Raw genomic sequence first — 72089 nt, 5'->3', positions numbered from 1 at the left:
CCCCAGGTGACACCACGGGGAGGTCAGTGTCCACTTGAGTTAAAAGAGGGACCAAGACAAATCCTGGGCTTTGCCATGTTAAAGCCGGTCAGGACCGTTCCTTGGTATCGTCCATCCCCTACGTCGACATTACTGAAATGTATTTTGCCACCTTTAAAATTTGATGTTGCATGGCTGGGAAATGGTTTTGAAAACAGGTGGCAAAGCGACCCATGCTGCAATGTATGTATAAAAATTCAATTGGACAATTAATACACTAGAGCACCATGTTATTTGCAATAATGCAAAAATGGGAAAATGTGGTTCTCTACGCAAAACCCATCATATAATAGGCAGTACGCACGTTATTTAGCAGACACGTAATTGCAATTTGCGTCAGGTGGAAAGGTCAGTATTTCTTTTCCCATATGAAGGCTACTTTGCCGTTATATGCCCTCCAGCAAATGAAATATAGACCAAAAATATTTCAACGCTAAATAATATCAGATCAGTATCCAAAATTGTAGGCATCTTCTTATACCTAAACTTTTACCTCGTGTAAAATTTTTAAATTGCGACCTCTAGCATGTTTATGATTACACTACAAACAAATAACTGGGTATATTAGGGTGTAAGTCTGTAATCTTATCATGTACACCAAACCCAATTGTCATCAATATAAAGGTCAAGCGTTTCTCTTCCAAGTATAGCTTACTTGTCCGGAATATCTCTTCCAGGAATGAAGATATATGCTGTATATTAAAAATGTTCACAATTTTCACACAATCACCATCTCAAAACGCAACCTTCTCCTTTGTCATATACTCTTACCTCATTTAAAATTTCGAGGCGATCGGACTATTATTGCGACCTACAGAGCCGCTACAAAATAGGTTAAAAATATTGTTTTTGTTCCATTTCACCCGCTAAAAATCACCCGCCAACGATCATCGCCAATAACAATAGATGCCTATTCTGGCCTGAACACGACTTCCATGCAAAATTTCGTGACGATCGGTGCATAATTGCGGCCGGGAGTTTGATTACAATTTATAATGGACAGACGGACGGACAGACCCACATCTCACAATCGCTTTATCTCGTTGATATATGAATTTTGGTATACCACATTGGGGGTCTGCGACGAATATTTCGCGGTGGTACATGATTTTTCACCAAAACAAACTTATAATACTTTTTCCACATAGTGGTGTAGGGTATAAAAATAAAAAAAAATAGATTAAAATTAAATTTTTCGCGTAAAAACATTTTTATTCTCGAATCCGTTCGAAATATTAATTTTGGTTATTGCGAGTAAAAGTTCTGGTGGTTTCAATTCTGTTATTAAGAAAAAAATCTTAAGATCAAATGCATTTTAGGAAATATGGATTCGATGTCGGACTGGCTGGTGCGCCCGAAAATATTTGATTAGCTTCCTTATAATCTGATCTAAACTTCGTAAACCCTAAAACATTTCGAAACTTAGATCAGCTTTAATGATATCAGTCCACAGCTTGTTGAAACTCGGAAATATACACAAATTTTCGATAAGTTGTAGTTTAAACGTTGTTTGAGAACGGTGTTAACGTTTTTACCGTAGCTAGTTCTTGTGGTCCTGATTATGAGGACGCTAACACATCCTGAGATGATGGCACGAAATTTCTTAAAATTATAACAAATTCGAAGTTGGTACACTACTCTTTTTTAAGTAGCTGTTGTCCGTTATAAAATACTAAGGCCTTAATTCAAAATTTTGGTCTAATTATTGTGGTTTTGCCATATGCTAAAGATATATTTCGGTCGACAAAATTATATTGCTAGTTGTTTGTTATGAGATTGGTGAAAGGTATTTCATATAAAATTTTCCTTATCGAAAGAGTAATGTTCCCCATAATACACATCGGTTTATCCACGCACTTAGAAGTCAATGTAATACCGTCCAGTGCTGCTACCATATTGGGAAATCGTTAAGAAATAATCGTTGTTTATAAAATGCCCTTTAGGTAGATGTAACATAGCAGCTGCATACTTCTCATTAACATATAACCTAAATATATGCCACATTTTTGGTATAACATCAAATAAATAAATACAATTTCTTATAAGTTAATGTGTGTGTGTGCTTAAGAATATTATGTTTATTGTTCACACATGTTAATAATGTTAAGCACTTGAATTTGATTTTCACAAAACCGCCAGGCTTTTTGCTTAGACCAGCTGCAAGTGCTGATCCATGTGGCCTTACCTCAAGATTACTTGTCATTACCTCGTTTTTGAGGTCAGTGCACCACATGATTATGGAAGCTATAATTTTACCTATAATATTCGTGTTTATGTCAAATTGTTTTGTGGGCTCAGCATGTTATGTTGCCGATTGTGATGGCAAATTCTATCAACTTGCCACAGAGTAAGGAATCACACACAAACATACAATTCTCCCCATGCATGTATGTGTGTCGATATGCAACATGCACATTATGTTAAATGCATGTAACACGACGTTGCAAACAATATCCTTAAATGCACACACACATGTTCACCCATACAGTGCTTACATGTATGCAACATATTTTTGGGTGCATTCAGAGGGACTGTCTACAAACGGACATAGTTAACCGGGCCAAACTTTGGCAATCGTCGTTCAACAAACATGACAACAAAACAACAGGAGAATTTTCTGAGGTTAAATACAAAATTTTAATGCGATAATTTGACCAGGCATTGTGGTCAAATTGACTAATTGAACAGGTGTGGTGGCAATCAACAGCAGCAACAAAAACAACAACAACTAAATGGAGCCACAATTGTAACGCGATGTAAAGTGAATAATAATAACAATAACACCAACAAATAAGCAGCGTAGAGTAGTGGTTGTAACAACAACAACACTAACAACTTATCGAGAACCTTCGCACAGTGTTAGGAAGTGTAAAACTATAAAAATACAGTCTCGTCTGTTATTGCATATTAAAATTAATCTGAGCAAAGTACGAATATAAGTTATATCAGCCACTTCTTCTGGTATCTCCCTTACAAAAACTCAATTACATAGTTTAAGGGCATTACTCTTATCGAATGGCAGGTAGCATTTTTCAATGATATACATAGTTAGGGGGCGGCGCCATCCCAAGCGTAGTTGAGCCAAACATATTGCGTTGGATGGGATATGTTCTCCGAGGACCACATTCGCACGACAGTTGTTTAGGGCATCTGCTGCTGCGTTTGCTTTGTCTAAGGCTGAGGTGAGTTCAGTCGCAGCCAGGGTCAACTCAAGGACCCACGAAACCTTAAGTGAAAACAAGAGTGATGACAATTCAATTCTTCATTATCACCTCTTGGTGCTTAATTTATGCTTAGCATGTGGATATTTATGTGATATACATATGAAATTATATATGTTGGTTATTCGTCTCAGCTGGATGGAATCTTACTGTGGGCTCGCAGTTAACCGTCTTCGGCGACAAGAGGAAGAGTGATGTTGGTAAAGTTGTGGTAGTTGGCTCGGCGGTGCGCTGGTGGCAGGTGTCGGTTCGATCGTACACAGTGGTTGTGGTTGTTGTGTTGATGCTCGGCTGTTGTACTAGCACCAAACGACTCGGCTGGTTGTATTCTGGTTTTTGTAGTCGTGTTGAATCGACTCGGGTTGATGATACTCGGCTTGGTGTAGTCGTGTTGAAGCGACTCGGGTTGATGACACTCGGATCAGTGTAGTCGTATTGGAGCGTCTAGGGTTGATGTTACTCGGCTTGGTGTAGTTGCTTTGAAGCGACTCGGGTTGATGTCTTCGGGGTGATGATACTCGGCTTGGTGTAGTCGTGTTGGAGCGACTCGGGTTGATGTTACTCAGCTTGGTGTAGTCGTGTTAAAGCGACTCGGCTTGTTGTATTCGGGTTGATGTTGTCGAGTTGAAGCGACTCGGCTTGTTATATTCGGGTTGATGTGGTCGTGTTGAAGCAACTCGGCTTGTGGTATTCGGATTGATGACACTCGGCTTGGTGTAATCGGGTTGGTGGCACTCGGCTTGGTGTGATTGTGTTTATGACCCTCGCCTCGGGCTGATGATACTCGGCTAAGTGTCGTCGGCTTGGTGAGACGTGTTGATAATCCTCGGCTCGGGCTGATGATACTCGGCTAGGTGTCGTCGGCTTTGACCCTCGGCTTTGGATTCGACTGTGACATTCGGGTTGGTAGTTCTCGTTGGGGCCCTTAGGTTTAGTCAGCCTGGAACGAGAAGACGATCGCGGAAGCGAACGAATCGCGGAAGCGAACGAGTCGCGGAAGCGAACGAGTCGCGGAAGCGAACGAATCGCAGTGTATACACAAGAAGCGAACGAGTCGCGGAAGCGAACGAATCGCAGGAAGCTTCGGTTATGTTGGGTACCAGGCGACTGCCACACGTCAACTTCGTGTATCCTCGGTTAACTCCAGCACTTCACGCCTTCTGGTGTCAAAACCTGGAGTACTTGTTCGGGGGGCAATGCGAAGTGAATGAGAATTATTTTCCCACACTTTAGAAATAATCATAATTTATATGCACTGAAGTAAAATAATTGCCTTACAAGGAGTGTTATGAACTGATGGTATTTTAAGAAGATGGCAGGGTATGTATTGACCAAAGGTAAATTCAGAAGTAGCGGTACTCAGGGAAAGATGTACATTAAAAGTAAAATATTATTAAGGAAAAGAATTAAATAAATGTAATGGTCAGGTTACATGTTATTTAATCCAGCTTGATAGCCTTTTTAATCTAGGGGTTCTCTCTTGTAACGCTGGACCTCTTAGTCAGGATCATGCAGTTCCCTCCTGACATGGTAATTAGGATGACTCTCACGCCGGACCTCTTCGTTTGGATCATGCAGTTCCCTCCTGACATGGTGGTTAGGATGACTCTCACGGTAAAACCTGAGCAAATACTGCAACGAGAACATGTCATTGTGTTGCTGTATTGGAACAATATTTTTCCCATCATGTAGATGGTCCACTGAAGACATGAAGGGTTCCACCCTTTACTGTTCCTTTCCATTATACTTACATTCGCAGATCACGCTGGGGTCATATAGATTACCACAGACTGACCTATCGCTTTATATGTGATCAACAAGGTTTCTTTATCTGCACCCCAAGTGCTGCCGGCTAGGGACTTGAGGACCTTGTTTCTACTGTTTAGGTTGTCGCAGATAGCTGCGGCATGCGTGGACGACATGAACGTAGTGTTGTGGGCAGTTTGTGGTCGGAATTCTGCTACCATTGACCACGACATTCAACTCTCTTCTATACTGCGCCGTCCATGTGGTGAACAAAGTGACCGTAGTTTTAGTGGCGGGTATCTGTATATTCCTCGAGTGAAAAAGGTGGTAAGATCGGCTAAATAGGAGTTCAGCTTCTCACAGATGTCATCAGGGTAGGTACCTGACGCCAGGATTGTGCAATCATCCGCATACCTTATGATCTCAATGTCGTCCGGAGGCGGCGGAATACAGGAGAGTAAGAGGTTAAACAGTTCCGGAGATATCACCCCACCTTGAGGAACTCCCTGTTTCACTATGCGGGGTTTGAACTTCTTGTTCCTGAATTCCACGTACGACTGGCGTCCACAAATGTAATTGATTATCCAACATTTCAGACTTGGCCGGAGGGTTGTCTGCTCAATGTTCTCAAAACAGCGTGGAGTGCATCACAGTATCAAAGGCTTTTAATAAGTCAAGCGCCGCTATCACCGTTCTATCACACGGCCTATTGTGGTTGAGTCCTCGACAAATATATGTGGAGATGGCGTGCAGCGCTGTTGTTGTGCTGTGCTGCTTACGCAATCTAGGCTGATGATCGGCAACTAGATAGCTATTTGTGATGCTGGGGAGGACTAAGGCCTGAAGAGTCTTTGCTACAGGCGACGAAAGCGAAATCGGACTGTACGATTCACTTTTGTTGGCATCCTTGCCTGGCTTCAGTAGCGGGACCACTTTGCCTATTTTTCAGTCTTTGGGAACAATGAGAGTGGATAGCGACAGGTTGAGAACTTTAGTGAGATTCTCCACTCCCAGCTCATCCTGCTGTTTCAGCATTACCATGAAGATTCCATCAGGGCCCAACGGTTTGGTTGGTTTAGCGTTCCTGATGCATTCGCAACACAATCCATTATAAATTATGGTGGTTGCTTCTCGACAGGAAGATATCTAATCGAATAAAACAACTTGTGTACCGCTTCGTTTTAGGCAGCGTATCGTCGGTAGGCGGCGACCGGCTGCGGCCGTCATGATGTCCCGGAACGTCCTCCCCGCCAACCAAACATCAGAAGGGTTTGTTAGATATTTGAAGCGGTGATTACTGAACTCACTGAAACTCGGCCAATTAGCGTTCGCATGACTGATGAAAGTACGGCGTTCAGACGTAATTAAATCGGGCGGTCTGCTGATTGAGACAATTATGCGGATATGGTTGGACCCAAGAGAAAGACGGGTTGCCAGGTGACTTCGTATATCAGACCAAGTAACACGTTGTTATATCTGGCGTACTGTGTCACTCCCCACTAATTTCCACTAATTTTAGAGGTAGGCGTGCTCATTGACCATGCAAAACGTAGAACTATTAATCTTCTCACACAGCACTATACGCCTATGGTCATTACACAACTCATGATGATCATTAAAATTCGCCAAGATCAGAGGGTTATAACCTTCCAAAAGCGGGCTTACGTTGGCCTGTAACCTGGAGTAAAGCTTCTTATGGGCTGGATGTTAAGCAAACACTATCTTGGCTGTTCCACACCTTACTGCTACTCCCATACATTCCATGTAAGGGTCTTTAGAGCCAGACACACGCGAGATAGATACAGCGACTGTCACTGAAAATTAAGTCTGATTATTGTGGTGCATCATTTTCAATGCTCAATTTAAAAATGTTCATTTTTTGTTTTCCGTTAAAATTTTAGTATAACGGTACTGAAATCGGAATATTTTTGTATGGCATCTTAAAGACAACTTTGTTGCCAAAAAGAAATTGAAATTAATGTATCTCTGTAATTTCAGCGGAGGAGATATTACAGCTGTAACGCATCCATTTACATGCCGTATCACAGCCCTGACCCACTCGGCCAACACGCGGAGAAGCTCATTGGGGATATGGAAAGCACATGCCTCATCATCTTTGGGTGCGATGCCAACGCCCATCTACTATAAAAAAACGAAAGAATAGAAAATCTTGAGATATAATCCTAAAAAATGTAACAGGGGAAATGAGAGTACCTTCCACAATAGGAAAAGGGATGAGGTTATTGACATAACCCTCATCAACAAATATGAATCCATAATTAGGGACTGGAGGGTATCCAAAGAGTGTTCCTTTTCTGACCACCGCGGTGGTTTAGGGACTGGAGGGTATCCAAAGAGTGTTCCTTTTCTGACCACGTGGTGCAACGGCAGATACTCTTCCAAGTCTCTACTTACGGTATCAGACAACCATCACATAGAAATCCACGCAAGGCCTATTGGACCAAGTTTACTGACTTAGCAACCGCAAAGCTGGAGACAACTGACTGTCCTATGACAGCCGAAAGGGCAGTGAGACTTGTAACGAACTAACATACCCAGGAAGGGGATGCCAACCAGTTTGGTGGTAGAAAGATCTTGCTAATCTAAGGAAGATCAGTAGAAGGCTTTACAAATTAAGAAAGCTAAAAGCAATTCGTGGGTTTGCTTCAGCCAAGAACCGCATCACTCCTCTCAATAATGAAACCCGATTTAAAACTAACAGTTGGAATAATCACGGATCACTGTAGGATAAGATTAATGACTGCCAAATGGGATAGAAATGAAATGGCTGACGACTGCAGCCTGTGTGAAGATGAAAAAGAAATAGAGTCAATCGAGCACATACTATGCCGCTGTCTAATGCTTATGTCCAGAAGATTGCGCACCATGGGTGAGCGCACAATTCAATCCTTAACAGCATTCTGCAAAATCTAGCCGAAAAGTCTGCTTTTCCTGGCCAAAGGCCTGGGATGGCTCCAACGGGAAAATAACTTTGCAAGCACACACTCTACGTAAACCCACCTCAATAATTTCAATCTAATCTTTAAATATTCTGTCTATCCACTAAGACTATCCTTTCCATAAATTTGCTGTCTCTTTCAGGATGAACACAATGGACCATATTGTCTCCGAGTGGAGTGGCTATCTATTATAATAGCCGCGCATCTTTAACCTTACCTACAGACAACTTTTCAACCTAAAGAAATAGTTTTTTGAATTGTTAAAATATCTCAACTCGTTTCCAAGTTATCACCGTTTACATTTTTTATTTTAGGTTGCATCATTTTCAGTGACAGTCACTGTATGTATGTATGTATTGAACATACTGGTACAATAGAAAACCTAATTCCCCACCTCCAATTCTGTTGCAATCCTTCCTAAGTACACTGTAGACATCACAACGCTGCAGCTGTTGTTAAGCTTCGTTTTCTGCACCGCCGCGACTGTAATATTCTTCCGACTGGTGAAATTCACTATTTCCTCGATCTTACCTCGGAGCCCATTGCAATAAAATTGCAAAAAAGATTAAATTTTCAGGGATTGATTCTGATGACGACGACTCACTGGGGTAAGGAAGTTTGAGTGTGGCGGATGCGGATATGACAAACTGAGAACATCTATATTAGTCCAGTGTACTTCTCCATCCGGCACGGACCAAAATAATCCGGAGCAGGCATTCCGGGATATACTGCTCACAACACAGAAAATGTACCACTAAATCAATGTCCGGCAAAAAGGGGCACACGTGCCCTTGATGAGAATAACAACAGAACAACCACCTCTCAGTCTTCGTTCAGAAGTCAAAGAAGAAGGTTCTGTTGTCGGTTGTTTCAATGATTTTTAATTTTAGCAATGCATTAACGCACACGCTGTTTGTGGAGAGAGCGAGAGAGAGTCGTATGCGTGAGGCCGCAAACAATGCATTTGTATTGGTGCCGATACCTGCACTAAATCATGCCATTTAACTCTTAGAGTGAACTCTTACTATATTTCGATAATTTTGACTCCCACCCTTTAAAAAGTAGTACTCGCGAGTGCTGCCACAAGAGTGGAGAGGAAATTTCTTGTAAACCACATACTCGTCGAGTACCCTCCGTTCCCGAATCTATTTCACTCTCGAGTCATACCGAGCAAATCGGAGCTATACCCCCCATTTAAATTGACGATTACTCTCGAAGGAAGTATCTGTATTACGTCCAGACTTTAAATACTGCATTATTTATTCCAAACCAAAAGCAATGGGTATCTTTCCAAAATTCTCTTTTTCACGGTATCGAAATACTGTGTTGGCAAGGCTATGCTACAAAATGTGGCATGCAAATGTTGTAATATTTTACTTTCATATGTCACCAACACACCCTGGAAGACATGGTCAAGTGGTACGTACGTTCTCGTAGATGTTATTGAAATGCTATGGAAGTTTACGGTTTTTCGATATTTTTCTTTTACAGGCAACCAATAATAACAACAACATGCATAAGTCAAAGAACGACAGCCACATTACGACGATTTGTCAGTTATGACGATGACAGGACAGCGTGTGATGATGATAATGACAATGACGTTACGTGCGTGTATTGTGGATTTTGGTTTTTAGAATGGGCACAAATGCATGCGTTCGTGCAACAATAAGCATGTCGTTGTCGTCTTTGGAAAAAGCGTCACTTTGTTAATTTGTGAGAAATGTTCGATTTTCAGATCATTGTGGCTAACAACAATGCAAGTTGCATGTTTGTGCGTGTGTGTGTGTGTGGTAACTAACATTTCGTATTTGTGGTTAGGAATCGAAACATAAGGCATTCATTCAATAACTGCTTGAGTTCATGTTCATCATAGTTACTGAAAACTGAATGCAAAACTGCTGACGGAACCAAGAAGCATTTAAATGTTGACAGGTCATTTTCCCCCTTCGTAATGATTTCACAATTGTAACATTTCGTGAGTTTCTTGGCATTTTTCGTTTCATTTTCGGTAACCATTTTCTTCCCTACCAAATGAGAATTTTACAATTCTGAGCAAGTTTGCATGCATGCTCAACTTAACTGTCATCCAAATGACAGATGAAAGAAATTTTAAATACGCACAAAAACATTGTTATGCCAATAAAAAGAAAATCGAATATGTCTTTGAATGCAGAAATTGGCGTTTGCTACTTCGGACAACAATTGATCAGATTTTGTTTGTACAAAGAAAAATTTCAATGTAACTGACATTGTAGTTGACCGCCTCACAACAATAGCCAGTATCAGCCGCAGCATTTGTGAATTTGTATGCCGTTTGTGTGATCAAAAATCCTTCCGCTTATTTTATTTCGGTTTTGTGGCTAAAAGTGCACACGCTTCAGAGATTAATTTAAACAAAATTTCAAAAGGACGTTGATCTCTTTTGCTACCAACTAAATGATTTTCTTCTTTTGCACTCCATAATCAGATTTTATTTAATTCCATAAACAGTCATTATTCTGCCATTGTATATGAATTATATTTTATTCAGATTATAAGAGCTGTCCAACCATTTATTTTATTTATTCAAGTAAAAAATACGATGACATTCGATGTAGCTTCGATTTGTGAGGAACAAACACGACAGCAGGTGTCAAATAGTCATAGTTAGGATCAGAGAAGTTCTTTCAAAATATGTGATGTATATATGTGACATACTTTTCCTGTCAAAAACCTCTTTACAAAATTAATAAAGGTTTATATGTTTTCAGAAGTGAGAATATATTAACCAGGGTTTCGGAGTCAAGGTATTTTTGGCTCGACTCCGACTCTAGACCTACACCACTAAAATTAATAAAATCTGCACAAATGTTTAATTTTTCTTATATTTGACCCATATGGGCTCATTTGTTAGCTTTTCCTAACATATTCTTTAGAAAGGACATTATTACTCAACTACGAAACATAAATATGAAGTAAAATTCATATATGTATATTAGGCCGGGGCGATTTGAAAACCTTAATGGGCCCTTCGCGTTTCTGGTTCCGGGGAATGAACTGAGCAAAAAAGTCCACTAGACCATATATGTACGGTGAAAATCGAGCCTCCCGATTTTGACTTCAAGTTTTTTATCCAATTTTTTTTTTTTGACATTTTGACATATAACGGCCAAGCCATTGAGATTTTCGATCCAACACACAGACAAAAATTGTAGCCAAGATAGTAATTAAGAACTCTCTAATACATCGCAAAAGTATTGGAATGCTCCTTCAGGCGGTTTTGGCCTTGAGAAAGTACAAACTTTTCGGAAAATGTTGATAAATGCAAATATGCTACAAAAGTTGACCAGAAAAAAATTCAAGCGTTCTGATGCAAAACTCTATCGTGTTGGGATCCATGAATAACGAAAATGCCTTCAGTTCGTTTGGGTCACTAAGTTTTATTTTTTTTATGACGGTAAAAGTAGTGAAAATCTGGGTTTCTTACATTTTCAAATTTAAACGGGCATTTCTTTTTTCACAACGGATTTCTATTGATCTTTCTTCCTTTTAAAGGGATGAATTATATTTTTCGAACAAGTTATTATTTTTTTTAAATCGGTTAACAAATGGCTAAATTGTGGTGGTTTAAGTCTGAAAAACCCCACAAAAGAACTAAAACTGAATTTCTCACAATTGTCAAAATAAATATTGAACAAAACAAAAATTTAAAATATTTTTGAAAATTATGAGAAAATCAATTATAGTTTTTGTGTGGGGTCATATCGGTCCACTCTTTCAGGGCCACATCGGTCTACTCTTTCAGGTACCTCTCCCAGAAAAATTCGAAAAATGTTCGGAAAAATTGTGCACGCGATAACTCTTGAAGGGAGTGACCGATTTAGTCCATACTTTACACATCCTAATATCTCTACAAGATATAGATCAGGTTCGAATATGGACTCTATTTGTGCCCGGACATAACTCCCACGGACATAACTCCCAAAATGATTTTGGGCGTTAAGTCCGCTGCGCTTTGTGGACATAACTCCCAAAATTCGTTGGGAGTTATGTCCGTGAAGCAAAGCGGACATAACACCCAAAAAAATCGCGGGCATAACTCCCAACGATTTTTTCTTAATTTATAAATTATTTCTTTGCTTAATTTTGAAATTTATAGTTTTACATTTTTTTAAATTTTAGAGTAGAAGTTAGAATGTAAGCGGAATTATACATTTGAGAAGGCCTAAGTGCCAACCAGCACCGAAGTATCCACAAAATCCTCCTGATTTCTTAAAATTAGTTAAAAAATAAATTATGCCCGAAATGATGTAATTAGCAGTAAGGAGAAGTTTTAAATTGAAAAAAAACATTTGTTAAGAAAATCGCGCTATTTATTCAAAAATATTTTCGTTTTTTAGAAAGTATTTGAATATTTTTACAAAAGCTTTTTATTTTCTTAAATTGTGAAAATATTTTTGTAAAAAATCGCGCGATTTTTTCAAAAATATTTTCGCCTGCGGCGCTTTTCGTTTTTAAGAAAGTATTTCAATATTTTTGCAAAAAAAAAAAAATTTCTTAAGTTGTGAAAATATTTTTGTATTTTTTTCAAATATATTTTCGCCAGCGGCTCTTATCTTTTTTCAGAAAGTATCTGCGAATTTTAACAAAAACTTTTTATTTTCCTGTAGGCAGCATTTTTCGTTTAGGTTGGAAGGCCAATTTTGAATATAGTTCGATTTGAGATGGCTACTACTTATTTTGTACTTAATTTTCTTAAAAATTTTAAATCAATTATAAATTATTTTATGAAATGAACAATGTATATGAACTTAAAATTAATTTTTAATTTTTTTCTTATACATTTGAAATAAAAATTGTATTTAAATAAAAATCACTTAAATTTTAAAAACGGACATAACTCCCATTGGGACTTATGTCCGCTAAGGGGGGTCCGACATAGCTCCCAAAAAATTTGGGAGTTATGTCCGCAAACGAAGGCGGACATAACTTCCAAAATCGTTTTGGGAGTTATGTCCGTTGGGATTTATGTCACGGTACCGACTCTATTTGTCTACTCTTTCGGGTAACTTCCACACAAACTTTCGTTTAAGTTTACTTTAAAACCTGCTCTCAAATCACATATATTTTTATTGAAACAAATTGGATACGCTGCCTCCATTACGACGGTAAAAGCTTTTTCAGGGGCAAGTAAGTACTTGCGAAAACAGCACGAGAGGTATAAGAAACCCCTATGGCACCAAATGTAGTGACTGTAGAGCACGATAACTCTCGAACTATCAACCGATTCCAAAAGTTATACGATGACCAACTGGTGGGCGCGATATCTATCGAAAAGATGTAACTCTCAAAATAAAATCCACTTTCATAATGGATAATGGTCGGCCCAATCATTTAAGTACCTCCTCCGTAGAAGAAAGTTTCAATTCACATAGGCTGAGGGTATATCTCTTTCGACAAAGCCGACTGACACTTTCTTACTTGTTATAAAAGCGTTTTGCGGTGCCAACTCGAAAACTAAGCCGATTATCATATATAAAACAGGCCAATAAAATATGACAAATAAAATCGATCGATAAATTTTTAGATTCTGATGTCCTTTCTAGATTTTTATAGAACCATATAATAATTAAGATTTTATCTAATTTCATGTAAAAGCTCTTCAAAATAGATCTTTGTGAGAAGAGCAGTAGGTCTTCTGACGGAAGACTTGTAGAACTTGTACAGAAGACGTTAAATGCCCAATTATAATTCGAATATCATAGAACTTTACTTCACTGACTAGGAATTTGGATCTATGCGTATGAGCAGTAACAAAACAGCAATCGACCGTGGCGGTCTTCGAAGATGAAACAAATCCAACAAAATTTGTTCATGAAAGAAGCATTTCAAAACAAATGGTTGCCTGTTTACGGCGGTTAATTCTGAGTGGTACACTACAATTTGTTTGCCTGATGTCTTCTGAGAAATTCGAAAAAGGACAAAGAGTAGAAGAATCATTGTGCACCATGACAATGCTAGAGCTTGCATCCAGCACACATCGATTCAAACCAGCGCTTTTTTGACCGGACAAAATGTGGAATTGATGGGTCATCATTGAAACAACAATGACACTATTTTTGATAATAACTACATATTTGCGTTTTCGTTATTAGGACATACACCTATCTAGTAGCCTTGGTACAAACGGTGCTAAAAAAGTACACATTAATACAAACACATACAGCTAGACAACTAATGTATTGCAAAGGCCAACATTGTAAAAAAATTGATATTAATTGTTCGTTTATGGCAACAAATTATGTAAAAACTATACGGTTTTTTGTGCAAATCAACCAAAACAATATTCCGTCAAAATATTTGCGATTTATAAAAATACGGTCAAAAATAAGAATTAACTACTAGTTGGAGGTGACAATAAATGTATTGCAAAAATTACCAAATCTACGGGTTTTTGGAGAATTACCAAAGTTATGTTCCTTAATGAGTTGTCTATACACTTTGGACATTCATTTGAGCACTAATGACTTTAGCTAAACCAAAATGTAAGGCTCGCCATGTTACACTCCTAGAGTACTGTTTCCCCATTTTTTATTAAATCTTGATCTTTCGTTGGAGGACTATTTTTTCGAGTTTTTCTTAAAATGGACCCAAAAACTTTATAAGGGTTGATATCAGGAGTTTGGCCCGAGGTATTTTCCAGTTTAGTTTTGTTATATTACCTCAGCAACTTACACAAATAAGATTAATATGTAATGATCTGGCCTTTGGAATGGTGGTATTTGTACGTGTTTCAGAATAATGACCATTAAATATTTCCTAATGATGTCAGTGGGGATGTCTTCCCAATCATCATTATGTACGTGAACCCGATTTTGCATACTTTTTTGCTTGGTAAAAAATATAGTACCCAACAATTTGGTATTCCAGCTTTTCTAAAAGGTGAATAATTTCCATATTTGATGGGTTTTATTGTTTTCCTTTTTTTCGTTTTTTCATAGTAGGCTGTTTTTTCTATGGGAGGGTTACTAACTCTACGCACAGTGTTGCCGCGTGGACAAAAATCAAAAAATGTGATGTTAACTTTTATATATGTTTATGTTTTTTTCTTACAGTAAACACATCCGATAAAACGAATCTGAAAGAATTTTGTCGATATGTGCATCCATAATGAAGTTATAGCTCTTTAAATATGAAAAATATTTCCCAGATAATCTAAAGCGATAATCATATGAAAATTAGACGACATTTAAAATAACATTTTCTGAAAAGTTTGTTGATAATATTAAAAGTTTTGGATGGGGATTTGAAGGGTGGGCTATAAATAAAAAATTAAAAATTTAAAAAAAATTAAAAAATATTTAAAATAAATTTAAATTTGATAAAAAAATATATAAATTCTTAATATTTCGTAGAGTAGATCTTTTGATTGCCACCTATTGCCACCTTGGCTCTTGATTTCCGTTAATTGGACATCTCAAATTTGATATGTGATATTTTTTTAGGTCCCTGAATAGGTTCACCGATTTTCGTAAAAATCGGTTCAGGTTTGGCTATTTGATCAAAATTGACCGAGTTGTAATTGGGGAAAGATATATATGGGGGCTTATTCAAATCTGAACCGATTTTTGTGAAAATCGGTAGAGCCACTCAGGGGCCTAAGAAAATATTACGTATTAAATTTGAAAGCTATTCGATTAAAATTGACCGAGTTATTGCAAAATCGGGGAAAGATGTATATGGGGCTATATCCAAATCTGAACCGATATGGACCAAAGTTGAAATTTTTCATTCCTATGCCCTTACAAGTACTTGTGCAAAAATTCATCAACCTAGGTCAACTCCTTCTATTTTTGTCCACTTTTGTATGGAAGCGGCAACACTGTGCGACGCCCAAACCCAAGTTTTTAACGTTGTTATGGGTGAACGCGCGGCACATGTAAGCTCACTACCTTTAACGGGTGTTAAAGCAGTTCCCCTGGTGACACCACGGGGAGGTCAGTGTCCACTTGAAATGAAAGAGGGACTAAGATAAATCCTGGGCTTTGCCATGTTAAAACCGGTCGGGACCGTTCCTTGGTGTCTTCCATCCCGTTGGTATCTTCCATCCCCCGTCAAGAAGAAAAACAAACCCATCTAAAGTTGACGAACCCCGCAAAAGTTTTAAGGACCATGATCTCTTTATAGAAAAGGTGCAGTCTTCGCATTGGCAGACGTACTTGAAAGTACAATGCAGATATTACTGCCACACAGGAAATACGACCGATTGGGAAAGCGTCACACAACACCTAAAGGTGACGCACTGTATTATAGCTGCCATGACGTAAAGCATGAGTTTGGTTGCGGATTCGTAGTTAGTCGGAAACTAAAACATCTGGTATCCAGCTTCACCCCAGAAATGAAAAATAAATTCTTCAACATCAGCTTTATTTGTGCTCATGCTCCCACTGAAGAAAAGGACGAACAGACCAAAGATATATTTTACGAGCGCTTAGAAGAAACCGCTGCCCTGCCCATGACATTAAAATCATTCTAGGCGATTTTAATGCCAAAATTGGAAAGGAGAATACCTTTGTCCCAACAGTCGGGAATTTCAGTCTCCACAGTGAAACATCCGACAATGGTATGATGCTGATAGACTTTGCAGCTGCAAAAAACATGGTAGTTAGCAGTACCAGATTTAATCATCTCGATATTCATAAGGGCAGCTTGATCATATTGTGATAGATGGAAGACATTCATCGAGCGTGTTGGATGTACGATCGTTCCGAGGCGCAAACATTGATTCGGACCACTACCTTGTTGCAGCAAAGGTACGTACCCGTCTAAACGTTGCAAATAAAGCACGAACAGACACAACGCGGAAGTTGGACATCGATAGCCTGCAAACACAACAGATAGCCACAACATATTTCACTCAACTAGCCCAATTGCTTAATGAGAGCACTCCCTGTCCCGATAACATAACAACACAATGGCAAAATATTGCCCACTCCATGCAAACAGCCGCAAAATCCACACATGGATACCAGAGACCTCCACAAAGGAATTCATGGTATGACCAGGAGTGTCGTGCTGCTACCGAAGAGAAAAATGCGGCATATAGAGCTACTTTACAATCAGTGGCAACGCGTAGCGTACGAGAGAAATATCGGGAGAAAAGGAGAGAAGAGAAACGTCTTCTCCGCAAGAAAAAGAGAGAAATCGAAAAGCGGGGGGTGAAAAAATCGAGATGTACAGGAGCCAGAATGAAGTCCGAAAATTCTACCAAAGAGTGAAACAGTCACATCCTCCTGTAGAGACCAGCAAGTTAATCTGGTAACAGATACAGATAGCGTGCTCAGGATATGAAAGGAACATTTCTCCAATCTGCTGGCATGCAATAGTAGCGAAGACGAGGATACCACAGATCAAATCCCATAAGGTGGTATAGAATGTATACCGCCCGGCCAAGATGAGGTAAAAACAGCAATCAACCGGCTGAAGAATAATAAAGCAGCAGGAGCCGATGGCTTACCAGTCGAGTTGTTTAAAACCGGAGGTGACGCGCTAATAAGGTGTATGCATCAGCTAGTTAGCGCCATCTGGCAGGAAGAACGCGTACCTGACGATTAGAACCTGAGCATCCTGTGTCCCGTCCACAAGAAAGGAGATAAGACTGTATGCTCTAACCATAGGGGGATAAGTCTTCTCCCTATTGCCTATAAGATAGTGTCAGGGATATTGTGCGAACGAATAAAGCCAATGGTCAACGAAATAATTGGACCATACCAATGTGGCTTTAGACCTGGCAAGTCCACCATTGACCAGATATTTATCCTGGAGAAGACCCAAGAGATGCAGATCGACACATATCACCTCTTTGTCGATTATAAAGCAGCATTCGACAGTCCCCTATGATCAAAGGTATTCCATGCAATGTCTGAATTTGGTATCCCTGCAAAGCTGATCCGGCTTTGTAAGATGACTTTAACTGACACAAGGTCATCAGTTAAAATTGGAGAGAAACCTCTCCGAACAGTTCAGTACCAAAAGAGGTTTCAGACAAGGAGACAGCCTTTCGTGTGACCTATTCAACATTTTGCTGGAAAAGGTAATACGAGATGCAAATGTCAACAGAAATGGCCCAATTTACACCAATAGCCACATTTTACTTGCTTGTGCTGATGACATAGACATCATGGGACGATCAGTAAAGGAATCAACAGATACCTTTAGGAAGGTCGAAGCAGAATCTGCGAAAAGGGTCTGGCGGTAAACGACGGGAAGACTAAGTTGATCGTGTTGACTCGCAATGCGTCCATAGAGATCGGGCCAACTGTTGGCGTTGGTTCCTATAATTTTGAGGTAGTAAAAGACTTCGTCTACCTCGGCACCGCCGTAAAAACAACTAATGACATCAGTTGTGAAATAAAACGAAGAATTGTATTGGCCAACAGATGCTACTTTGGCTCAAGTAAGCAGTTTTAAAACAAAGCCACATCTCGTCAAACAAAAACAAGTAAGAAAAGTCTATAGTCGGACGGAGCCGACCATGGGATACCCTATACCACTATCTCTGGACAATCGCTCTCCACGGAACTTCTTTTCAATGATTGCGAAAATTTAATTATCAAATATCAGAGATGTAATGTATAATACTTATGACCAAAACCAAAAAGTTATCTAGCATGACAAAGACATTTTTGTAGCAGGAAAGGAAAATTTAGTTCACACAAACTAAAATGTAATGAAACCCACTTATGTAGTACTCAGTGTTCGAAAATAAACACTATGGTATCGTACCGTACCGTACCAAGGTGGATAGGTACACTACGATAGTGTACCTCTCCGGAACACAAACACTAAAAAATATTTTAGTGATACTGTACCGGAACACAACGATAATCGTAGTGTACCGCATGCCGGAGCACTAAAAATCGTAGTGCTCCGACTGCGGAGGACTAAAAATCGTAGTGTTCCGACTGCGGAGCACTAAAAATTTTAGTGTTCCGACTGCCGGATCACTATAAATCATAGTGTTGGAACACTAAAAAATAATAAAGGTATTATGTTTTCTTAGGAAAATTAAATATTTGGTTAAATTTGATCAAATAAAAATTAAGATAAACTGTTACATCCATGTATGTTTAAATTATGAAAAAAAAAATATGAAAAAACAATATTTAGTTGTTTTGTGGAATGAAGCACAAAGATCGCCGTGCCGGAGCACTAAAAATCGTTTTTTTACCACGTTTTGAAACTATAAGGTAATGAACCATACATGAATTTATTATGATTTCTGTGGAAATTAAATATTTATATATATTTTTTTAATAAATAAAAATTAAAAGAAAATGTGAAAAACATCTGATTTGGTTCTTGGACAATAGAGCACTAAAAATCGTAGTGTTCGACTGTCGGAACATTAAACATCGTAGTGTTCCTACTGCCGGAACACTAAAAATCGTAGTGTTCCGACTGTCGGATAACTAAAAATCGTAGTGTACCACGTGCAATACAATAAGGTAATGTACCACACATGAGTTTATTATGATTCGCGAGGAAAATTTAATATTTTATGTTTTTTCTTAATAAATACAAATTAAGAAATAAAAAATTGTAGGAAATGTGAAAAACGTCTGACTTGTTTTTGGACAATGGAGCAGTAAAAATTTTACTGTTCGACGTTTAGGTAATCATCTGTTTATTATGATTTATGAGGAAAATTAAATATTTGATGGCTTTTGGGTCAAGTAAAAATTAATAAATACAAATTAAGATGAGCATGTTATATCCATGTTACAAAATTTGAGAACGTTAGTAGAAAATATGACAAGATGTTTGCGGTACAAATTTGTATAAAACACTATTTATTAAATTTTTTGTTACATATAATCTAAAATATTACACGTTACTGTGGTATCAGAATAACAAAACTTAGTGTCGTATAAAAATTGTCTTCTTGATCTTCATGAATTACTTAATTTTTAATGTGAACAAAAGAAATAAAAAAAAACATTGTTCCACAACATCCCATACGGGACAAGGGAGACTTCTCTCATATCAATGAGTGCACCCCGATTCATATTTAGCTCAATGATATGGGACCTACTGTTTATCGCCGAGTCCGAACGGCGTGTTTTAAGACACCACTTGTGGAGAAGTTTTTCAAGGCTGAAATACTCAGGAAATGTCGCCAACATTACTGAGGGGTATTTTGCCACCTTTGAAAAATGTTTGATGTTGCTTGGCCGGGGAATCGAACCCCCGACCTTCTGCGTGCAAGGCGGGCGTGCATACCATTGCACCACGGTGGCACCCATTGCACCACGGTGGCACCCATTGCACCACGGTGGAACAAAAGAAATAAGGAACGGAAAATATTGATAACAGCGCAATGTTTGCGGAAATTGTACCTGTAACTTTTTGTATCAAAAACAAAATTCCTCAGTAAATGCAATTGAAGAAAGCATGTGGATTTTCCCAAGTAGACTTGTACTTAATTATTATTTTTGGGAAATTGTACCTGTTTATATTTGTACAACAAACAATATCACTCAATGAGAATGTGCTGATTTTCCGCAAGTAGGATTGTACATTTAAAGTCAACTTTATGATTTCGGGATAAATACAACCACACACTTATTATTTTGGGGTAATTGTACCTGTTGCCATTTGTACAAGAAACAATATTCATCAATTAACTACGCGGATTTTCCGCCTTTAGGGAAATTGTACTTGTTGGTTTTTGTACATCAAAAAATATTCCTCAATGAATGCAGTTTTACAAGGATTTTTCGCATACTCAATCAACGTACAGGTACATATAACACTGAGTACAGGTAGTCTTATTGGAATTTAGATAAACCCATAAACGTTAAGGTATCTGTTAAAGAGTTAGTTTTTAACAGTGAACCGTGAGTCTTCTTCAGTTTCTATCAAACATGCCAAGGCCAAAAAACAGTATTCTTTTTGACATGTTTAATACAAACGAATCAAACGAAATACAAATCGAAAAACATCGAGCTGGCAATAGTGGAACTATTCACCAAACATAGACGTCTTTGCACATGGCAGAAGATAGAGCCTTTAAAATTCTTATGGAACCAGTTCTAAGTTTGCTTGGGATAACCGTCAACGAACACAACATAATGGAAAGAATAATAGAATAAAATTTTTAGTGATCCGGCAGTCGGAACACTAAAATTTTTAGTGATCCGGCAGTTGGAACACTACGATTTTTAGTGATACGGCAGTCGGAACACTACGATTTTTAGTGCTCCGGAGCCGAACACTAAGATTTTTATACCCTCCACCATGCTATGGAGGGCATATTAAGTTTGTCATTCTGTTTGTAACACATCGAACTAATCATTTGCGACCCTATAAAGTATATATATTCTTGATCAGGATAAAATTCTAAGACGATCTAGCCATGTCCGTCTGTCCGTCTGTTGTAATCACTCTAGCGTCCGCAATAATTGAGATAGAGTGCTGAAATTTTGCACCCGTGGGTCTTTTTTCCATAGGCAGGTCAAGTTCGAAGATGGGCTATATCGGTCCACTTTTTGGTAGAGCCCCCATATAACGGTACCTCCGGATTTGAGGTATTTTGACGTTCTTCGCCACATTTGCAGACCGAATTAGCTATAATTTGGCACTTAGGGTTCCTAGTGATCAAGAAACTTATATCCCAAAGGATATGGACATAGGTCCATGTTTTGGTATAGTCCTCATATAACGGTACCTCCCGATTTTCGGTATTTTGAGAATTTTAGCCACAGTTTTTAACCGAACTATCTGCAATTTGACATTTGAGGTTCTCAGTGGTCATGAAACATCTCCACGAAACATCGTCAACATAGGACCATGTTTTGGTATAGCCCCCATATAACGGTACCTCCCGATTTTCGGTATTTTGAGAATTTTAGCTACAATTTTTAACCGAACTAGCTGTAATTTGCCATTTGAGGTTCTCAGTGGTCATAAAATATCTCCACCAAGCATCGTCAACATAGGTCCATTTTTTGGTATAGCCCCCATATAACGGTACCTCCCGATTTTCGGTATTTTGAGAATTTTAGCCACAATTTGTAACCGAAATATCTGCAATTTGACATTTGAGGTTCTCAGTGGTCATGAAACATCTCCACTAAACATCGTCAACATAGGTCCATGTTTTGGTATAGCCCCCATATAACGGTATCTCCCGATATTCGGTATTTTGAGAATTTTAGCTGCAATTTTTAACCGAACTAGCTGTAATGATCGGTATTTTGGGAATTTTAGCTACAATTTTGTCTATTCAAAAATAATCGTCAATATAGGTCCATGTTTTGGTATATCCCCCCATATAACTGTACCTCCCGATTTTCGGGAATTTTCAGTGGTCACGAAATTTCTTCACTAAAATTCGTCAACATGGGTCCATTTTTGAGGGTCTGCATTGTTTTGATGAAACTCCCCTTAATTTGACTCTTGAAGTTCCCTGCAGCTATAAAACTTTTCCGCCAAAAATTTTAAAGATAGGTTGAATCTTTGATATAGCCCCGTAGGTGGTACCTTTCGCCTAGCTGAACACATTTTTATACCCTCCACCATAGTATGGAGGGTATATTAAGTTTGTCATTCTGTTTGTAACACATCGAACTAATCATTTGCGACCCTATAAAGTATATATATTCTTGATCAGGATAAAATTCTAAGACGATCTAACCATGTCCGTCTGTTTCTCCGTCTGTTGTAATCACTCTAGCGTCCGCAATAATTGAGATAGAGTGCTGAAATTTTGCACCCGAGAGTCTTTTTTCCATAGGTAGGTCAAGATCGAAGATGGGCTATATCGGTCCACTTTTTGGTATAGCCCCCATATAACGGTACACCCGGATTTGAGGTATTTTGACGTTCTTCGCCACATTTGCAGACCGAATTACCTATAATTTGGGACTTAGGGTTCCTAGTGATCAACAAACTTATGTATATCCTAAAGGATATGGGCATATGTCCATGTTTTGGTATAGTCCCCATATAACGGTACCTCTCGATTTTCGGTATTTTGAGAATTTTAGCCACAATTTTTAACCGAACTATCTGCAATTTGGTCCACGAAACATCGTCAACATAGGTCCATGTTTTGGTATAGCCCCCATATAACGGTACCTCCCGATTTTCGATATTTTGAGAATTTTAGCTACAATTTTTAACCGAAATATCTGCAATTTGACATTTGAGGTTTTCAGTGGTCATGAAACATCTCCACCAAACATCGTCAGCATAGGTCCATGTTTTGGTATAGCCCCCATATAACGGTACCTCCCGATTTTCGGTATTTTGAGAATTTTAGCTGCAATTTTTAACTGAACTAGCTGTAATGATCGGTATTTTGAGAATTTTAGCTACAATTTTGTCTATTCAAAAATAATCGTCAATATAGGTCCATGTTTTGGTATATCCCCCCATATAACTGTACCTCCCGATTTTCGGGAATTTTCAGTGGTCACGAAATTTCTCCACAAAAATTCGTCAACATGAGTCCATTTTTGAGGGTCTACATTGTTTTGATGAAACTACACTCAATTTGACTCTTGAAGTTCCCTGCAGCTATAAAACTTTTCCGCCAAAAAATTTAAAGATAGGTTGACTCTTAGCCCCGTAGGTGGTACCTGTAACCTAGCTGAACACATTTTTTAGATTAGATCAGATAACACTGTGCAACAAAATGGAGGTGAAAATCTGGGGCACGGAAAATTCCTCTTGGGGAAGAAAGGCCTTGGTGAGTATAATATGAACCCCGAAGGACAGATCCGCCGTGAGTCGAACTTCCGCGTTATGGCGTGATGAAATTTTTGTTAGAGACCCTGTGGGCCATCAGGAATTAGCGTTATATCTTTGTTCACTGTTGCTTACGTGCTCTACAAAAACAACAAAGAAGATATAATGCTAATTCATGATGGCTTACAGGGTCTCTTGCAAAAACTTCATCACGCCATAACGCGGAAGTTCCAATCACGGCGCATCTGTCCTTCGGGGTTTTTAATATACACATACCAAGGGCTTTCATCTCCAAAAGGAATTATATCTGCCCCAACATTTGTGTTCACAGTGTAATTTAAGCAATAGTGGGAGGCAGTAGGAGTCTAACCATTGTCGAAAAGTTGTTCCACCTAAAATTGTAAAAGGACCCTAATTATTTCATTTTAATTAAGACTATTTTATGGTGGAGGGTATAAAAAGTTCGGCCCGGCCGAACTTAACGACTTTTTACTTGTTATTGTTCCATTGTTTCGAATTTTAGAGATCCGGCAGTCGGAACACTAAAATTTTTAGTGATCCGGCAGTCGGAACACTACGATTTTTAGTGCTCCGCAGCCGAACACTACGATTTTTATTGTTCCATTGTTTCGATTTTTAGAGATCCGGCAGTCGGAACACTAAAATTTTTAGTGATCCGGCAGTCGGAACACTACGATTTTTAGTGCTCCGCAGCCGAACATTACGATTTTTATTGATCCATTGTCCAAAAATCAAATCAGGCGTTTTTCCCGTGTTCTATTAAATTTTATTTCTTAATTTGTATTTATTAAAAATAAAATTATAAAATATTTAATTTTCCTCACAAATCATAATAAACTCATGTATCCTCAGTCAGGACACTACAATTTGTAGTGCGCCATTGTACAACAACCGAATCAATGTTTTTCATATTTTCTACTTAAGTTCCCAACGTTATTAATTAATATGTATCTTTCTTCTTCTTTATTTGCCAATTCGTTTTCCGAATGTTAGCGACCAATACAATTATAAATAGATTTGTTTTTATAAATACGTATATATACAATATTTGTTTAGAGATTGCTTAGTATGGTTGCAAACGCATTTCTATCTATAGACTTTGATAATAGGGTTGTAGTATCTCGGATGCCCGTCCATTCTGTAATATTATCCATCCATGTTGTCTCCTTTCTTCCTCTAACAGGTCTTCCTTCTATGTTTATGTGGATTATATTTTGTAGCAATTTATATTTTTGATTTCGCATTATATGCCCCAGGTACGCAGTCTTTCGTCTTTTTATAACTGAGATAAGTTCTCTTTCGCAGTGCATCCTTCTCAGTACATCGGTATTTGTTATATGGGCTGTCCAGGTAATTTGGGTACTCTCCTATAAATCCATATCTCAAAAGCTTCCAGTCTTCTTATATCAGCACTTTTAATTGTCCATACTTCCGTTGCATATAATAACACTGACCAGACATATGTTTTAATAAAACGAATCTTTGTTTCAAGATTAATGTCATGACTCGTAAGTACACTCTTTTATTTTGAAAATGCTTCTCTGGCCTGTTCAATTCTGCATCTTATTTCTTGCGAGGACTGCCACTGTTCAGTTATTGTAACTCCCAGGTATTTGAAACTTTTAACTCTGTCAACATAGGTATTGTGAATTTTTAATGTTGTATTATTGTGTTCATTCTTCTTGCTTATAACCATGAATTTGGTTTTGCGGATGTTAATTTTCAGACCGTATTTTTCGCTGTGTATTGCGAGTTTATTCACAAGGTTCTGCAGTCCAGATATGCTATGCGCCAGTAAGGTTGTATCATCACCATATCTTATGTTGTTCAGAAATGTTCCGTTTATATGAATGCCGATTGGGATTTTGTTTATGGATTCATGAAAAATTTTTTCTGAGTAGATATTGAATAGCAAAGGTGACAATATGCACCCTTGTCTGACTCCCTTGGATATATCAATACTATTTGTCATTTCCCCGTTCACTTCTATTTGTGCATTTTGATTCCAATATAGACTTTTAATACATTGTACTTCTTTCTGATCTAGGCCAATGGAGATGAGGATGTCAATCAACTTATCGTGTAACACTGTGTCGAAAGCTTTTTCGTAATCAATGAAGCATAGAAATAGGTCTTTTTGTGCGTTTTTACATTTCTGAACCAATGTTTGTATTGAAAAAAGTGCTTCTCGGGTTACCATACCTTCCTTGAATCCAAACGGGGATGTTCCCATGGCTTTTTCACATTTCGAGTATATTCTGGAGTGGATAATACGCAGAAATATTTTTAGAGCATGGCTTATAAGGCTAATAAGTCTGTATTCGCTACAATATTTTGCATGGCATTTCTTCGGAATGGTAATAAATGTTGATTTTAGCCAATCTTGCGGGAATCGGCCTGTATCATATACATGGTTAAATAATTTTGTTATAATTTCTATATTTTCTTCATCTATTAGTTTTAGGATTTCCGAGGGAATCCCGTCCGGCCCACAAGCTTTCTTATCTCTCAGACTGTTTATAGCAGTTTCAACTTCTCTTCTACATATTGGTGTTCCTGTAAGAGGATGTTGCGTCTGTTCTTCAAAAGTTGTTCTATGTTCATCTGTAAAAATTTGTTTTATATAATCTCTCCAGATATTTTTCTTTTCTTCTATGTCAAAAACAGGATCATTATTATTGTTGTAAAGTACTTTTGAGGGAGTTTTGCGGTATACACCAGCAAGTTCTTTTAACTTTCTATGGAGATTAAAATCGTCGTGAAGGCTTTTTAATCTTTCAATCTCCTGACATTGTTTAATTATGTGGTTGTTTTTTGCTATTCTTACAGCGGTTTGGATTTTCCTATTTAGTTCCCAATATCGTTCAAAATTTATGTTTTTATGTTTTCGTCTCTCTTCCATCAAGTCGAGAATATCCTGTGTCATCCACTCTTTCTGTTTAGATATTTTGTGGTATCCAAGGGTATTATCCGCTAGGGGCTTGAGCGTAGTCCTTAGTGCGTTCCATAAGTCGTCAACGTTTTCAGTATTTATGTTTCTCAGTTCTTGATTTATTTTATCTCGGAAATTTGTTTTGAATGTGGTATTTTCAAGCTTTGCCACATCGAGTTTACGGCGAATCTTCCGTTTTTTGCTCGTGGCAATTTTTATGCGCAACTTCATCATCAGAAGATTGTGGTCTGAAGGAACATCAGCACCTGGATACGTTGAACATTTCATAACCGAAGATCCGTATCTGGTATTAATTAATATAAAATCTATTTGATTTCTCACAATAGTGTCCCTTCTATCTTGCGGTGATTTCCACGTGTATAGTCTTCTTGGGGGAAGACAGAACATTGTATTTGTTACCATCATTTTATGTTCCTGACAAAGCTGAATTAGTCTATCACCCCTTTCATTTCTTTCGCCAAGACCGTATTTTCCTGTTATACCTTGACACTTTTCTGCTCCTATTTTAGCGTTGAAGTCACCTTGAATTATTGTTATTTCGTGGCTTTTTGTCATTCTTAATAAGTCGTCGATTTCCTCGTAAAAAGATTCAATTTCATGATTACTTTTGTCCGCAGTAGGTGCATATACTTGTATTATGTTTATATCAATTGGTTTACATTGAATTTTAAGCAGCATAGTCCGATCCGACTTAAAAATAGAACCCGTTACGCTTTGCGCTATGTTACTTTTTACTATAAATCCCACACCGTTTCTGTGATGTTCGGTAGAATTGCCAGAGAAGTATATTTTCGCGTTTTGGGAGCTAAATTCACCGTTTTGTGGCCACCAGGTCTCACTTATTCCGAGTATATCGATGTTTAATCTATTCATTTCCGCTATGGTGTTGGCTAGTTTTCCTGCTTCATAGAGACTCCTTATATTCCATGTTGCAATGTTTAAATGTTGTTTTTTACCTCCGGGGATTCTTAGCACCCTTGTATTGCCGGAGACTAAGGGCCGTGTATTTGTTTCATCACTCATGATTGTATGGTTTTCGAGGGAGAGATACTTCAGTGGTTTCCCGTTGCCTTCTGAAGGGTTAACTGTTTTCCTTCTACGTATTCAGCCGCTCCACTGGAGTACAGACGCTGTTTGCTGCCGCTTACTTTAAGACAGACGCCGCTACCTGTTGGTCCGCGGGACGTATTTGATTTCCGTCCTACCACCCATATCTGGGAAGCATTCCCCTATCCGCCACCTGGGGACGCGCCCTATATGGGGTTACAGGTTCCCCGAAGGGGCAGTACTATCATTTTTGCTAATTGTTGTAGTCATTATAGATTTTTATGAATTTTGTATTGTTGGATAATGAAACAATGCAAAACATTCCTATTTTGGCTTTGAAAATATCAACATACCTCTGGAAACTATAGGCAAAATAGACCACCAGTGTAGTATTTTGAAACGACCACAGCAGAGCTCTATTTCCCCTCTGAAAAGTATTAGAATGGCTTCATTTTTACTAAATGGATAGATATTATCCTCTGCCTTCATAATAAATCCCAAAAGGTGCGCCAAATCTAATAAAATACTCTTCTGGAAAATCTGTTTAGAAAGACATCCCCACTCAAAGCATTAAGAATAATTTAATAGTCTTTATTCTGAAAGTCAGTAGAAGGGATCCAGAAAGCTCAAACAAATTCAACTACCACTATTCCAAAGGCCAGATCATGACATATTAATCTTATTTGTGTAAATTGCTTATGTAATACACTCCGGTTCATCTGAATAGAACCAACCAATATTTGTCTACAAATACCGTTATATCAGACGAATGGAGAGGAATTGTAAATTATAATTTTGTGGACATGTAGAGTATATAGTAGCCGATATTTTCAATACCTAACATGTTTCACATATGCGTCATAACGGTACTTTTTATTCGTTTTTTAAAAAATGTCAAAATAGTAGCATGTTTTAATGGTTCACCAGGATAGAACCACCCTAAGAATTTACACAAATCCTTTGTTAGATGTGGTAAACTTTAACAAAAAACTATTTATAATTATAAATAAATGCCGTTAGTGTTGATTGCCAACAAATATTGTGCAAAAATTTGTATTAGGGTCTTGAAATTTGATAAAAATCGAGGCTTAGAGCTCCAAAAAATATTTTTATGAAGAAATCGGTAGAAATAATTTATAAAGTCAAAATGTTATACTGAATTATGTTCAAAATTTTCTATACTACAATAAAATTACAAAAAAGTCACATTTGATAGGTGTATGAGTCCGAAACAGAGGAAATATGGTAAAGATAATTCAAAAATCTACCTTTCCAATCCAAAATTTGATATTTTATCTCAGGAAAGTGAATGCAAATCGATGGTTTCCACCCAGTTTCGTTGACTGTGGACATCTACAGGTCCAGTAAATAAAGAAAATTCCACCGCTGAACGCTTCATGTCAACATCAAGGGCTTTGATTTAGAAGATATCGCATGACATGGAAAGCACAGAAACAAAGGCGATCTTTTTTTTGTGTAATAACGGATCAGAAATATTTTTTCGGTACTTATTCGGTACTTAAACCCTTTACTTTCGAAAAAATTAACGTCTGCCTTCCCCTATCGCTAAGCTGTTTCTTCACATCAAATGTCTTAGAACCTTTTGAAATTCCAAGGACTTGATGGTGACATGAAGCGTTCGGCGGTGGAATTTTCTTTATTTATTGGACCTGTAGATGTCCACAGCCGACGAAACTGGGTGGAACCCATCGATTTGCATTCACTTTCCTGAGATAAAATATCAAGTTTTGGATTGGAAAGGTAGAATTTTGAATTATCTTTACCATATTTCCTCTGTTTCGGACTCATAAACCTATCAAATGTGATTTTTTTGTAATTTTATTGTAGTATAGAAAATTTTGAACATAACATTTTGACTTTATAAATTATTTCTACCGATTTCTTCATAAAAATATTTTTTTGAGCTCTAAGCCTCGATTTTCATCAAATTTCAAGGCCCTAATACAAATTTTTGCACAATATTTGATAGCAATTAACACTCACGGCATTTATTTATAATTATAAATAGTTTTTTGTTAAAGTTTACCACATCTAACAAAGGATTTGTGTAAATTCTTAGGGTGGTTCTATCCTGGTGAACCATTAAAAAATGCTAATATTTTGACATTTTTTCATAAAGCGAGTAAAAAGTACCGTTATGACGCATATGTGAAACATATTAGGTATTGAAAATATCGGCTTCTATATACTCTACATGTCCACAAAATTATAATTTACAATTCCTCTCCTTTCGGCAGATATAACGGTATTTGTAGACAAATATTGGCTGGTACTATTCAGATGAACCGGAGTGTATAACAAAACTAAACAAATAAATACCTTAGGCCAAAATCCTAATATAAACCCTTATACATATTTTGGGTCCAGTTTATGAAAAAAATTTGTAAAAAAAGACCAACGAAAGATCAAGATTTACTAAAATTTGGGTAACTAGTAACCTTAGAGTGTAAAATGCCGAGCCTTAGTTTTGGGTTAAATAAGCTCATTGAAGCTTCAATGAATATCCAAAGTGGCTAGACAACTTATTGAGCAACACTACTTTGGTAATTCTCCAACCAATGATATTGTAATTTTTGCTATTCTTTTTTGTCACCCCCAGGTAGTAGATAATTTTTATTTTAGTCCGCATTTGTTATAAATCTCAAAAAAAAAAAACTTTGTATATTTTGACGGAATATTGTTTTGCGGACCAATAGCAAGAGATTTGCAAAACGGTATAGTTTTTACATAATTTGTTGTCATAAACGAACAATTAATATGAAAATTTTTACAGTGTTGTTCTTTGCAATACATTTGTTGTCTTACTGTACGTTTTCTTAGTGTATTTTGTAATGATTTTGTAAGATTATCCATTATTAAAATGAGCTGTCATCTAGTGGCAGAATTTAAATGGAGGGTCGCAGACTAAAGCTGCCCTACAATATGGTTGCTATGGATATATTAGGGTACAATCCTGTTATCTAGGCACGTACATTAACATAATTGGAAAGGTCAAAAATTCTTCTTCCAAATATGACTTACGTGGGCGGTACGTGTCTTTCAGGAAGAACGCCATGAGATCTATATTACAAAAGTTACCAATTATCAGACGAAAATGTTGGTCTATTTACCCGCAAAATTGGTTGGTTTTTATGTTGTTTTGGAGATTGTTTGGTTTCCCATGTCTATTTTTGCATCACAAAATAACCGGCACTTTCGTTCATGACATTTTGTATTAAGATCATAAAACAATTCATACAGTGTACCCCCTCCTGAGGGCAAAGAGGGGAGAATGCTACAATGCTAGAGATTGCATCGAGCACACATCGATTCAAACCAGAGCTTTTTTGACCGAACAAAATGTGGAATTGATGGGTCATCCGCCTTCATTTGACTTCATTTGATTCCCGCACATTAAGAAAAAAATAGGCGTGGTCAACGATTTCCGTCGCCAGAATATGCTGTTGAAACGTAAACCATGTTTTGGAGGTGTTTCAATTGGAGTGGAAAAATTGCTTCAACAATTGCTTTGAGAGCGTGAAAAATTGTATAACTCATGCTGGAGAATACTTTAAACGACAATGAAACCATTTTTGATGATAAGTATTCGCGTTTTCATTATTAGCACAGAAACTTTTCTAGTAGCCTTCGTACAAACTGTGCTAAAAAAGTACACATAATTACAAACACATATGTATGTGGTAATGGGACTTTCTGCTGGGTTGGCATCTCATAGTAAATTTTATTATCGAATGTGCGTGAATGACTTTAAAATTTACCCATACCCCTTCAATATAGTGATAGTAGTATGATTGCAATTATATCAGATAATTTTTGTTTTTGAATTTAAACATTTCTTTTTTTAATTTTGTTGCCATTTTTAATTTTCTCTGTCTATGCAGTTGAATGATTACGGAATAAATGTGAACCTGTGTGTGTGTGTGTATCTCTGCACTACTCAAATGACTTTGTATGCGTGGATTCAATTTAATTGTGATTGGTTTATTTGCTGTGCACGCACATTGTCGGTGTGATTGAGTGGTGCATGCATGTGGTGGCGTATACTTATGTGGCTATAAGTGTGTTAACGCAATGTTACATTCGTTACATGACTGATTTTGCTGGTTGGCTGACTGCGTGATTACAGTGAACATGACGAGTTACTTGTAACGCCATGAACGCAATTTCTAAAATAGGGTTATAGAAGAAGGACTTAAGACTTGCTTTGGGTGTCTAGACATGTATAATGTTATGTATACGTGTCGCTAAAAGTTTGTCTTTATTCAGTTTTACAAAGCTGTTCGTGTAGTTTTTTGCAATTTCTATAAGAAAATTAGTTGTTTATGAGAATATAGGGGGCTACTGCTTTACTGACATTTAAATCCTAGTATGTATGGCTTTGGCATAAGATTTCTATAAAGAACCTATTACTCCTTTTCAAGAACCTTTCAATGTTCGCCATAGACCTCCTATACACTTCAATTGATACGTGTACTACTACTGCATGCATTATTTGTAAATTTGGCATTGTTGTTACTGAGCTTTTGCTCCCAAACAGACACATTGTAGTTGTATTTGTGAGTTGTTTCTGTTGTCGCTATTTTATTTTACTTCTCTTCTCCTCTTCTACTGCTCCTCCTCGGTGAATAATTTTGTTGTTTGTGATTTTTTGACATGTTGACAGTTGATTATTCTGACAATTTAAATGGTTTCAATGTAAATCAGTTTCAAAATGTTGTGTGTGTGTCTGCGTATATTTTCACTGAGGTAAAAATATAATTTTTCCATCATTTGAAAATTCAACAGAAAAATGTTACAGTACTTGACTGCAATTTGCTCCCCACTTCTGTTCTGCCACAATAATAATAAAAATAATAAGTAGATAATTGTTTGCCACCACACAATCAGATTTATGCGTTTGTTATGCATTCCGTTTGTTAAGTTACTTACTTACCTCTTGTCATTATCATCAGCATTTCAAACAATGGGAATTTATTTTCTACCCAGATTGTTTTAATTTCCACATCGAATGACAAGCTTTGAAATTTTTACAATTTTAATAGTTTTGCTATTGATGGGTTGAATGTGGATATGTTGTTAATAAGGCTATGTTGATAACATTTGGAGCCTAATGGGAAGTGTTTTTAATTTAACTTGTAATGAAAATTGCCTTAATTAGGGACAAACGAATTCAACTGAATTTTCCCTTGAAGATCTACATACCTATGTAACGTGGTTTTTCGTCGGCTGGGGTGAGTCCATTCGCGTCCAGTGTCTCCATAAGGACCCACTAAACCTTTCGAAATAAAATACTAGTTTTATCCCTTCTAGGGGTTCAATCGGATATTTATTGATCTAAATACTAGTATGTTCTACTTCAATGAAATGCGATATTATCGGGCATCGGTGATGACGATGCTGGCTGATAACGATACTTGTCGATGATCGGAAGCGACGATCCTGGTTGCTGATTCGTTTCAGTAGTGATCGGGAACGTGTTGATTGAAGTCGGGCGGGTTGACGATGATCTGCTGTTCTGTTCGGAACGACTACTATACAACACTAATTACAGCTACGAACTCATACAGACTACTGCGTATATCTAGGAACAAAGAACCAAAGTCTCCGTGAGGGACGGGAAACCGAAGTCTCCGTGGGGGACGGGAAACCGAAGTCTCCGTGGGGGACGGGAAACCGAAGTCTCCGTGTGGGACGGGAAACCGAAGTCTCCGTGTGGGACGGGCAAGCGAAGCCTCCGTGTGGGACAGAAAACCGAAGTCTCTGCGTAGAACAGGAAACCGAAGTCTCTGTGGGGGACAGTAAACAGAAGCCACAATGGGTAGTCCCTTCCAAAATTTGCCAACGCAACAAGCCACCCAGGAATGCCTTGGTGGATAGCAAGCCCCCAGCAGTAGCAAGCTGACTTCAACGGCGAAAACTGGAATACTAAAGTATAAACTGGAATGAAGTGAATGCGAATTATTGTGTATTGAGTACAGCAAGCAAATGACTGCAATGCATGACTGGCGTAGATGGAGGTGCTGTTGAGTGCATATCGACTCATTGCTACTATGGTGGTAAGGGAAGACCGTAGGTGTTGTTGTATGTATGTGACACTTGTCACATGACACCTTAGCCTTTCTGAACTTTGTTGTTTCTTCTGTGATTTGTGCCCAATAAAAATGTTTTACACAGTTGGATTTAAAAGCGAAGAGGTTTTGTGCGATACTCTAATAACTATGACCTACCCAAGGCCAAACCCCATTAAACCCTAGTATTATGGGTATACTGTAAAATGATATAAATTTGATATGGTACAAATTTACATTATCGCAATAATAGTTTTAAACGACTTAATCAGATTCAGACAATTTTCGATTCGATCCAGCTTTGTCCGTACGTCTTTCAGTCTGCTTGCGCACTAGACACGATAACTCTCGAAGGAAGTAAATTTCAACAAATTTCTCCTAAGTGGAGTTTAAGGGATATTCATTATCGTTTTGATATGTATACTGATCGTAGTAGCTAAAAGTAAGAGAAACGGGTAACAGTGTTTTTAAAGTTTACATTGGAAAGTAACCAAAGTAGGCGGGGCAAGTTCCGCCCATTACTAGTTTTTTTCGAAATATTCGAGTTAAGATATCTTGGAATCCTTGCGTTTTAGGTGGGGAATATTTTTGTTAAAAATTTTAAGCCTAATGCGATTAATCAAAGGAGTATTTTTTGTCCTTTTTCGACCATCTTTCAAAAACTCCTTTAACATGTGATCATATCAAATTCAAAAATTCTACAAAATTATTCGTCATAAAATTTTAGTATAGGTCTTAGAATACACCATTTTGCTAAATTTTGATAAAGTATGGAATTATGTCAAATTAACAGTTGTTCACTTTCGTGAGCGATATGACGATTTTTGAGGCATGACATGAATGGATGGCAATCCTGGAAAGGCGCTGGGTTGAGGGTGGCCACTTCGTGCTTGACGAAGGATGCTTGTATGGATTTCGTTACTCGCCGTTTTGTTTGCGGACGAATTGGTTTTTTTTAGTTATCGTTGAACATTAACTGCGGCAGATCAATATCGATTTTTTTATTCTTCCGTAAATTAAAGAAAGAAGTTGAAAACATACTCAATTTGTATTTTTATTCCGAGAAAAAATAAATAAAATAAAAACGAGGAATTTTCGTTTCGTTTTATCCGAAGTCGTCGGAGGAACATAACACTCTTTTATTTTATTCCAAATTGTGGTTTTCCTTCGTTGCCTTTTTTTATATTGGTTGGTTCCATTTGCTGCTATCCAGTGTGCTTTTTTTTGTTGCGATCGTTTCTTCAGTTCGGGAAAGAAACATAGTCCTTCGAGCCGGATAGCAAAACGAGAACATTTTGTAACCTTTGGGTGAATAAAAATAAAAAAGGTAACGTTTTGTGTTCTTTGGAAATAAAACACATTCTTTTTTATATAAAAATTTAATAATTTTGGCGAAAATATTATTTCTATTATTTCCCAAATTTAATTGTGTTTCCCAATTTTGAGTTTTATCAATTGTTGATCTGGCAACGACGCTACTCTAGTCGACATCTGATAGCAGAACAACAACAATTGTATTGGTTTTGTTTCTCGCTGTGCTTCTTCCTCTTTTTATTAGTTGGTTCGATTTTGCATAAAAGACGAAGTGAAAAAAAAACATTTGTTTACAAATTTAATCAAATAAAGTGGCTTTAAATTGGTTTACAAGGAAAAATACGTTGTTACATATCAAAAAATAAGTTTTAAAATAAATAGTGTGGCATTTTTGAACTGTTTACATACATAAACTTTTCGGCAAAAATATCCGAGGAACACAACAATAACATTGTGGCAATTATAAGCCATTGCTGAGTTCAAGGTATGTGCATTAGTGACATTTTGTTTTTAAAAAGGAATTGAAAACCTCATAACTCCTAAGAGCAATATTATAAATTGTGTAAAAAAAAATAACTTACGTTGTGGCGGGTCTGATTCTGCATTTTCGTTTGGTAACACATAATATACTTATAAACGCCAGCGCCGTGGTTTCAATCTGTCAAATTTGTTTGTTATTGTGAATAAATTGTATGAAAACGTAAACAAATATTGTGACATCTAGAAGAATTTCTGACCAAAATAGAGTTTTTGTTGTTCTACTTACGTGATCTGGTAAATAGATCTTGGTTGATACCACTAAGCCCAACAAACATATCAGCTGTTGCTGAAATAAATAAATGTGGAGACTTAGCATAACAAGGTGTTTCGTGTAGTTTCTTGAATTTGGCATTGAGCGATTTTTTAATAATATTTAAATCAGTTTGTTCATGGTTTAAAAGAGATATTCTACTGTTCTTTAATTTTGCTTTGTGAAAGTGGCCAATTTGTACATTCTTATAACAATTATTTCGGGCCTGTCTTATAAATTTTGCGTTGACATATGTTAAAGAAGACTTTTGGTGACAAGGTGGCACACTCCCTTATAATAACCGAAGTAGTACTGGTTGTTAATTAAATTTAGTATAATTTGTCTGGAGTTTTGGAATATTTCTGGTATTGTACAATTTATTTAAGACAAACACAACACTTTTATTGGAACTCAAGTTAAATTGTTTGCCTTTTATAAAAATTTTACTGGTTTTGTTGGAATTTTGAATCTTACCGAAAGAAAATGCCACTGTCGAAAAATTTCTTGAAGTTTAAAAAGTTAGCAGCTCTTTTCTTAGAATTTGAAAAGGAATATACCGACATTCTTCCTAGTAACCATACCATGTTTACTATAGAGATTCGAAAGGAAGAATTTAAGGGGCTTTGGCAGAAAGTTAGATCAACATATGAACAGTTGTGTGTTGAGAGTGACGGAACAGAGGAGGAAACTGAAGCGTCTGTGCTGTTTAAGCAATGTAGAGAAGCTTATATAATATGCGCTGCTCAAATGGGTGAGTTATCGCAGACATTCTTAAACCAATCCGCTTTGACGTCCACATTGCTTACAACTAATCAGGCGACAGACTTATCGGAAAATAGAGTACCAGATCATCGCTTGCGTTTACCGCCATGCACTACTGAGATATTCCATGGTGACTATCACTCTTGGCCATCTTTTAGGGATATGTTCACCGCAGTGTACATTGACTGTAAGTCAATCACGCCGGTTGAAAAGCTTTTTTACTTACGCCAGAGTACTCAAGGCGAGGTGTTGGAAATAGTTAAAAAATCGCCTCTGACTAATTCTGGTTTTGAAAGTGCCTGGTCAAACCTTCGAGACAGGTATGAAAATAAACGAATATTGGTAAATAGCCAGTTGAAAATACTTTTCAGTCTCGAATCTGTTAAACATGAATCAGCAGGAGAAATCAAACGTTTGCAGAGAGACATAAATAACTGTATTACTGCTCTTAAATTACATGAGATCAACATAGACAGTTGGGACCCAATATTTGTGTTTTTATGCTCAACTAAATTGCCAGCCAATACGTTATCACTCTGGGAGCAAACAGTTAGGAACAAAACGGAGATACCTAAGTGGTCAGACCTTGATGATTTTTTGACTTCCAGATTCCAATCGCTTGAAACCGTGTATGACCTAACGAATGCACATGAAATCGAGAGTTCACAGAGAAAGGAATCTTCGTTTGTTTCTCGATCAAACAAGCGAATCAAGTCGTATCAGGCAAACGTTAATAAGAGATCTTGTTTTGCTTGTTCTGAAGATCATTTCTTAAGAACATGTCCAAAGTTTTTAAAAATGAGCCAGAGTGAAAGATTTGTTGTTGTGAAGAGAAACAATTTATTTAATTTAATTAATCGAGCTTTTTTATGACCTAAGGAGATTACATTGAAAAATTGATATCTAGCGAAGTCCTACACACACACACATCAACCACTATGCGACGATCGTTTCGTTAGCTGGTTAGGCTAACATCATCAGGCATATTAATGTGTTGTTGTTGCTAGACAATTTTCGCCATTTGGAGCTCCTATTTATACATCCAAGATTGCAAATTTTGCATTTGTGAAGTTCAAATTGCAGCTTTTTTATTTCCAAAGACGACTCATTTGTCCCCCTTCTATTCCAGAAATCAATTTTTTCAATGTTACATTCATATTACAGTCGATAGCTTTTTTCCATCGTAGACTGTATATATGTCTTTCAAATCGAAAGATTTTTTAAGTGGATTGTGGTTTAGAACGCTAAGACGTCAGCAACATTGTCTGTTAGTTGGCGACGACCCAGGTTCGAATCCCAGCCGGGCTCAGCTGAATGTTTTATTTTAAAGTTTTTGCCTTTTTAGGGGCGAAGGCCATTATTTGTGAGATTTAATTAATTTAATTAATCGAGCTTTTTTATGACCTAAGGAGATTACATTGAAAAATTGATATCTAGCGAAGTCCTACACACACACACATCAACCACTATGCGACGATCGTTTCGTTAGCTGGTTAGGCTAACAACATCAGGGATATTAATGTGTTGTTGTTGCTAGACAATTTTCGCCATTTGGAGCTCCTATTTATACATCCAAGATTGCAAATTTTGCATTTGTGAAGTTCAAATTGCAGCTTTTTTATTTCCAAAGACGACTCATTTGTCCCCCTTCTATTCCAGAAATCAATTTTTTCAATGTTACATTCATATTACAGTCGATAGCTTTTTTCCATCGTAGACTGTATATATGTCTTTCAAATCGAAAGATTTTTTAAGTGGATTGTGGTTTAGAACGCTAAGACGTCAGCAACATTGTCTGTTAGTTGGCGACGACCCAGGTTCGAATCCCAGCCGGGCTCAGCTGAATGTTTTATTTTAAAGTTTTTGCCTTTTTAGGGGCGAAGGCCATTATTTGTGAGATTTAATTAATTTAATTAATCGAGCTTTTTTATGACCTAAGGAGATTACATTGAAAAATTGATATCTAGCGAAGTCCTACACACACACACATCAACCACTATGCGACGATCGTTTCGTTAGCTGGTTAGGCTAACATCATCAGGCATATTAATGTCTTGTTGTTGCTAGACAATTTTCGCCATTTGGAGCTCCTATTTATACATCCAAGATTGCAAATTTTGCATTTGTGAAGTTCAAATTGCAGCTTTTTTATTTCCAAAGACGACTCATTTGTCCCCCTTCTATTCCAGAAATCAATTTTTTCAATGTTACATTCATATTACAGTCGATAGCTTTTTTCCATCGTAGACTGTATATATGTCTTTCAAATCGAAAGATTTTTTAAGTGGATTGTGGTTTAGAACGCTAAGACGTCAGCAACATTGTCTGTTAGTTGGCGACGACCCAGGTTCGAATCCCAGCCGGGCTCAGCTGAATGTTTTATTTTAAAGTTTTTGCCTTTTTAGGGGCGAAGGCCATTATTTGTGAGATTTAATTAATTTAATTAATCGAGCTTTTTTATGACCTAAGGAGATTACATTGAAAAATTGATATCTAGCGAAGTCCTACACACACACACATCAACCACTATGCGACGATCGTTTCGTTAGCTGGTTAGGCTAACATCATCAGGCATATTAATGTGTTGTTGTTGCTAGACATATGAGTCGTCTTTGGAAATAAAAAAGCTGCAATTTGAACTTCACAAATGCAAAATTTGCAATCTTGGATGTATAAATAGGAGCTCCAAATGGCGAAAATTGTCTAGCAACAACAACACATTAATATGCCTGATGATGTTAGCCTAACCAGCTAACGAATGTGCTAGTCAAATAAGTTGTTCTAAATGCAAAATGAAGCATCATAGTCTGCTACATAGAGATCCACTAATGTCAAATACAGTTACAGACGCAGATGTTTAGCCTAGCACTAGCCAGCAGGCAAGGTCAAGTTCTTCGAACACTGGATCCAATGTACAAAGTTGTTTTGCGAATACTCGTAGACAGGTTCTGTTGGGAACCGCTATAGTCAATATCTACCTCAACGGAGAAGTTTTTACAGCAAGAGCATTGATCGATTCTGGCTCTCAAGCTAGTTTTATATCCGAAAAGCTACAACGAAGACTTAACCTACCGGTTAAGAAAGTAAATGCTAGGATTTCTGGACTTAATGATGCATTAGCAGGTTCCGCAGATAAGCAATGTAAGTTCTGTCTGAAGTCGCCACATTCTGATACTTTTAATGTTGAAGTCTCTGCGTTGGTACTACCCTTACTTACTGGTAGATTACCGAGTTTGTCCTTAGACATTCCTCCTTCGTTTTCGTTGGGTATATTGCCATTAGCTGATCCAAAATTCGCAACAAGTGATCAGGTCGACATTCTAATTGGTGGTGATATATATCCACAAATTATTTTAGATGGTGTGCGTCGAAATATATTAGGGTCTCTTCTTGCACAGGAAACTATTCTTGGTTGGGTACTCACAGGTCCCATCTCTAATCCTGGCCCAGGAACGTTTACGACTTTTGTGTCGTTCTGCACGTCCGTAGAGGTGGATAAACTTTTAGAAAAATTTTGGAAATTAGAAGAGCCACCTAAAATTTCTGAATACAGTCCAGAAGAAGAGTACTGTGAGGAAGTCTATAAGAAAACTACTAGAAGGTTACCAGATGGTCGGTATGTGGTATCGCTGCCGTTTAAATCACAATTTTCGAATGGACGAGGTCTTGGAGAGTCGAAAGCGAGAGCCTGTCGACAGTTTTTTAGAAACGAAGCTTCATTATGTAAAAAACAAGATTTTAAAGCTATATATGATAATGTTTTGGATGAATATGAAAGCCTTGGTCATATGGTACCAATTTGTGAAGCTTCAGAGTCTAGTTCTTTTTATTTGCCACACCATGCAGTTATAAAGCCTGAAAGTTCTTCTACAAAGGTGAGAGTAGTTTTTAATGCATCTAGTAAGACATCGACAGGTCTTAGTTTAAATGATATTCTACACGCTGGGCCCATTCTACAGAACGATTTAATGTTGTTAATCATTAGATGGCGATTCTACCGTTTTGTCTTTAATGGGGATATAGAGAAAATGTACCGCCAAATTTGGCTGGAGGAACAACATGCAAGGTTCCAGAGAATTGTTTTTCGAAAAGATCCCAAATCCGATTTGCAAGATTTTTAGTTGAAGACGGTGACTTTTGGGGTCAATTGCGCCCCCTTTTTAGCCATTCGAACATTATTCCAATTAGCGTCAGATGTCGAAAATGAATTACCTTTAGCTGCAACAATTCTACGTCGCATGATGTATGTTGATGATGCCTTAGCGGGGGCTCATGAGTTAGAATTAGCTATTAAGGCTAGAGATCAGTTGGTTCAAGCATTATATTCTGCTGGTTTTTGTATGAGGAAATGGACATCCAATGACGAACGCATTTTGAATGGTTTGCCATCTAATCATCTTCTTAATGAGCATTTTTTAGAGATTGAAGATGAGAGTAATGCCAAGACTTTAGGAATCAGATGGAACGCCAAGAGCGATAATTTCTACTTCTCGGTAAAGCCTATTGAAACGAAGCTGATATCCACTAAGAGAGAAGTTTTGTCCATTATTGCAAGCCTTTTCGATCCAGCAGGTTGGCTAGGGCCAGTTATCGTTGTGGCTAAGATGTTAATGCAGCAAATATGGAGTGAAGGCATTGGTTGGGATCAAGGACTAACAGAAAAAAGTCACAATCAATGGCATCAATTCATTAGTGACTATATATCGTTAAATCAAATTAAAATTCCAAGATGGGTAGGTTTCCAGCCTAGTGCACAGGTTGAAATTCATGGATTCTCTGATGCGTCGGAGAAAGCTTATGGGGCCTGTGTTTATGTACGAGTAGTGGCTGACGATGGATCAGTACAATCACATTTATTGCTGGCAAAGTCGAGAGTTGCTCCATTAAAGGTAGTTTCGCTCCCAAGGTTAGAACTTTGTGGAGCTCTTTTGTTGTCGGATTTGATAGGAGCCATCAAGACTGACTTGTGCCTAGATGAAAAGAGTACAAAATATTATTGTTGGTCAGATTCCATGATTGTACTTGCATGGCTTCAAAAGCCTCCCACTTCATGGACGACGTTCGTGGCCAATAGAGTGTCGAAGATTGTTGATAACGTTGAAAAGGACAAATGGAGGCACGTCAAATCTGAATTTAATCCTGCCGACCTGATCAGTCGGGGAATTCGGCCACAAGATCTTAAAGATAACTCCCTATGGTGGCACGGACCTTCTTGGCTCAAGTCTTCTAGTAGCCGGTGGGAAAAAAGCAATATTGAGTTCGTTACTGAAGAAGAAGAGCGGAAATTGAAAGGCTTTTCTACGTTTATCAAGGACTACGATGATGTCCTGAACCGGTTTTCATGTTATGCAAAGGCATTACGTCAAATGGCGTACGTTTTTCGATTTATTGACTGCCGTAACGAAGAAAAACGATTTTCAACAAAAATCATAAGTTCAGAGGAGCTTCAAGTTGTGAAAGAACGTCTAGTTGTTATAGCTCAAAAGGTATATTTTCAAGAAGAATATTATGATCTGACCAAAGGTAGATCAGTTTCCCCAAAAAGTCGTTTACTTTGTTTGAATCCGTTTGTTGATGAAAAGGGTATAATTCGGGTTGGTGGCCGGCTTGGAAATGCCACATTTCTATCGTGTAGGGAGAAACATCCCATGATTTTGCCATATGATTGCAAATTTTCGCGCCTTTTGATTAATTTCATTCATCAGACAACATTGCATGGTGGTAATCAGCTGATGTTACGTGTTTTGAGGACAGAATTTTGGATGCCTCGGGCGAAAAATATGATCCAGTGGTCAATACGTCGTTGTAGAATTTGTACCATCATGGCAAAAAAGACTAGGTGTCAATTAATGGCGTCATTGCCTCTGGCAAGGACGGTGATTGATCGGCCGTTTACTCGAACAGGTGTCGATTTTGCAGGACCGTATGATATTAAAAATTACACGGGCCGTGCTTGTTTAATTACAAAGGGATATGTATGTCTTTTTGTATGTTTTGCCACGCGAGCCATTCATCTGGAAGCTGTTAGCGATTTGTCGTCAGTTGCATTTTTGGCCGCTTTTGCACGTTTTGTCTCTCGTCGAGGTTGCCCCAGTGAAATGTATTCTGACAACGGCACGAATTTTGTTGGCGCATCGAAAACTTTGAAAGCGGAGTTACGTCACTTTCTTAAGACTGTTGGACCTGAGTTGACGAAATCTTATGTCACACAAGGTGTCAGTTGGCATTTTAACCCAGCAAGCGCACCACACATGGGAGGTTTATGGGAGGCCGGTGTTAAATCGTTTAAACACCACTTTAAAAGAATAGCCGCTAATCTTAAATACACTTTTGAAGAGTTTTCGACTTTATTAGCACGCGTAGAGTCTTGCCTAAACTCGAGACCGCTTTGTCCACTTTCAGAAGACATAGATTCATTGGATGTTTTAACGCCGGGACATTTTTTAATTGGTGGACCAATTTTGTCGCCACCAGAACCAGCTATTAGCGAGGCACCTGAGTCCATTATAAACCGATGGCAAAGAGTCAAGGCTTTAAATCAGCGTTTATGCCTGCGTTGGAAAGATGAATACTTGAAGGAGCTGACAAAAAGGAACAAGTGGAAGAACCCAGAAGAAAATATTAAAGTAAATGATATGGTGGTTATAAAGGAAGACAATGTTCCTCCAAATGAATGGCGATTAGGCCGGGTCACAAGAGTGCTGTCAGTTGTCGATCAGTTGGTGCGTGTTGCAGAGATCAGAACTCCACGTGGTCTGGTTGTGAGACCGGTGGTAAAGCTTGTGGTTCTGCCCACTAACTGATAATTTAATTTCTATTTTAGGATCATGGTTAAAGCTAAGAAGTACAACGTCGAAAACCGAGTGAGCAAAAGACGAATTGTATGTCGGGTCTGCTTGAAAGACCACCCTCTTCGATTTTGCAAACAATTTTTGAGTATGGAGTATGCGGAGAGGATGAAGATCGTTTCGATTTACAAGCACTGTGCTGGATGTCTAGCGCATGATCATACGTGGCGCACATGTACGAGCACTGGGAAGTGTCGCAAATGTGGTGACACGCATCATACCCTCCTCCATAAACCTGGACCTCGTTCGTCCAAGGAGGTTGCGAAGAAAAGTGCTGCAGGGCAGCAGTCTAGTGCATCTGAGACCACAATAAATGCATCTAATAGTCATGGACCTAGTTCGTCCAGAGCTACCTCGCAGAAAGGACCTAGTTCGTCCAAACCTGCAATACAAAAAGGACCTAGTTCGTCCAAAGCTACATCGCAGAAAGGACCTAGTTCGTCCAAACCTGCAATACCAAAAGGACCTAGTCCGTCCAAGTCTAATGTGCGTAACGGACCTAGTTCGTCCAAGAATGCTCACAGCCAGCCTAATAAGAGGGTGTCAAATGAGGTAGTCCCTTACCGTGGGCGAAAAACGCAGCCGTACCATAAGAGAAAAGAGGAATCTGGTGAAGTGATTCCTACCTACAGCCTACAGGAGACTGTATTTTTAAAACCTACGGCTGTAATAAAAATTGTCTGCGGGGACCGATACATCTATGAAAGAGCTTTGATTGACCCAAGTAGTGAGAGTTCCATTATATCTGAATTATTGGTCACAAGGATGGGTCAAAAGGTTGTGAAAATTGGAAACAAAACCAGATGTCTTCTCCGGCTTAGAGGGAATCATGGTGTATCCACGACGGTCGAGACCTATGCTGAAGTGCGGCGAAATTACAAGGTCGTGACCCCAAAGAAGTCAATTGACGTGCGCATTGCCGATGAGTTTCCGGGACTACAGTTAGCGGATGAGCATTTTCATACCTCAGCTCCTGTTTATCTTACTTTAGGAGGAGATCTATACTCGAAGATTATTCGCAATGGCGTAAGTGGAGGTGCTTTTGGGAAACCTTTAGCACAATTCACGATCTTTGGATATGTTATATCTGGATTGTGTAGCCTATAAATTGGATGTAAGACATCACATATAAGCTTTAACCATGATATGTTTCATAGTATTTCTTTTATTCCAGTTGAAGTCAAGTTGTCATTGATCTTTGGTGGTTTTTATTCTTAAAAGAATTTGAATAAAATGAATTTTTGAATTGGAGTTTAGTTCCTATTGTTTCATTGGTTTCTTCATTTGAATTAGAACTGAAACCAATGTGTAGTGCCTTATTTAGAAGGCACGTGAGAAAACAATTTACTAATCCTTGTTTTCTTTATTTTTTTTTTTCTTTTCATGCGGACGAGTTGTTTTCAAGTCTTTTCTCAAGCCGAAAGACTGAAAGGTGGCCGGAATGTTCACTTTCGTGAGCGATATGACGATTTTTGAGGCATGACATGAATGGATGGCAATCCTGGAAAGGCGCTGGGTTGAGGGTGGCCACTTCGTGCTTGACGAAGGATGCTTGTATGGATTTCGTTACTCGCCGTTTTGTTTGCGGACGAATTGGTTTTTTTAGTTATCGTTGAACATTAACTGCGGCAGATCAATATCGATTTTTTTATTCTTCCGTAAATTAAAGAAAGAAGTTGAAAACATACTCAATTTGTATTTTTATTCCGAGAAAAAATAAATAAAATAAAAACGAGGAATTTTCGTTTCGTTTTATCCGAAGTCGTCGGAGGAACATAACACTCTTTTATTTTATTCCAAATTGTGGTTTTCCTTCGTTGCCTTTTTTTATATTGGTTGGTTCCATTTGCTGCTATCCAGTGTGCTTTCAGTTCGGGAAAGAAACAACAGTCCAAAATTAAAACAAATAACTTCATCATAAAATATATAAATTTGTAATTTAATTTTCTTAAGAACATGTTATACGTAGATATATGGCTTATTCCGAAACTCATACCCCCATTATTATAAGTCTTCTTTTGTTATAGTTTGGATTTTCAGAACAGATTTATAGCATTCCGGTTAACTTAAAGTAAAAAATGATCATTAAATTTCATGGAGGACCTTCTTGGCATTAACTTTTAATGTGAAAATTTAATTTTTAATTAAACATATAATAATGGTCCATAGTGAAATTTTGTGTAAAATTTTTCATGTTTTGACACTTTACACCTAGGACCAAGTTTCATATTACTTTCACGTGTAAACTCGAAAAAACATGCACAAGTTGATTTTTCACACTCCCGCTTTTCCATTTCTCTTCTTCTTCCTCTCTTCTTTTCTCCCGATACCAATGACAACAACAATACCAATACCCGATACCAAAACAACAACGTTAGATACTAAATTACCTTCCTGGTCAGTGGTACCTTGCTGTACAACCATTTCACTCTTTGGTAGAATTTTCGCACTACATTTTGGCTCATGTACACCTCGATATTTTCACACTCCCCCTTTTCCATTTCTTTCTTTTCCCTGTCAAAAATACGTTTCTCCTCTCTCCCTTTCTCTCGAACGCTACGCCTATCAACTCATTGCACTATATGGCGCATTATTTTCTTCGGTAGCAGCACGACACGCCTGGTCATACCATAGATTCATTGGTGGAGGTCTCTGGTATCCAAGTATGGATTTTGCGGCTATTTGCATGGAGTGGGCAATACTTTGCTGATATCCCTGTAGGAAGCATAGGTTCATGTGTCGACATGTCACCCTTTGTCTACTATTATGGTGACAAAGTCAGCATGTTGTCAGCAATTAATACTTTTATCTTAATAAGAAGAAGCATTGTTTGTTTTGACAGCTGATAGCCCAACGAAGCATCTTTTTATTTTTTATTATTTTTTTTTTAATTGTTTGGTATAAAATAATTTTGGCGGTTCGTAAAAAAGTGTTTTTTTTTTTTTGAAAACCAATGAAATAACGTGAATTTAACGAGTGATTAAAATTAATGTATATATTTTTAATAAAAACGCGTATGAGCAAAAGAAATTATAAAAGACAAGTAAGTGAAAAATAAAAAATACAAATTTTGAGGCGGCTGACAACACTTGTGGTTAAACTTCGACAATTAGATATTTTGTGGAACCTTTAGAGAAGATTGTGGAGCCTTACGAATATATTGGCCCGCCTCGCTGAAAATGCTGAACGCAACTTATATTTGAAGGATTATTTGGCAAAAATCGATTACGAGATTTTTTCCATGTTGATACTGCTGTAATAGGTAAGCAAATTTAAGGACATTTTTTATTTATGTTTATTTATACATGTTTTTTTTTTTCAACATTCAGCGAATCGCCCGAAAAAACGTTAAATGAAGCAGAAGAAGAAATATTTTAAGAAGACAAGTCGTACCAATTCCTATGGACAAGAAAATAAAAAGGCGATGATATTTCTGACAATGTTACTATTTAAGTGTTAAACATTGGCCTTGAAAACATTGGCTTTATTTACTAGTTTTGTGCTTATATGGAATCTTGGGCTTAGTCCTTTATAAATATCAAAAAGACTGTAATACGCAATTTGTTCTTTTTTTAGCATTTTCAGCATTATATGTTTTCTTTAATAAAATATACTATTTAAAAAAGTGTAAGTTCATCGTCTTATTAAACGTACTATATATATTTTTAATCTATAAAAAGTTACAAATAGGCTTCAAAACTTAGTAGTGAAAATCTGGCACCAATGTCTACATATGACCCTTCGTGAACTATTGATTCACTACTTCCAATGTCTCTATTGACTCACTACTCCCAATGTCTCTACTGACTCAGTACCTCCAATATCTATACTGATTCACTACCTCCAATGTCAACACATGGTCCCTCAGCAACAGCAACTACTGACATACTAGTCCCACTGTCACTACTGACTTTCGAATGTCACATTTGACATTTCCTACAGGGATTTAATCGGGAGTTGAGTGGTATATGCTGTGGCTCATACTGAGCGTACATCCAACACTTTCGATGAATGTCTTCCATCTATAACAACGTCATCAATTTAAATTCTTTTTTATTTGAACGGTTGGCAGCCTGGTGCCTTATAAATGTTGAGTTAAAACTGGTATTGGTAACTACTATGTTTTTGTCGTTGAGAATTCTGCAAGCTTCATTCCATTATCAGAAGATTCACTATGGATACTTAGTTTCCCGACCGTTGGGCCATATATATTTTCCCTTCCAATTTTGGCATGTGCAGGACGACGGTCATATGTTTCTTCTAAGCGATCTATAATACAGTGCGTAAATTTTAAGTGTTGTTGTTACGCCTTTCCCAATTCATCGTATATCCTGCCACGTATTTTTCAAGTACATCTGCCAATGCTTAAACAGCACCTTATCTATAAATGGTACGAACCTTCCAGGTGCAGATTCGCAGATCATGGTTCCTAAAACGTGGTTTTCGGTATTGTGAAGTTTGTAGGCTCAATATCCCATCGATATGGCTGAACTTTGGTATTTAGTCTATGGCCCACTATATAAATAAAAATTTCCATCTGAAATTTGTTGGTATTGGTGCACGTCTTTATATAGCCCCTATAAAACGGTACCTCACGATTTTAGGAATTTTGAAATAGCAAATTTTACGTAGTTCGACGGTTTTGTGTCGAATTTTCGAACCTATGTTATTGTAATTTGATATTGTTTGTTGCCAAAGGATACTTACTTAGCTGGCCCATTACAGAACATTTGTTTCATAGGCCGAACTATGAAAAGATCTCCAATTCTCTCTATTTGTTTCTTCCCACTGTGGAATACCGCGCCTTTTTATCTCTTCATCCACTTGTTTGCGCCATCTATTCCTTGGCCTGCCAATTCTGCGTGCACCGACAAGCGGTTCGTATTTATACGCCTTTTTATCGGGTTCATCTTCTTCCATTCTTATGATATGGCCTTACCAACGCAATCGCTGCATCTCGATACGTTTAACTATATTGATGTCGTTGTATAGCCATTACAGCTCGTGGTTCATGCGACGTCGATATTCACCGTCAACGCAGATTGGTCCGTAGATCTTTCGAAGAATTTCAAACACACTAACCACTTCGGAGCTTCGGAGCCATACATCAGAACGGGTAGTATCAGTGTTTTGTAGAGCGTTATTTTTGTTTGACGAGATGTGGCCTTGTTTTTAAGCTGCTTACTTAAGCCAAAGTAGCATCTGTTGGCCAATACAGTTCTTCTTTTTATTTCACAACTGATGTCGTGTGTTTACGGAGGTGCCGGGGAAGTCTTTTACTACCTCAAAATTATAGGAACCAACTTCCACAGTTGGTCCGACCTCAATGGACGCATTGCGCGTCGACACCATCAACTTGGTCTACTCACCGTTTACCGCCAGACCCACTTTAGCAGATTCTCCTTCGACCTTCATAAAGATATCAGTTACTTCTTTTACTGATCGTCCCATGATGTCTATATCATCAGCATAAGCAAGTAACATGTGGCTATTGGTGTACATTGTGCCACTTCTTTTGACGTTTGCCTCTCGTATAACCTTTTCTAGCAGGATGTTGAAAAGATCACACGTAAGGCGGTCTCCTTGCTTGAAACCTCTTTTGGCACAAAACTCTTCGGAGAGGTTCTTTCCTATTTTAACGGAGGATCTCGTGTCAGTTAAAGTCAGTTTACAAAGCCGGATGAGCTTTGCGGGGATACCAAATTCAGACATGGCTTGGAATACCTTTGAACGCAGCGGGCTGTCGAAGGCTCCTTTATAATCGACAAAAAGGTGGTAGGTGTCGATCTGCATCTCTTGGGTCTTCTCCAGGATGTGCCGCGGGATAAATATCTGGACAATGGTGGACTTGCCAGGTCTAAAGCTGCATTGGTATGGTCCAATTATTTCGTTGACCATTGGCTTTAGTCGTTCGCTATCTTATAGGCAATACTGACACTATCTTATGGGCAATAGGGAGAAGACTTATGCCCCTATAGTTGGAGCATACAGTCTTATCTCCTTTCTTGTGGACGGGACACAGGATGCTCAGGTTCCAATCGTCGGTTACGCGTTCTTCCTGCCAGATGGCGCTAACTAGCTGATGCATACACCTTATCAGCGCGCCGCCTCCGGTTTTAAACAGCTCGGCTGGTAAGCCATCGGCTCCTGCTGCTTTATTATTCTTCAGCCGGTTGATTGTTATTTTTACCTTATCTTGGCCGGGCGGTATACATTCTATACCATCTTCTGGGATTGGATCTTCGGTATCATCGTCTTCGCTACTATAGGATACCAGCAGATTGGAGAAATGCTCCTTCCATATCCTGAGCACGCTATCTGTATCTGTTACCAGATTACCTAGCTGGTCTCTACAGGAGGATGTGCCTGTACCAAAGCCATCAGTTTGATGTTTGACTCTTTGGTAGAATTTTCGGACTTCATTCTGGTTCCTGTACATCTCGAATTTTCACACTCTCGCTTTTCCATCTCCCTCTTTTTCCTGCGGAAAAGATGTTTCTCGACTCTCCTTTCTCGCGATATCTCTCTCGTGCGCTACGCGTTGCTACGGATTGTAAAGTAGCCCTATATGCCACATTTTTCTCTTCGGTAGCAACACGACACTCCTGATCATACCATGGATTCCTTGATGGAGGTCTCTGGTATCCAAGTTTGGATTTTGCGGCTGTTTGCATGGAGTGGGCAATACATTACCATTGCGCTGATATGTTATCGGGATGAAGAGGGCTTTGATTAAGCAATTGGGATATTGAGTAGAATATGCTGTGGCTATCTGTTGTGATTGCAGCTTACCGATGCCTAACTTTCGTGTTGCGTCTGTTCGTACTTTGTTTGCCACGTTTAAATGGGTGCGTACCTTTGCTGCAACAAGGTAGTGGTCCTCGGAACGAACGCACATCCAACACACTCGATGAATGTCTTCCATCTATCACAACAAGATTAATTTGATTTCTTGTTTTCTGATCTGGATACAGCCCAGTCCCCTTATGGATGCCGAGATGTTGAAATCTGGTGCTGCTAACTACCATGTTTTTTGCCGCTTCGAAGTCTATCAGCCTCATACCATTGTCAGATGTTTCACTGTGGAGACTGAATTTTCCGACTGTTGGGCCAAGGATATTTTCCTTTCCAATTTTGGCATTAAAATCGCCTATAATAATTTTAATGTCATGGGCAGGACAACGGTCATATGTTTCTTCTAAGCGCTCATAAAATATATCTTTGGTCAGTTCGTCCTTGTCTTCAAAGGGAGCATGAGCGCAAATAAAGCTGATGTTGAAGGATTTTGCTTTTATTCGAATTGTAGCAAGTCTTTCATTCACTGGTGTGAAGCTGGAGACCATATGTTTTAACGTCCGACCAACTGGAGTAGTTTCAAAGTAAATCTGTATATATTATTGGTATGCATATTTTTATATTAGTTTTTAGTTTCTTGGTCTTACAATATATTTTGCGATTAGTTTTTCTTTTTTATTTGGTTAAGCAATTCTTATAACAAAAAAAAAAAAAAAAACATTGTTCCACAACATCCCATACGGGACAAGGGAGACTTCTCGCAATTCTTATGCATTTTGTAATTTACACTGATGGGCCGGTTGGCTTTGAATTACAAGTTAAATAAAATTGAATTGAATTGAACTACAAATCCGCAACCAAACTCATGCTTTGTGTCATGGCAGCTATAATACAATGCGTCACCTTTAGGTGTTGTTGTGACGCCTTTCCCAATCCATCCTATTTTCTGTATGGCATTAATGTCGGCCTTGTACTTTTCAAGTACATCTGCCAATGCGTAAACTGCACCTTCTCTATAAAGTGTGCGAACATTCCAGGTGCAGATTCGTCATCTTTGAGGAATTTGTTTTTCTTTTCTTTTGTATTTTCATAGTAGGCTGCTTTTTCTAGGGGAGTAGACACCACGGGGTGGTCAGTGTCCACTTGAGATGAAAGAGGGACCAAGATAAATCCTGGACTTTGCCATGTTAAAGCCGGTCAGCACCGTTCCTTGGTATCTTTCATCCCCTACGTAGCCAAAGGATACTAAAGCTCAATTCGGAAAATTGTAAATATGTTTCCATGATTTGGAAAGAACAGCGATGTCGTCCCATATGAGCTCGTTTAAAGGGAATAATATCACTTAAAATATTCTGTTCCTGCAAGGAAAAAGGTCAGTTTCCACTTCATACGAAAGAGGAACAAAAATAAGTCTTGGGCCTTAAAGCCGTTAAAAGCCGTTCAGAACCGTATCTTTCATCCCTACATCACCTTTTGATAATGTTTTTGTGTCAGACTCCATGTATATTAGCCACAATATATTGATGAGTTTTATACCCTCCACCACAATATGTGGGGTATATTAAGTTTGTCATTCCAACTCATCGAAATAATAATTTGCGATGATGTTTTTAGCTACCTGTTCTGGCCGAATTTGCTATAATTTGACACGTAAGAATCTCAGTGACCAAGAAACTTCTCCACCAAAAATTATGGTCATAGGTCTACGTTTTGGTGCAACCCCATTATAGCGGTACCACCCGATTTCAGCAATTTTAACATTTGTTATCCTCATTTTCAGACCAAATTAGCTATACATAATTTGACATTTAGGGTTCCCATTGATACAGTGAAACTTCTCCCCCAGAAATTATGACCATAGGTCCACGTTTTCGTATAGTCTTCATATAACGGTACCGCCTGATTTCAGGTTTTTTGGCAGTTTTAGCTACATTTTCTGGCCGAATTAGCTATAATTTAGCATATAGGGTTTCTATTGGTCAAGTAACATCTCCACCTAAAATTGTGGCCATAAGTATTTTCGCAACAGAAAGAAAACTAATAATTCAATATTAGCTTAGAGTATTTCATGGTGGAGGATATACAAATTGGGCCCGAACGCTGTTTAACTTGTTGAATTTATACTTGTAAAAATGAGTGAAAATAGTGAATAATTAATTTGATTCTATTGGAGAACACTCGTAATAGAAATGCCTTTAAAATCTCCATTCTCGTCGGTTCTTATTGCAGATGATGATGTGAAACCATCGTTAACGTGTTGTATATGAGCATGTTCGAAACTACTTTGAATCGCCATTAAAATGAGTTTATTTCAACTGTCTACCTCAGTTGTGGTAATGCCCATGATATTCCTTTCGATAGATAGGAACAACCAATTTTCTTCGGCAAGACATGTTATGGGGCGTTAGAACCGTTGTTCTTCACCTATTGGTGCACCCACACCAATGTCTCGCACATCGATTTATGTAGTATAGAACCATTATTCGTATAATCGATAGGCAAAATTTAGCATTGGATACAATTCAGTTTACTTTACGATAGTAGAAAGTATGACATCCAACCGACGGCCAGACTACTTTTCCACAAAAGAGCCTTTAATGACATTGGTGTCTTTCAATATTTTTGCTAGTAGAACAATAACATCCAGCAAAAGAACAAAAATGTTAATACCAAGAAGAGCGTTGCTATGAGTTTATAATCGTGTTAGTATTTCTTGCTTTTGTTGTGGTTGGTATATTTGGTCTTCCTTACGTTGCAGATTTTCCAATATTCACTAGTCGACCATAATAGAAAAGAGGTTTTTCAGTGTGGGTTGTGCTTAGCTGAGATGTGATATTGTTCTTGCCTTTGTTGGCATTTGAATTTCGTTTAGTCTCATATGCATACGTAAATGTTTTAGCCTCTGGTCAATTTTCACAAAATTTTCCATTTTCTGCATTGAGGTTTTCGATTTCGATTTTGTAGCTTCCTTTTTTGTGAAGTGGATATTATTGTTGTTGTTCGTTTCTACTTTCTAAACATCATTACGGTCATAATGACTGTGGCATCTTGTTTGGCAATACTAAATTTCAAAGTTTAAGCATCCACACAGTTTTCTCTTCAGTCTCTTTTTCTCTATTGATGTACTATTTATGAATCATTCGCCTGCACGGTACATTGTATACGAGCAAATATACTTCAAGTTGGCTGTGTTGGACACTGGTTTAGCTATTCGAAATCTATTCTATTACTTATTGATTGATCTTTTTATCGAATTTAACAGGACAAAGGACAGGATTTATCTTGGTCCACCTTTCATTTCAAGAAGACTCAAATTTTTAGCACCTGCTAAAATTTATGACCCGATATGTTATAACTAATGGTTTTGTCTAGGGCTGAGGTAGGCTTAGTCGCTGCCAGGGTCGTCCTAAGGACCCACAAACCTTAAGTAAAACACGATTGCTTATAATTTCATTATTTATTATAGTACTCTGGTGTAGTTGTTATTGGTTTGTTGACAGTTGGATGGTTGTTGTCGGTAATCGGGGTTGTTGGTATCGGCTGGTTGGCAATCGAGTGGTTGCTGTCGGCTCGATGATGATTGGGTTGGTGGCGGCTCAGTGCAATTGGGTGGCTGTCAGCTCGGCATCTGTCGGATGTGACTCGGCTCTACACTACTCTGGTTGGTGTCGACTTAGGGCAATCGGCTGACTATCGGCTAGGCATTTGTCGAGTGTGACTCGGTTCGACATTACTCGGCTCGACAGTTGTCGGGTATTACTCGGCTATGCACTCGGGTTGCTGTCGGGGAAGGGACCGGTTAATATGTAGGCGCTGGCTACGAGCATTGAGCTAGCTATGAGCGTTGAGCTTGCTAAGAGCTTGGAGCTGGCTAAGAGCGTGTAGCTAGCTATGAGCTTGGAGCTTGCTATGAGCTTGGAGCTTGCTATGAGCTTGGAGCTTGCTAAGACCTTGGAGCATGTTATGAGCTTGGAGCTTGCTAAGAGCTTGATCGAATCGTGGCTAACGAGTTTTGCAAGACTGCGGATGAGCCACACGTCTGGTCGTACTTTGTCGGCTGGTGATCGACCTCTTCGGTGAATAAAACTGAAATTTACATTCGGGTGCTAATACGGAGTGAATGATTATTATGGTGGAACATTGATTGTTGTTAAATGCATTCAAGTTTAATTTGCCCACTATGCCGACCGGTGTTTTGTGCAATGGAAGTTTATAGTAATGGCAGCTTGTAGGAATATATGCAACGGTCACGTTACAATGTGACCCGTCAATCATTCGCCTTTTAGATCGATAAAAGCTTAGGTTGACCCGCCGGTGTATTAACCCACCCTCACCAAAAACAAAGAAAGAAAATATGAGAAAACAAGTAAGAGAGATCTATAGTCGGACGGTACAGCCATGTGATACCTTACACCAATTGCTCCTGACACTAGTTTTCAACGGAATTTATTTCATATGATTGCGATAAGTTATGTGTTATATTCTTTGTTTCATATTGGACAAACGGACAGTTTTGGCAACAAATGCATACACATCTCATCAAAAACTAACATGTTTATTAAAAAAAACAAATAGAAGAGGGCTATAGTTGGACAGGGGCGAACAGGGAATTTTTTTATATGAGTGCTACATACATATTTTAGCCGTCAGGTCATAAATACATAAGATACGGTAGGTTAACGGACACGAGGCTGTCATAATAGACAGCCGCTACACTCGGAGACCTTATGGTCCATTGTGTTGATCCTGGTAGATTTACGGAAAGGATAGTGGACAGAGTATATATAAAGGTTAGAAATTAGATTAGAGTTATTAAGGTATGTAGATTTCCGTAGAGTGGGTATTTTCCATGTTTTCTTCCCGTTAGAGCCATCCCAGGCTTTTGGGGAGGAAGAGCAGACTTGTCGGCTCGGTTTTGCAGAAGGATGTAAGATATTGAACGGTGGTACGCAATCTTCTAGACATATGTAAGCATTGGACAGCGATATAATAGGTGATCGGTTGTCTCTATCTCTTTTTCAATTCATCTTCACACAGCTTGCAATACATACATGAGTTGATATACACGACAACATAACAGAGATATAGCTTGAGTTTGGGAATTCCCGCCCCTGTCTCATTCCCGGGAAATCAGGAATGAAAATTTCTCATTCCCGGGAAAAAGCTACACCAATAAAGTAAGTTGGGAAAATTAGATTACATTGGGGATCATTTTTAAGGTAATTGTGTGCAAACAACATCTACTGCGGATTTTATGAAAGTACAGACCCAATCGACAAAAACCCTATTTGGGTTTTGCGTTGTTAAATCAGGTTTAGATTTTATGGCCTCATCTAAACGTGGTTAAATATTGACTTTGTAGGTCAAATCGTGGCAGTATCTCTGAGTCCAATTTAAATCTTGTTTAAACCTAAGAAAAAAAACATATACAGTTGCACAGATAAGTATACAGTGCCGCTGATTTGAATAGAACCCCCGTCAATTTTTTTTCAATGTTCATTCTTTTCCGAAGTGTTGAAGTTTTGTTATATTTTGTTTCATGTGTTTGGAGTTAATATGGACATTAATTTCATTTGAATAGAACCCCCTTTAAAACTTGGGTATGCGGAATGATTGTATTAGAAAATCGATGCATATTTAATCTATATTGAAAATGAAGCACTTTCAATAGCATTCAATATAGACATATCCCTCCTGGTTAAAGATACACCCGTATATCCTGCTTTGCAAGGATACTTTTCAAAGATCGCTGTAGTGACAACATACATATGCCAACATACATAAAAAAACATGTGGTGTAATATAGCCATTAGTAAATGTACGTAGATAGCTGTGGCATGCGCGGACGACTTGGACATGCTGTCGAATGTGACCGTTTTTGTCGTTTGTGGTCGGAATTTTGCTACCATCGACCTTAACATTCAACTCAAGTGGCGGATATTTGCAGTCAAATAGGAGTTCAGTCTTTCATAAATTATATCAGTGATTGTACCTGACGCCAAGATCGTACAATCATGCGCATAATTTACGATTAATGCCAGCTGAAAGTGGCGGAATACAGGAAATATAGAGTTTAAACAGTTCCGGAGATATCACCCCACCTTGGGGAACTCCCGGTTTCATTCTACTGGGATTGGACTTCTTGTTCCTGAATTCTATGTGCGACTGGCGTCCACACATATAATTGATTATCCAACGTTTAAAACTTGGACGAATGGTTGTCCGCTTGATGTCCTCAAGCCACCTGGAGTGCTTCTCAGTATCAAAGGCTTTCGATTAGTCAAGCGCCACCATCACTGTCCTATCACTCGGCTAGCTGTGGCTGAGTCCTCGACTACTATATACGGTGATGGCGAGCAGCGGTGTTGTCGGGCTTTGCTGCTTACGAAATCCATGCAACGCCGAGTAGGTCTAAAGCCTCAAGGGTTTTTCCTGCGGGCAACAAAAGCGAAATCGGTCTGTACGACTCACATTTGCTGGTATCCTTGCCTGCCTGCAGTAGTGGAACCTCCCTGATCATTTTCCAGACTTCGGGAACGATGTGAGTGGCTAGAGACAAGGTGAGAATTTTAGTGAGATAACCGATATCCGGCACATTCAGTTGTTTCAGCGTTACCAAGAAAATTCCATCTGGGCCCAACGCTTTCGATGATTTAGCGTTCCTGATGGCATTCGCAACATCATCCATTGTAAATTGCGGTGGTTCAGGAAGAGATCTATTGCGACGTAGTACTCGACTCTTTGCCCTGTTACTCCCGTCGTGCTCGACAAACTGCCGATTGAAATAACTTGCGCACCTCTTCGGATCAGCCAACGTAACCTCACCAAATGCGACAGAGGTCATATCTTCCTTTATTACTGGGTTCGAAAGTGACTTAACCGTTGCCCACAATTCACTTATTCCAAGGCTCCAATGTTGCACCTCTTCAGATGATTTAACTACTTGTTTCCTATGATTGATGAAACTGCGACATTCAGTGGAGACAATTATGGGAATATGGACTGATCCAAGAGACGTCATTTGTCACACCAGGTGAAACGATGGTTATGTCTAGCGAACTGTGACACTCTCCACTAATTCTGGTAGGGGCGTCCTCGTTAACCATGCAAAAAGTAGAGCTATCAAACTACTCAGCCAGCATTATAACTTTCTGATCGTTTCCAAGGACCGAATGCCACAACTCACGATGAGCATTAAAGTTCGCCAAGATAAGAGGTTATGACCATCCAAAAGCGGGCTAATGTTGGGCCTATAGCCAGAACATTAGCTATTTACCAGCAGTTCCACATCTGACTGCTACTGGGAACCCTAATTGCCAACTTGCAGCCAATTTAATCAGAAAAAGTAGGTAAAAACTTTAACAACAACATTGTTCCACAAAACGTAGACCTATGACGATTTTAGTGGAGAAGTTTCGTGGCCATTGGGAATATCAAATTTCAGCTAATTCGGTGAAAAAATTTAGCTAAAATCCTTAAAATACGTTAAATCCGGAGGTACCGTTATATGGAGGATATACCGAAACGTTTCTTGGCCATTGGGAACCTCAATTGTGAAATTTCACGTAGTTCGGTCAAAAAATTTAGCTTATATCCTTAAAATATCTTAAATTGGGAGGTACCGTTATATGGGGCTATACCAAAACGTAGACCTATATTGACAATTTTTAGTGGAGAAGTTTCGTGGCCAAATGTAAATTTTCAGCTTGGTCGGCTAAAAAATGTGGCAAAGATCCTGATCCGTGGCTATTGGGAACCTCAAATGTAAAATTTCAGGTAATTCGGTAAAAAATGAGGATAAGAACTTAAAATAGCTTAAATCGGGAGGTACCGTTATATGTGGGCTATACCAAAACGTCATAGAATTTTATCCTGATCAAGAATATATATACTTTATAGGGTCGCAAATGATTGGTTCGATGTGTTGCAAACGAAAAAACAAACTTTATATACCCTCCATACTATGGTGGAGGGTATAATAATTTGTCTTGAAACCACTGTGGCAAATTCTTCAATTCTTCTAATTGCATACCCTCCAGCATATTTTCTAGTATCCTCACATCATTATTCGTTAGAGTGAGAGTGTAAAGTAATATTGGTGGGACAAATTACTTGCATGGCCAATGTGATGATAAAGGATTGAACATTTTCAATTTATTGTTCGACTATATTGACTTATGATAATGAAGCTTAAAATTATGTTTGTTCGGATAAGAGTAAAGCAACAACAACAAAAACTGCAGAAGCAAACAGCAGCAGCAATGATGACTGGTTTTGGTTTTTGTCGGTTATCTTAGTTCGAGGACGATGGATGCTGTGTTTATTTGTGTGTCGCTTGCTTTCTGTTTACCCAATCAAAGCGACCGATGTTATTATGCATCGAGCCAAGTCATTTGTTTGTATTAACCAGAAAATGAAATTAGCCAAATGCTCCTCCGACTACAGAAGCACTGGACTGTGATGTTAATGGGATTATAACAGTTTCAATATACATATACATTTTTTTCGTTCGAGTACTAAGGCTAAGAAGGATAGTAATTTTCTGGGACAAATGCATAAAGTGGAAAACAAGTGGAAAATATTTAGGAATTTGAAAATATATTATGGGAAGAGAGATGATTTTAAATGATGGTTTTTTTTTAACATTCGTGGCTTGATATTGATTTAGGCGCTTTAAATATTTGGTAAATTTTTCCTAAATTTTCTTTATTGCCTAATAAGTTCGAATTATATATGTGATTTTGGAACAAAGTAGTTGCCCTTCAGTTTAGTTTGAATTTTATCCATACAGGTTGTTTATTTGTTGCCCTCACGAATTTTTAACAAAACTATGTAAAAACAATCATCTGGTCATCTCATTATCTCAAAACCATAAGGAATGCATGTTGATGTCATTAAGTCACTGACAGACCCTCTAAAATTAACACTTTCCCCCATTTGAATTCCATCCTGGCAATGTTTTAATTATCAGCTTTGTGGAGAGTTACAAAAGCATTAACGAATATCTGGAAATGCAACAACATTAATTACAATTACCTGTACAACTCTCATCGTTGTCAGTTAATTTAGATATAAGCATAACAACGCACACAGCATTGGCAGAAATGTTGTTGTTTTTGTAGTTGTTACAACAACCAAGAACCCTTAATGCTTGTCCAAGACTCCACTTGTTGGTTTTTTTTTTTGCCAGTTTCAAACAGCCCGATTCCATTGGACAGTTGTTGCTCTTAAATGACTCATTTTTAACATGTAAATTGTTATTTTAATCTATATGGAAATAACAGAAACAGAAATTGCACACTACAGACCTTTAAAAGCAACACTTTTAAAAGCGAGTGGAGTGGACTTGTTGGCTGGTTGCCTAAGTTGGAGGCAGACGGACTACAAATTCAAGGACAACATAAAATACCCAAAGATGTTGCGGCAACTAGGATGATGATCCTCATCACATGCTTTAATGATGGCGAATGGAATGGTGCGGAGGGGTTTATTTCATTTCAAAAATTATTGTTTGTTCAGCTTAGCTTATCATAAATTATGTAAATGAGTTCGCAACATACCCTCCTCGATCAATGGCAGCAGAAAAGAAGATCATCAGCACCATACACTATAAAGACACACATGGAGGATCGATCCATCTGAAATTCACAGATGAAAACCGAACCGCATTTCAAGAAACAAATGCGAACTGGAAATTGAACAACAATTCTCAATTAATGAAGAAGTTATCAACACCAGCGAAATGTGGATAACATGAAAGGAAAATAAAAACGGGAGACAGAGTGATAACAGCATAAACATGAAAAGGTTAAAAGTATTGGGATCAGGATCAACTAGTTAGTATTTTGGGCATGCGAGATGCCTAATATTTGAGCACAGTGATATGTGCATAGAGCTTAACGTAGCGAATACAATGACCAAAGATATATTTTAAACAAATCTGATTGTTCTAGGCGAGTTAATACTAAAATTTAAAACAAGAATGTCTCTCACCAACAGTATAAAAATTCAACCTCCACCAACGGAATAGTGCTAGTAGATTTCATGGCGTCAAAGAAGGCAAACATTTCCCTGTAGGAAATGTCAATAGTGAATCTATACTGACTTATTAACGAAATTGTTAACAGTACGAGGGTCACTAAAAAACCTTCTGGCCTAGGCAACACGTAGTGTCACCAGGCATCATTTGACATTTTTTTGGAAAGTTTAGCAGTTTTTAGCCTAAGCGTACTCAGGACAGTTTGACATACGACCATGTGTTGGGTTCTTTACAGTGACTTGAAAAAATCGCTTGGGAAAAAATGGAATTTACTTGTGAACATTTTCGTCCGATAATTTTTCACAACTTTCGACGTTGTAATCAAGCAGCATGAGTGCATCGATCAAATTAATAAATCACTAAAAAAACTGGTTTAATGAATTCAAAAGTGGCCGACACGCGCAAAAAGTTTTTCTCGCTAGATCCGGCGAAATGGGTCAATCGCTCAAAAAAGGCTCTTGTGGATTGGTGCAGAGAAACTGTGAATAAGAACAATCGCGGTGCTTCAAACGACATTTATAAGATCATCACAGGCGACGAATCATGGATCTGTGCTTAGAATTCCGAAACAAAACAGCAATCGACCGTTTGGGTCTTCGAAAGCGAACCAAAACCAACGAAACTTGTTCATGTAAGAGGCACTTCGAAGCAAACTGTCGCCTGTTTCTTCGGCAAAACTGACTGTGTGGCGACTGTACAGCTTGAGAAATGTAGGACGGTTAATTTTGAGCAGTACACTACAATTTGAGGAATTCGAAAAACGAATTATAGAAGACGTATCGTTCTGCATCATGACAATGCGGGCAGCGCCTGTTTGACCGGACAAAACATAGTATCCAGACCTGATTGAGGATCCAATGGCATCATTTGATTCTAGCACATCAGGAAAAAAAGTCGTGGATGACGATCTTCGTCGCCAGAAAATGCTGTAAAAGCGTTCAAAAACCATGTTTTGCACTGCAAAAACAACCCAACACATGGTCGTATGTCAAACTGTCGTGACTACGCATAGGCTAAAAACTGTCAAAAACAAGTAAGAAAGTATCAGTCAGCTTTGCTGACGGAGATGTACACTCAACGAGAGTTATCTTGCATATTTGCCATTTTGGTTGGTGCCGTCAGGGTTTCGTAGAGCTTTTAGGTCAATATCTCAAGAAGTATGTACTTGCGCAAGAAAAAAATTGTACTGTCGTAAATATAGCCACAATGACAACGTACTGAAAAAATTCAAAAAGATCGGAGAGGAGCTCTTAATCCGAATTTTGTGTGGGAGGTCCCCGAAGGAGTGGATGATATAGTCCATATTCGAGCCCGATATATCTGGAAGGAGTAATAAGATGTGCAAAGTTTGGACCAAATCAATTGCTCCCTTCGAGAGTTATAGTTCACACCATTTCAAAGAAAAATTTTAAACTTTAGCGGTGGAGGTACCCGAAGCAGTGGACCGATATGGCTCATCTTCAATCTTACGATTCCCAAAATTTGGTTCGAATTGCTTGATCCGTTCGAGAGTTATAGTCAGTCAGACAGACAGACATGGCTAAATCCGTTATTTCGATGAGGTCGTATCAAAGTGTATATAACTTTATAGCCTAAAGGCTGAGGTATAAACATGTCAAATGACGACTGGCGACACTGCGTGTTGCATTGGCCAGAAGGTATTTTAGTGACCCTCGTACTACTGACAAACTGTAGACAACTCTTGTAATTTGCTATAGGCATTTTGTATGAATGTGTCATTCGAAAGTCAGTAGTGGCATTGGAAGTAATATGTCAATAGTAAGTCAGTAGTTGCTGAGAGACGATGTGTTGATGATTGATGTTGATGGAATCTCTCAAATAAAACGCTTGTATTTACATTACAAATGGCGACCATATTAAACGGCAAGCGTTTTATTTGAGAGATTCCATCATGCAATTATAAATAAAACACTGTAACTTAATTTTTTTAGTTATGTTTTTATTTTTAACTTTTTAGTAAATTGATTTTTTTGACCACTGAGAACCCCAAATGCCAAATTACAGTCCATTTGAGCAGAAAATGTAGATAAAAACATAAAAATGCTTGATATCTGGTGGTGGTTATATGAAGGCTATACCAAACCTTGGCCTATGTCCACAATTTTTAGGGGGGAAGTTCCTTGATCATTGGGAACTTCAAATGCCAAATTACAGCTAAAAAAATGAAGACAAAATCCTCGCAATACTTGAAATCGGGTTGTACCGTTATATGGGGACTATAGGAAAAATGGACCCATATTATTTTTGGATTCATATTCATGTATTGCCATCCAAATATGAAAAGTGTGCAAAGTCTTAGTTCGATTGGTCAACTGCAATTGTGTGAAAAATGAGTTACCAGATTTGAAAAGCAAATAAGATGAAACAGTGTAAAAATTTACCAATATTGGTTTTGATTTCATATTCATGTATTGTCATCCAAATCTGAAAACTGTGCAAAGTTTTAGTTCGATTCGTCAACTGCAACTGTGTTAAAAATTAATTACCTGATTTCAACTAAACGGACACCAAAGCAAGCTAAATAAAACACTGTAATATACATCAATTGTAGAAAAGTTGTAGACATATTTATGTATGTCACCTAAATTACACTTGGGGAGTAATATGAAGAAGACAATTTCGTAATCAGTGAAGCTGCTCCCACTTTTAAAATTATCGAAATCCGTTATATTTGCTTAAAATGAATTCGTTTACCACAGATGTCAGGTTATTCTATAGTAAACGTCCGTTATTAATGATTATACCCTACACCACCTTGTGGTAAGGGATATTATGTCTTTGTGCATTAGTTTGTAACTTTCAAAAGGAAACGAGATAGACCTATAGTTCCTCTTAGGGATATACATAGAATCACTTTCTGAGTCGATTTACGCATGTCCATCTGTCTGTCCGTCTGTCCATGTATTTTTGTAAACAAAGTACAGGTCGCATTTATTGTCCGATTCGCATGAAAATTGGGGAAGATAGTTTTTTTGGCCAAAGGACGAACGCTATTTATTTTGGTAAAAATCAGTTCAGATTTGGATATAGCCCCCATATATATCTTCGCCCCATTTAAGGCATTTGGTGCACGAAACACGCTATATATGTCCGATTTCAATGAAATTTTGAGTGTGCGACGGAATTTAGTCTAGAAATAAGTGTGCCAAATTATATAGAAATCGGTTCAGATTTGGATATAGCCCCCATATATATGTTCGCCCGATTTAAGGAATTTGGTGCACGAAACACGCTATATATGTCAGATTTCAATTAAATTTGGAATGTGCGACGGTATTTAGTCTAGAAATAAGTGTGGCAAATTATATAGAAATCGGTTCAAATTTGGCTATAGCTCATATATATATGTATATTCTCGGCCGATTTTATATATATATATTTTCGACCTATTTGAGGTATTTGATGCACGAAACACGCTATACATGTCAAATTTTGATGAAATTTGGACTATGTGACCGAATTGGGTCTACAAATAAATGTGAAAAATTATATCAAAATCTGTTTGATTTGGATTTAGCTCCCATATATCACGAATATTGTCAATTATTTCATATTCCATTTCAGAAAAACAAGGATAATTTTTTTTCGCGCTACATCAACGATTTTTGATATGTAGGTTAAGAAAAAAATTCCCAGTACGAATCTGGTCGCGAGCCAATTTTCGGTTGTTGCGGACAAAAGTTATGGCGCTTTTATTTCGCTTTTTAAGAAAGAAAATATTATAAAACCGTTAATTATTTTAATGAGCACAATTGTTACAAAAAAGTTCTCTCGAAGTGACTTCATCGAGTAGATTGCATAATACCTGCAAAATGTTACACAGAATTCGCGGAATGTACATAAAATTGATAAATTATTGAATAAAAGTCAACGTTTTTTAAAATTAAGGCCCATTTAGTGGTCATAAAATTACATAAAATATTGTTGTTGATCAAAACTTCACAGCGAATCAAATGAGACTACAATCATACAGATTGGTGTTATAGTTTCGATGTTACAGCCAAAATAAGCACATATTTTGGTAAAAAAAATAATTTTTTGTTTGAAAAAATATTTTTTCACATGCATTATGTAGTAGAAAATATTGTAAAAATCTATAGCAATACCTCCTTCATTTTGCTTAAATCTCCCAATAAAATAGACGGATTTTGCTTTATTGACATTCATATTAAAGTTTTCCCATTAGGGAAGGTAATTGGGTTTATGAGGATATCGGCTACATCTTAGCATTAAAAAACCTATAAAATATCGCTAATTTGCGCAAAGTGCATACAATTTATGTCCGCATCCGATTTCAGTGTCCACCATGAAAATCTACATCGATATATATCTATTTCAAGGCGATCAATAAAGAACCGTGGATGTAGCATCACACACTATTTTTTGGGATAAAATGGATGTAACTACATAAAATACGCGATATTTTCAAAAACAATTTTAGGTGATTTTTCTACTTTGGAATTTCTCGTAACTCGCGTTTGAGTAGATGGATTTTCACGAGGAATGATTTAGTGGAACCGGAACGTAAAACACTAAAATGTGCAATGGAGTACGAGGTGTTCTATGGACAATTGCAAATATTAGACCCGAAAAATATGATTTTTAGAAAAATGTTCGCCCAAAATGAAAAAACAGTTGGCAACCCTATGCCTGAGTAGAGGTGTTTTATTAAGCGCAGCTGATCTTTTTGTTTATATCGCTGTTTACGTTTGTTACAACTGAAATTGCTGAAATATTGTTGTTAACAATATAGAAATATAATTGTTTTATATTGAATTTTGCTGAGATACTATATTTTTCGGATTGAATTGTGATTGCTGTGTGTTGCATAAGCTTGCGGTGTTGCTGTTGTTGCATTGTAGCTGTTTTTCTTTTGGCTTCAGACATCTTTTTTGCTTTTTTGTTGTTTTCTGTTTGGGTGCTTTTGACATGCCGACTAAATACAAAATTTGCAACCAATCTGTCTCCAGGACGCTAGCCAGTGTTTCATGCAGGGCTTGTAATTGCTGCATCCATGCTTCTTGCGCTAATATTGAAGAGAAGAATCTATCAGTTTTAAAGACTGTCAAATCTTTTGTGTATATATGTGCTGTGTGTGAGCCTGATCTTAACAATGGAAAAACTGATGGTGTCATTGAAAAGATTAACAGTTTGACGACAAAACTCGACAACTTCATGCTTAATTATCAGTCTGAGCAAGATCACCTTAAAGATATTCTTAGTGATATCAAGAAAGAAGTGAGTTCTTGTGTTGCTGAGATGAAGTCTGATATGAAGCAATGTAATGAGAATGTTCGCCGTCTTGAAGATTCTACCATAAAAAAATTTGTTGCCCTGGAAAAAGAAGACAATATTATTCATAGACGGATGAATCGTTCTGATATTCTTATAGGCGGCCTGCCTGAGGGTTTGGATGATTTGGAGGCGCCGGTGATTGCCTTGGGATCCTTTTATAACGTGCCAGTTACCAGTATGGACATTAACCACGTATGTTATATCAATCATAAGAAGCAGATTCTGGTCAAATTTAATAAGGTGGCTAAACGTGATAATATTATGAAGGAGTATTTTAAAACGAGAAATCTTCGCATTTCTGATATTCTGGTTGGTCAAGGTGGTGATCTAAGTAACCGGGTATACCTTAACGATCACTTTTCTCCTGCGGCGGCACATTTGAATTTTGTGTGTAAAAAACTTCGCCATCTGAAAGTGATTAAGAAATTTAAAATCCTAAATTCTGACCGGCTTAAAGCTTGGCTTGTGTTTTCTGATGACAGAGAGGACACTTACAATATCAGTCAGTGTGAGGCGCTGCTTGGTGGTGTAGAAGGAGGCAGAAACTGAGTTTATCTCTTTTTTTATATACGTTAATATTGTTAATTTCTCTTTTATTTTTTTTAACGTAACAATATGATCTCATTTTGCAGTATTTGATCAGCTGTGTTAGAGTTGTGAATATTGTGTATTTATGAATTTTGTAAATTTTAAAAATATCTTTTCTTATTCTTATAAATGGTTCCCCACCATAACTACGCCAATTACTTTTGATGTCTTTTGATGCAAATTTTGGGCCAGTGGCAAGCAACAATGTTTATATTAGATCTGTTTTAGGATCATGTAGTAACAAGTTCAATATTGCACACATAAACTGTCGTAGTATAAAACCATCCACTAATTCCGTAAAGTTTTGTGAACTTAGATCCATTTTATCAGGATCTGGTTTAGATATTATTGGTATCTCCGAAACGTGGTTGAAACCTAATATTTCTACTCGTATGGTAAATGTGCCTGGGTATAAATTTGTTAGGAGTGATCGCATTAGCTCTAGAGGTGGTGGTGTTGGAGCATACATTGCGAATGGCATTTCTTATAAAGTTGTCTTTAAATCGTTTGTTTCAGGAAAATGTGAATCGCTCTTTATTGAAATTATGGCTGGTGATGTTAAGGTCTTGTTTGGGGTAGTTTATTTGCCTCCTCCAGGTGACTTTATGGCCTTTGAAGATAAGCATACTAACTTACTGTTGGAATATTCTAAAATAATAATAGTGGGTGATTTTAACTTGAATATGTTCGATCTTCGAAAAGCCGTGTCTGTGCGATCATCTTGCTTCCGTTTGAACTTGACAGTTTTGCATAATTCCAAGCCTACTCACTATGATGCTTCACATCACTCGTCATCGTTAATTGATTTTATGTTAATTAGTGATTTTTCTATGGTTCACTTGTCAGATCAAGTCATTTGTCCTTCTATATCCGACCACTCGCTCATTTTTGCCTCATGTAATATTGCCGTTAACACATTTTGTGACTTTATTGAGTATCGTGATTATGTGAATATTGACTGGCCCGGATTTTTTTCATATTTATCAAATTTTAATATTGATATAGTGAACGTCTCTGATATAGACATTAAGTGTTCTATACTATCAAATCTTATTACTCGGTTGTTTGACTTTGTTCCTGTAGTGCGCAGAAGAATACGTACTGATGAGAAATGGATAAATGCGAACCATATAACTCTTGCTCAGTCGCTTCGTGATTTGGCTTTTAGGACATACCAGTGTAACAAAACTAATGCTAATTGGAAAGTGTTCTGTAAATATCGTAATAAAGCAAAGTCCGTCATTCGGCGAGAGCGTCGGAACTTTTATTCTAAAAAGTTTAGAGCTATGGGTTCAACTGCCTTATGGCGCTTTATAAGGACGTCAGGTTGTATGGGTTGAGAAGATGTGATTTCTGATATCGATGTTAATGTTTTAAATAATTCATTTCAATGTAGGAATTCACAAATGCTTAATATTGATCTCCAATTTCTCGATGTGCCTGACAATGGGTTTTCTTTTCATTGTGTTGATGTTGATGACGTTATATTGGCTCTCGGTAGGATTAAATCGAAATCTATCGGAATTGATGATATACCAGTGGATTTTTTGAAATTGATTTTTCCATATATTTCGTATGGTGTTTTAGATTTAATTAATTCTATTTTAACATCTTCTTCTTTCCCCCTTATGTGGAAGAAGGCCCGAATTGTTCCAATACCTAAGGTAAATGTAGTTCATGGTCCTGAAGATCTCAGGCCCATATCTATTCTCCCTGTTTTGTCGAAGGTGTGCGAACATGTCATGAAGAACCAGATACTTTTGCATGTGGATAGATACATATTTAATGGTCAATTTGCATTCCGTAAAAATCACAACACGACTGGTTTGCTACTTTACTTAACTGACATGGTGCGGCATAATGCAAATCGGAATAGTAATACTGTAGTTATATCATTGGATTTGACTAAGGCCTTTGATTCTATTTCGCATCCAATACTAATAAGAAAACTAATGAATGAATTCAGTTTTTCAGCGACAGCATGCAAACTCATCCTATCTTATCTATCTGGCAGGTCTCAGTTTGTTGTTTATAAAGGCAACTCTTCAGAAACGACTTTACTTACGTGTGGTGTACCACAGGGCTCTGTATTGGGGCCGTTACTTTTTATCCTATATGTTAATAGCCTCACGGAGTGTTGTCGTGGTGTCGACTGTACCCCACTTTTATTTGCTGATGATGTGTTTCTTGTATTTTCGGACCCTTATGCAAGTCCTGTTACTTTTGAAAGTGAAATAAATAACTGTCTTACACGTTTTAAACAATGGTCTACAGACAACTTTTTGACTTTCAATCCCTCCAAAACAAAAGCTATTAACTTCGGCTGTCGTGATTATAATCCAAATAGTTATCTAGATGGTAATCTAATTAGTTTTGTAAACTGCCATAAAATATTGGGTGTTTTGGTAGACAACAAACTTTCATTTGAAATGAATGTTGATTCAATTCAAAGAAAAGTGTTTTCTGTGATTCGTAGACTTTACTCGACTAATTTGTTTCTTCCGTCATGGGTTAAAAGACGTATGGCCTATGCTCTTCTGATGCCTCAAGTTAATTATGGATTAGAACTTGTGTCTGGTACGATTAATGCAATTTTTTTAAGATATAAGCGGATAGTTAATTCTATTGTTCGTTTTACCTATGGTATTAGAACTCGTGAACATATCTCTGATTATGTCGTGAGTTTTCTGGGATCTAGTTTTGAGCAATATGTTTCTCTTAGAATTGTGTGTTCTTTTCATAAGATTATTAAGGAGGGTGTGCCTGCTTTTTTAGCTAATATGTTTAGTTTTTCTATGTTTAGGAGGAATACGCAGATAACGATACCCAGGATAAACAATGCTACCTTTGAAAACTCATTTGTCATACGCGTTGCTAGATTGTGGAACTATCTACCTATTGAATTGAAGGTATTTTCTCAGTCTAATAATGCTTTTAGGTTAAAACTTTTGCACCATTTTCGGAATCCTAATAATAATCACACATTATGATCCCGTTATCATATCGATTTCCTGTAGTTTGTAGTCTTTACTTACTGTTATGATGCTGGCATGCAATATCTCATAGAGATACTTGCATTTTAGTTAATTGCTATGTTTTTTGATTATGTTTGATTTATGGAGATTGGTTTTGGACATACTACTGTCGACAGTTTTGTAACTTTCTTATTGTTGCTTGTTATGGTCTTCCACTCCTTATGATTTTTGTAGTTTTGGTTGGGGAGCCATTTATTACTGTTTTTATTGAGATTTGCTCTTAATTATTATAAGTTTCTACTTAGGTTGTAAAAATTTTTGTTAATACTATTTATTGGCCTTGGAGGCTTTAGTATTAAAAATGAATTGAATAAATAAAATAAAATAAATGTTCGTATTTGGAGCAGATTTCTGTAAATCTGTGTAGGCTACATTCACGACACATATATCAAATAACTCAGAATCGCGAGTTCTACAATCCTGTATACGAGTTTTTGAAAAACCTGTTTGCGGAACGAAGTTAGAAGAAAATTTCAAAAAACACTGTAAATCTGGCTTCAAAATGTCAGCATTATTTAATGGTAAACGCAGATGAAATTTTGAGAAGTTATACACTAGTGAGATGATCCTTATTTAGTTGCCTTCTACTTTTACTTTGACGGAAAAATCGTGAAAAGTGTGGTTTAATCACAAATCGAGAGAAAACAAAAAAAGACACGTTGGCTTCAACCCATTTTTACCCATTGTTTAACATAAATGTATCCACAGCTTCCACGCAAATTAACTTTTAAGGCCAATATTTTTTGCCAAGTCTAAAAACATTTCATTTTATCCGAAAGCATTTAATTTGTATAATATTCAACCACATTTCGCGAGTTATTAAAGGCTAAACCTTGGCCTCAACTATGTTAAATTTTCAAAAATATTGCCCATATATTTCACATATTCACAGTGGTGTAGGTTATTATATAGTCGGCCCCGCCCGACTTTGAGCCTTTCCTTACTGGTTTTATCTTACAAAATTATATGTTTTTGTTGCTACTCGGCCATCCTGACAGTTCGATAATCCGGACATCGCAAACATGTGGTGTCCGGATTATCGAGACTATACTGTATATATCATTGATCAGTATAAGTCGATATAACCATGTCCGTCTCTCCGTTCGTCCGTCCGCCTGTTGAAATTAAGATACAGATCGCAATTTTTAAGATAGGGGGAATACCCAGTTGTTCAAGAAATAGCAATTGTCTACTTTGAATGACACACATAATAGCCTATAGCCTGCTTTTGTCACTGGAAATGGGCTTCCGTGCCTACCCTGTCAATTCACTAGTTACTGGTAATGCGGAGTGTAATGTATTGACTATTTTATAGACTACCGATGGATAGTGTAATCAACAATATTTCTCTCTTGTAATCTCTTTTCAAAATTATTATTTCTCTTTTTGAAAACAAAATAGAAAAAATGTCAATTTAATTTAATTTTTTTTTTTGAATTTATAAAAAACGTATTTTGAATGGTTGATGTGCAAAAAGTTGTTGTTAAATGAAGATACAACAAACGTGGAGAACAGAAGAATATTTGGTAAGTATCGATATATTTGGGACAATAGATTTTTTTATTATCTCATTATTTTGTACATTTTACAGATTAACTGTTATAATTATATTTTTTAAACCGATATAATATCCGTTACAAGTTAAGCATTTACCCATTTAACTGATCAAAACATACTAGTGATTTTGGCTATCATTTCTAACTATCGATTTAACTGGTTACTGGTAATGCAATGAAGGGAAAATTGAGTTTCCCAAGACTATCCAATTACCTGGTTACTGGTAATGCAATGAAGGGACAATTGATTTTCCAAGACTATCGAATTGTCTGGTTACTGGTAATGCAGTGAAGGGGCAATGGACCCCTTCCTATGCCATCCCCATGTTAAATTCACTAGTCTATAACATTGCGAGTAGATTGGGCGGTAACTAGGGGTGTTTACCAGTAGCCAGCAAAATTGCTAGTTATTCCCTAGTTACCCGAACAACTGGGTACAACTTTCCACCTGCTATTCTTTGGTATAGGTCTATGTCTGCATATAGCCCCCATGGAACGGTACCTCCCGATTTTCGGTATCTTGAATGTTGTAACAACATTTTTCACCGAAATATGTGAAATTTGGTATTTAGTCATCTTTGGGGCTAAACAAACTTCCCCCGGAAATTTATAAGTATTTGAAATAGGTGTATATTGAAGTATTTTTGATGGGCGCTAATGAAACCGGACGCGCATCAAAATCGTATGCATATTGCGCGATTTTTACCCACTTTATGGTTTCTTGCATAGTGTGATGCAACTGACGGCACACTTTGGCCGCTGGGAGAAACATCGAAATTTGCATAGATATTGAAAGAGATTGATTCGCTGTATCCAAAATCGGATGCGAATCAAAAGATTTTAATTAATCCTCGAATAACAGTCTTTTTAAATTTCATGTTTTTTGACTGATTGTAATTTCAATATTACTCATAATTTCCTATCCTTATAAATTATCTCAGTAAGCAGTTAAGCTCTCGCGAAGGTAAATCATATTTCTTAATGAAGTTTTAGCAGTATACATTATTTATTGTATGGGATTTTAGAGAAATGGTTGGAAAACTCCCAAATATTTTTTTTTTCTATTTTTTCTAACCGAACCAAAAAAATATACATATTTCGAATAATATTTTAACAATAAGTTTTTTCTCTTTTGTTTTTGCTTTAATATGCAATTTATAAAGTCAATATTTATAATTTTCGTTTCATATTTTGAACGCGTTGTCTAGATTCTGTACGTATTTTTAATTTATTTA

This window comes from Musca autumnalis, unplaced genomic scaffold (assembly GCF_047663935.1).
Source record: "Musca autumnalis isolate F117 unplaced genomic scaffold, ASM4766393v1 scaffold_1, whole genome shotgun sequence".
In the NCBI taxonomy this organism is placed as follows: Eukaryota; Metazoa; Arthropoda; class Insecta; order Diptera; family Muscidae; genus Musca; species Musca autumnalis.
Note: the sequence above shows the minus strand (reverse complement) of the source record.